Here is a 72089-nt window from a genome sequence, read left to right as displayed (position 1 = left end):
AGTGTCTCCCAATTATTACTTACTCTGAAAAGAGAACAGGCATAGAGAGAAATCATCCTGTCATCCCTTCCAACACTAGCCCCCCCAAATAGGAATCTAACCTAGAATCTACTGTTGTTTCCTGTTTAGTGATTACATTGGCTATTGATGGTAGAATTTTCAAGATGATCCACAGTTCAGTCCCTACACCCATATGGAGACCGTCAGTGGTATTAGGCTCCCAGTACATGTGAAGTACCAGCTTTTTGATACAACCTTGAGCTAGAGGTGTTAGTGTGAGCATTTGTCATTGACATCTGGCATTGATGAAAATCGTGAAAAAAAGTCACCCTAACCTGGAGTGCCTCTAGTGTTTACCTTGACACTTGACATTACAATAATATATGGAGTAGTGGGGAGGGAGAAGAAAAAGGAAGGGAAGTGAAGGCAGGGAAAGGAGATCAAATCTAGTATAATTCCATCTCAAGGGAATTTGACTGCAGCATTTCTGTTTATAATGTGATAACTTCAAAGACCAAATGGTTTATATTAATCATGAGATCTCTTCTGTAATTGAGTTGAATTACTCTATGGTGAACCCTGCCATCTGAGTTTGTTCTATAACAAAAGATATTGTCTGGCTGTTTCTGCGGGCAAAGAAAAGTAAAGAGATGATGAATGGATTTTGTAGAGCAATCACCTTGAATTTCAATTCATATTTGCATAAGTTAATTCTGGTGTTAAGATGACCCTGGTCCAAAGGACTAGGTTACTTTTTTTTTTAAGGGGCTTTGATTTTTCTCTTCACATGCGGTCCCACTCAGCAACTGGGAAACATTTCTGTTAGATAAGGCAAAGCTTCCCATTTAAAAGAACACAATACAGTACTGTGGGAAGAAATTTAACAGAGGCGATGAGCATTAACCATACAAATATGCTATGTAAATGGCTCGTGATGTCCCGGTTTCTTGGGTCTCTGAGTGACTGTAGGTAACAGGGAACATTCTTGTCCTACACTAGTTATGCCTCATTGCTACTTTCTGCATTGTAACCCTTTCTTCTACCCTCTAGCTCGGACTACTCATTGGTGCTCATGTGATCATGAGCTCATGTGATCATTTCTGCCTGCTGCCCTTCCCTTCTTAGAGAACTACAGTGTTCCTTTTCAAAACTTGTCATTTTAGCAGAGAAAAACAGCACATTTTTTTTTCTCCTATTTGTGGTTAATTTTACTAAATGAGTGAATAAAACAAACAGGTCATTTTTCTCTTCAGCCTTTCTTTTGTTACTGGTCACATGTACTCATCAGCATACACAATCCCAGATGAAACTGTAATTATCGACCTCATTTTGGTTGCAGTCCATGAAGCTTTCTTCTCTACTTCACCTAGTGAGGAAGGAGTATATCTGCTTTAAGGTATCTTACCCCTAATATATTACCCAAATAAGGATCTAAACATGAGAAACAAAATCTCCAGTGATTTCCATGAGTAATACTCATAATGTTTACTATCACTATCTCTTTAGATGCAAAGATAAAGCCTGAAATCCCCCCTCATAATGGCACATTTCTTTTAGTCTCAAGAGACAGAAGCCTAGTTGTGTTATGCTGATTAGTCCACAATTTTCTGTTGGTTCCTGGCAAAGAGCAACTGTGGACAGTTCTAGAATGGTCATTCAGGAATGGGGTATTTCATTACTGTGTAAAAACCAAAGCTAGCTAGCTACCCACACGGTATAGACAGTGGCCATCTCTTATAGCCTGTAGAAAATCATGTTTCAGTTGAACTGAGCTACCCACACACAGATGGGATTGAAATGGCTCTGGTCTACACTGCTGAGATTCATGAAAGAAAATTTCCATCTTGTCTATGGAAACACAAGTCTGTCCAAACTATAATTTGGGCTGCCATCAAGCTATTACACTTAGCAGGTAGGGTTTGCTTAATACCAAATCGATGTATCAGCAGTTTATATCGGTTAGCAAGGCACTCATCAGCCAAAACACACTTGTCATTTCATTTCTGGCAAATCGGTCTGGCAACTAAAACTTCCAAGAAAATTTTCCCTCACATTAAAAATATGGCAACCATAGAACTTTATTCTATATCCCACAACCACCCCCAAATTCTAAAATAAAGCAGCATGGCAGGTGTTGTTTTTATTATCAGTAATTTGTTGGAAAAATAAAATTTATTTTAGGGTAAAACAAGCTATAAAACAAACTCAGATAATTCAAATGATTGATTCATTTTTTAAATGTCTTACTCTTTTGTGGAGCTTACCTTTTAAAAGCCTCCCCTTCTCTTCATCATCATCGATCATTCTTAATAGTCTTAAGAACACCTCTGGCAATGTTTGGCTTACTCTTCTATTTCTTTTCAAAATGTTTGGTTCATACACAAAATAGAAAATTGTTAGTATCTTTTATAAATTTACATTTGTTTGATTCTTAAAGTTCTCTAACACTATCAACTTGGAGGTAGAAGTATCCTGTCTGGCATGTCTGGTTTGTTAGATGATCTAAATATGCTTTGGAAGCATTTTACAAAGTTTCAGTTACAGGTTTTTATAACAGATGTGTAAGGTACTAAAATTTAGGCCTAAAACATGCAAGAAATTCTTAACAGGGTCTGACACTAAAGCTGAATCAATTTTTTAAAAAGCTGATGTTTCATTCTGACAACATGTTTCTCTGTATATCCTGACAGGAGAAAACAAACAAAACAAAACTCTTTCATTGTGATAATGGCACATGATGTATGTTACTTCCTGTTTTGCAACCAGGGTGGGTGCGGGGGAGGGGGCCAAAGTCCCATGTTGACTTGTGTCAGCCATGAGGTTATTTGTGTGACACACATGTTCGAACCATGTAAAGCCTTTGCCTTCCTAACTCCAACATCTGTGCTTACAAGACCACAGCCATTAAGTCATTGTAAACAGCACCATTTGAATCTTGCAGCCCCCTACATGATCAAGGTGGAAGAATTTAGACTATGAGAAAAGCAAATGCTTGTTTAAACACATGTATGATATAATTAAGGGAAGGCTCTAGGGAAATCATCCCAAGCATATAAGAATCAAATAGATTCACTTTAACAAGGATAAAAATTCTATTCAGAGAGAAGCTTTTTGTGACTTTCTGAGAGATCCCACTTGAAAAAAAAATGGGGAGGGGTCAAGATTATAATTCATTTTAGAACTATATAGCATAAGTAAATGAACAATAAAAATGATAAATTGGGCCATAAAAAAGATTACAGAAATAATGCTTTCGCATATTGGGCATTCATTAAATTGACTTCTCAATGTAATTACTTTAACATTTCTATTTCTGATTCAGTACAGATTTTTGGATCATTAAATTAGATAGTAAATATTATACATTTTTTTCAGGAAGGTAATTTATGGTCTGAGGAATTCTTCAGTGGAAAGTGAGAATGTCTGAAGACCAGACCAGCATTTTCTGTAGTAAGGTGTTAGAACTTAAAATCATTCTTTAAAACCAGTGTAAGAGATACATATTGTGTACTTCCTGCACGCGGCATTTTCTAGTAGGCTAGCACATAATTGACACATGGCAATTATTTCATATACCTCCATATTCACATAGGATTTTGTAAACACTTCCTACTTTATACGTTATATATTATACAACCTGTATGTTATTCATCACAAAATAATTGCTTTAGGTATGAGTTTTTATTCCCATGCAAATTGCAATAATGGTACCATCACTGCGTACAAGGAACTCACGAGTTAGGAAGAAAAGCACATCCGCAACTAAACAAGTATCAAAGCAGTATGAAAAAACAGATAGTTCCAATTAATTCTTTCTGGTAGAGGTAGAAGGAAAGGCTTTAAGAAATGGTATTTGATCTAGGTCTTTGCAATAGTGGAATTCACCAGGCAGTGGGATAAAGAAAGCATAGTCTGGGCAGGAGGACAGAATAAGACACAGGTACGTGGAAGTGCATGATCTATGCAACCCATTATGGAGCCTTACTAGTCCAAGAGCAGTTTGACCACCTGGGAGCTGGCTAGAAATTCAGAATCTTAAGCTCCGTCCTTGAACTTCTGAATCAGGATGTATATTTTAACAGTATCCCAAGGTTCTTTGTATGCCCACAAGTGAAATATACCTACCAGTATGGAACTCTTGCATTGCTGGACTGTTGGAAAAAGGTAGACAGAAACTAGATGGGGACACAACTAGACCATAATTCATCCTGGAGGCATGCTGGACCACCTGAGGTTTTCTGCAGAGCGGAGTAACATTACAAAACCCAAGTTTCAGGATGCTCATACTTGTGGAAAATGAAGAAGGATGCTAGCTAGGACATTTTAATAAAATTTTAGGTGAAAGATCGTGATGACTCCCTGGTTTGAGACAATGGTAGTCAGAATGGAAAGAATAAGACATTTTCCAGAGAAATATTTCAGACAGGGTTGCCAGGATTTTATCGCAGCTTAAAGAAGCCATATTCAGAGATGGGAGATGGAGAAAAGGAGTTGTTTCAGGAAGTGACTAGTTTCAAGATGACCCCTGTAATATATTGTGAGTATACATTACAACTTAGGAAGGACTTCATTCATATAAAGTTTGTATGATAAATAAATAGACAGTTGTTAGAGCTCTAAAGATAAAGAGACTTCCAGACTAGGATTCCAGATTGCTCATTTACACCAGTCATTTACTTACTTCCTCATTCATTTATTCCACAATGTTTGTTAAGTGTCTGACATCTGTATATGCCAGTTACTTATGAGCACTGCAGAAATGAGTCTTCCCACAGGGGACTCATGTTCCAAAAGACACACAAAACCAAACAGGAAGATGAATGAGTATGTAATATAATATTAGGTGGAGATTAGTGTTCATGTTATTAAAAAAAAAAATACAACAGGGTCAGAGGTCAGAGAAGGACTCCCTCTGAGCCAGGTGCTCATGACTATAAGAAAAAAACTGAAGTATTTTGAATTGTCTTGAGGAATTCAACTACCTTTAAGCAGACATTTATTTTGTTTCATTGTTTTGCTGAAGAAATGGATTCATTATCATTTTAATGATAACCAAGATAATACCTTACCTCTGAATGATTTTTCACAGTTTTGCATTTTCACAGATTATCACACTGATATATATAGTCCTTCTGAAGGGGAGAAGGATCAGGTTTTCCAGATAAAAAGTCCAAGTTTCAAAAAGATGGAGTGACTTGGTCAAGATTACAAGTCTAAACATTATGATCTTTTACTTTTAGATGACTTAGCTATAAGTGAATTATGCAATGAAGTGTTCTAAGTCTTCTAAGTGTTCAAAGCACAAAGCTTCAGGTTACACATATAAAAACATTAACCCCACTGTGGTAGATTAGACAATTGCAAAGTCTTCCCTACTGCTCCCATTGAGGAGTGACATCTAATTCTCCTCCACGAGAATCTGGATAGGTAAAATGATTTAATTGCTAATAGCTTATCGAGAAAGTGGTAAGTGAGGCTCTGTGACTTTCAAAGCTAAACCTACGGAAGCCTAGAAGTTTCTGTCTTTGCTGATTACATGACTCACTGTGGGGGGAAACCAGCCACCAAGTAAAAAGTCAAAGTATCCAGAGACCACCCTGCTCATAGGAAGACCAAATGAGCCATGTGGAGAAACTACATGGAGGGAGATACCCAAACACTTTCAGCTGGGCCAGCCATGCCAACCCCAATGCAAGAAACATGAGTGAAGAAGCCTTCAGAGGACTCCAGATGGAGCTGCCATTAGACAACAACCACATGAGAAAACCCAAGGCAGAACTGCTCAGTGAAATCCAGCCAGCCCACAGAACTGTCAGAGATATTCACAAATTATTATTTGAAGCCCTCAAGTTTTGGAGAAGTTTTTTACATAGAAATAAACAACTGGAACACTCATTCTTTTAAAGAGACATGTGATGGAATACAAAATATTATAAATAAATGGATACTGACTGAACTAGTGACTTCAAAAGTAATTTATTCTTTTTTTTTTTTTTTAAGATTCTATCTATGTATTTGACAGACTGAGATCACAAGCAGGCAGAGAGGCAGGCAGAGAGAGAGGGAAGCAGGCTCCCCACCGAGCAGAGAGCCCGACGTGGGGCTCGATCCCAGGATCCTGAGATCATGACCTGAGCCAAAGGCAGAGGCTTAAACCACTGAGCCACCCAGGTGCCCCAGTAATTTATTCTTTTATAGGAGCATCAACATAGACTTGTACATAATCAAAGGACAGTTTCTTTTTTAAGTAATGACTTTATTTTGAATTTATAATGTGTTTTAAATGTAGTATTTTGGGGGTGCCTGGGTGTCTCAGCCAGTTAAGCGTCTACCTTCCACTCAGGTCATGATCCCAGGGTCCTGGGATTGAGTCCCACGTGTGGCTCCCTGCTTAGTGGGGAGTCTGCTTCTCCCTCACTACCCTCTGCCCCTCAGCTCACTTGTGTTCTGTCTTTCTCACTCTCTCTGTCTCTCAAATGAATAAAATCTTTTAAAAGAGTCTTTAAAAAAATAAATGCAATACTCTAAATGAATAATGCAGCATCAAAGAGAAATGGAAGATAAAAGAAAGTTCACAGTTTGCAGAGATTCAGAGAAACTTAGTGATAAAACTTGGAAACCTTAGGTCTCTAGATTCATTTTTTTAATCCTTGCTCAGAGATTGTTTTAAAAATCAGTATTTCAGCAGATGATGAAATCACCATGGTATTATTTGACTACTGGATTACACTTTATACTGTCAGATGAATCCAAGTATTATATAAATTGGACCTAACACTTCAGAAAACAGTACTATTTGTTTTTCTGATATGTTGTATTAAACTATATTCTTTGGTAATTTAAAAGCAAAAACATTCACAGGAAAACTAATCTATGACAATAGGAATCAGAAGAGCAGTTACCTATAGGGTGGGGAGGGTATTGACTAGAAAGAGGCAATGAGAGAACTTCCTGGGGGGATTGAAATTATCTAGAACTTGACTGAAGTGTAGGTTACATGAGTGTATATATTTATTAAAACTCATAGCACTGTATTCTCAAGATCTGAGCATTTCATTGGCTGTAAATTACTCCTTAGTTAATAAGTATAAGAACAAAAGGAAGGGAAAGAGATTTTGTTCTTTCACATAAGAAAATGACTTAACTGTTTTGACAATAGTAGTGAATGGTTTGGGCTTAAGTACCCTCTTTCTCTGTTTTTCAGTTATGAAATGGATGGGTGAGGTCAAGGGTGTGTACTTCTGTGTTCATAAAATAAAGCTAACAAAACCACTCAGAGACGGATATATGTGACCACAAAACATTAGTGTTAGAGAGGGTCTGGTAAGTCATTTAATCCAACTTTGTTTCATTTTACAGATAGTCTTGGCCTTACTACTATATCCAGTAAACAGCTGTGCTTTTAAAACTTGATGGAAAATGAATATGTTGAGCCATTGGCAGAGGTGAAGAAGCCCATTTAGTCTATGAATGAATTGGGCCAAGGATGAAAATAGGTTAAAGCTGAAATTCAAGAAGAGAGAAACCCAGGTAATGTGAGCTTCTTTGTTTAACTAAAACATGAATTGGGTTTAAACATTCACTCTTCACAGTCTTCTGGTGGTAGACCATAGCATTTTGTTGTTTCCTCCGCAAGCAGGTGTGCCAGTTAGGGAGTTATCACGGATAGCTTGTCATGGATAAAGCGAGTTAAAGGAGCTCAGTGGGAAGAGAATGGCCTCTGGACAAAGCACCTGGGTTCTGAACCTCAGTTCTGCTCCTTGCAGCTGTGTGACTAAGTGGGAAGTTGCATAGCCTCTCTGTGCCCTAGTTTCCTTATATGACAAATGGCATGATATTACCTACCACACAAAGTAGTTATGAGGATTAAGTGGATTAATATCTCTAGAACACTTAGAACAGTTCTTGGTGTATTACAAGTGCCCGTTGTGTTTATTTAATAAACAAAAACAAAACAACTTTTATAATGCATCAACATCGACTTCTAGTTTAGTTTCTTCAGATGACTAAATTTCAAGAGACCTTCTTTCCTTTTTTTTTTTTCTTCTTACAGTGGTCTAGTCTATTTAATTTGATATCAACTTTCTTGTTATTTTAACAAATCAACCTTATCAAGTCTTTCTTTAGCATAAAATTTCCCTTTGTGGAAACTCAATACTATTCCATGTTATTTGGCCAGTTGGTATGATACTTACTAAATGAGAGAGTAACAATAAGAACTAAACCTTGTGTGGTATAAACACAGTAAGTGCTTGCTGGGCCCCAGTTCAGCAAGTGGGGGCAAGTAAACAGACCCACCTGAGAATAGCCCAGAAGCCAGCTGCTTGCAGAATACAGTGGGCATTTGTCACTGTATTTTACAGAGAGAATGAGGACTTTGCCTAATCCAGAGGTTAAAGAGTTGCAACTATACTGTGAAATTGTCATCTTAAGATACTTGGAGGCTTTGCACTGTTTTAAACTTGAACTTGAGAGATCTGTGTTTTTAGTTTATAAATCAAATACTTCAGTCATTCATGGAATCTCTCTTTTTCAGGAAGCATCATTAATACTAAATAGTTAAGGGGAAAAATTACAGAACATTTCTCAACAAATCTTTCATAGACACAGATTACATTTTACAGTGTCAGATGAATCCAAGGATTACATAAATTATACATAAGACTTAACTCTCAGAGCAGCACGATTTATTTTTCTGATAGATTGTATTACATTCTATGGCTTGGCCATTCAAAAGCAAATGTGGAAATCTAATCTATGGGGATAGAAATCAGAAGAGTGGTGACCGGGAGGGGGGTTGACTCCAAAGGGGCACAAGAGAACTATGTTGGGTTGTAGAAATGCACTCATTCTAGACCGGGGTGTACATTGCATGGGGATCGGAGTGTGACCTAGATACTCCCCCCACCCGCCCCACTCCCCTGCCTTCTCCAGTGCTGGGGTTGCCCACTTCCTTCTCAGTTTATCCTCTTCTTGCTACTCGCCCCCGACCCCCTACTGGAACTGTTGTGCAGTAACACATCAGCAGTGGCTGCCCGGCTTCCCCACGTGCATACCTGGCCAGAACAGGACAGGAATGAAATCCCTGATAAAAACATGCTTTGGAAATTGACACCGACGCAAACTGGGCCTCTCTTTGTGTTTTAAAAGTGTTTCTATCGGACTGCTTCATGCTAACAGAAGTTTGATGGGCGCTCTTCCGTTCCTTCTATCCCGCTCCGAGAAGTGGTGGGCCACGTGAGGACATGGCGATGACACATCACTTGCCTGCATGGGCTAAGCATGTGTTTCAAAGATAAATACAAAAATCTCCAACTGAAAAGCATGCATTTTCATCTGAGACAGCTGATTACAGCCTCACCAGCAAGCCTGTGTGTTGATCCTCTTTCAGTAACACTTGGGATGCCTTTGTTCCAGCATTTTCCAGCACTGAAAACATAATGCAGAAGAAACTGCCAAATGACCGCTCTCTGCTGCTGCTGCTGCTTCATATATCCATATATATAAAGCATATAGATAGATATGTATACATCTTATATATACATAGATGAAAAATAATTGTGAAGGGGGAAAAGAAAGAGAGTAGGAATATAAAAGAAGACAAGAGACGTGTGGATCAACCAAATTTATATAATCTGAAATGGGGGAAGCCTTTGCACATAGTTTGTGGTTTACTTTTCTTTTTAAGGATGTGAGCAACAAAACAAAAGGAAAAAGGAAAAAAAAATGGCAATAGTGAACTGAATATTTCAGCCTAAGCTCTACCTCCCAGTGGTGGTCTGAGCCGTGCTTATGGGATATCAGTGAAAATGGGTGTCACCGAGGGGAATATATTCCTGGCTATCCTCAGGACTGTCTAACAAAAAAGTGCACTTTGAAGATAATAAAGACACATTTTGCCCCACTTTAAAACAATAATCCTGCAAGGAGAAAAACATAATGTGAGTCTTTATAAACCAGCAAGCAAGCAGTCCAAATGGGCTCAAGCATCGCTAGCTACTGCCATGTTTCATATTAGGGCCTGGATGCCGTTTTCATGCCCCACTTCTCTGCTTTCTGCCTCTACATTGTAACCCTTGTTGTCACGCATGTGAACGCGCATGTGAAACTCACATGAACACGAACTGCATTCACGACGGCCACCAGTGAATTCTAAATGAGAACAGTTTAAAAAATTTTTTTTTCAAGACGAGTCAACATGTTGCAAACAAGAAAGCCCTATTTTAATGTAGAAAGCAGACTGAAACACACAGGGAAGAGGGGATCTGACTCCCTCATACTCGGTGCTGTGAGGATGGGGGGGCTGTCACAGCTAGGAGGCTCTCAGAGAAAGAGGGGTGGAATTCAAAGCCAACAGCAGTTCCCCTGGGGTCTGTTGTAATCAAGAGACAAATGGTCTGTACTCAGTAGCATGTATTCATTCTGTTGCAAGAGGCTGCCAAAGCGAACTTTCCTACGCTTTTGTGGAAATACAGTATGAGTCTTTTTTCCCCTTTCGGGTTGCTTTAGGACAAGAATTTAAAAAAAAAAAAAAAAAAGCCTACTGCTGACAAACACTGCTTTGGGCATTTGACATTGGTCTTTGATCTAGTTACTCAGACAGTTCAAAATAAACAAATTAGGTGTTTACAACAAAAGACATTCCCTTTCAGCCTGTTCAAGTGCCAAGTGGGGTGGACCGTCTCCTCAAACAGAGCTGGGAAGTGTCTCCCTGCCAGGCCATAGGGCCGGTGTTGGGACTTGATTTCCCCGCAGACATTAATAAGTGAGGACACTGCCTCTGTGAATTAAAAAAGTAAAGCAAACATGGGGTTGAAGGTTAACCAAGTCAAATCTATACCATCTGGAGTTGGACTCGGGACACTTTGGATCACTCAAGGTGGAGGCGTGCAGGGACGCCTCTTAGTTCATGGGTGGTTTCGTGATGGGACCCGCACAGAAAAAGCATTCATTTTCATTGCTGCCTGAGGACCATGGCACCCATCCAGTCCACACACCACACAGAAAAGGACAAAATTTTTATCCTATTATGTAAATTCAGCTGTTAAAAGTATTCTAACATTCCTCTCGAAGAGAGGAGGAAAATTGTGTGTCTCCATGTCATTTCTATTCATAAAAGAGAATGGTTTTGTTCCCTTGACTTAAGTATCTGTTTTATTCCATTTGAAAACAGTACATCTTACAAAAGAACTCTTTGCCTCGATTTCTTCTTTGCGAAATGAAGTGTTTGTACTATGAGATGATTTGTTAAAAGCTTACACGGTCTATGATTAATGAAGGACACCCTATAAATAGAATGTGTAATTTGCAGCATATTTTTCTATTAGGGGATGCCTGGGCTCTTTTTAGTAATATTTTATGATGTTTAGAAAAGCAGGCACCATCTCGGCAACTGTGCCCAACAGAAGTGGGCTTTCTTTGAGGTATGCTTTGTCATATAAGGAATGCATAGAGAATGTGCTGGAGAGTGCTGCCCTAAAATCATTATTTCATTTTCAGCAAGCAATGGAGTGTGGGAAAGGGAAAGTGAGCAGAGAAAAGGAAAGAAATCTGTTAGTACAGGTCCAGATATCCCCTAGAATCGAAATGTCAGACTTGAAAATACCAAGTGAACCAGCTTGTCTAATATGTTACCATCCTGGCTTATAATTACCGGAAAGTGGTTATTTATCTGTTGTGTTCAGCTACCCTGTCAGTACTCCTGAGTTTAATTACCAGACTTCACTGAAAGTTCAATTTCCTCGGTTCCTTCCTCTTTTTGAAACAACATAAATTGAAATTTCTTCATGGTTTCTGTTCACTGTTTTGGCACACCTTCTCACACACACATACACACCCCATCCCCCTGCTGGAGAGGCTCTGCTCCCTGCTTCTCTCAAAGGAGGCAGCTGTTTGGCGAACTTTCAACCCCCACAAGGACTGTTTGGTCTATCAAAGTTCACAGCCTCTTGTCCATCAACTCAGTGAAAGAGAGAAGCCGCTCGAAGGGGCTGTTTGTTAGCTTCACCTCCATGGAGCATAAGAGCTTCGAACATCTGCTTGTGATGGTGCAGCCCAGCCGGGAAACTCTGAACCACTCCAAATAAGGGGCCCCTGCAAGGAAAACAAACAGTTCTTACCATGCACTGCCCCCTTCACCTCCCAGGCCAGGGATCCTTCCAGTGAAAAAGATCTTACTCTGGGTGTGACTCCATGCAGTCCATTTAGTAGGAACAGATCCTTGACTGTCAGAGACAAGAGCTAGGTAGAAGTAGAGAACTTTGGGGCCTGGGCTTACTGAATTAAAAAAAGAAAGAAAGAACAACTAGAACTTAGATGTTGTAGGGGTGCCTGGGTGGTGCCATCGGTTAAGCTTCCAGCTCTCGGTTTCTGCTCAGTTCACGATCTCAGAGTCCTGAGATCGAGTCCCACGTCGGGCTCTGCAGTCAGTGTGGAGTCTGCTTGAGATCCTCTTTCCCACTCCCTCTGCCCCTCATGCTGTCTCTTTCTCTCTCCAAAATAAATAAATTAATTTAAAAAAATAAGAAAGAACATAGATGTTGTATTCCCCACTCTTACCAGTGGTGAGACTGAATTCAACCCTGAGGAGAAACATGGATTCTCAGGGCAAGATATCATCATTACAAGGTCTGTTAAGAATCTGAACTCATCTTGTGGAAATCATCCTAAATTGAAGTAAATAATCAGAGGGTGGTGATGTTTGTTAAAGTTTATTTGTAGCTGAGCTCCACAGCAACTGAAATTTTCTTTCATCAGTTTGTCGGACCCTGAGGTATAATTCTCTCCATCACCAAAGGCTGTGGCAATCATCGAGCACAGACTTTGAATTCCAGCTCTGCCGCTCACCTCCTCTGGGACCTTGGGCAAATCACCTGATTCTCGTCATTGCTTCAGTATTCTCTATATGGTGGGATAAATAAAAGTTCCAACCATGTGGGGATGTTAGGTATCATAAATATAAATGTATTACGTGTTGGATACTTAGAACAGTGTCTGACACATGATGAGTCCCCAGAAGGATTAGGTATTACTATTATTATTATTAATTACTATTATATTATTATTTCATTTTCTGTACTGTTTCCCCTTCCCCCCTAGTTCCTGGAATATTGACTTAATTTATTCAGAGTTAGCTTTCAATAAATACAAATTAATAATGTATAGTGCAATGTTACAGGCATTCAGGGAGAACTAGTTCAATGACAAACACCTTGGGCAAATATTCTTATAAGTTCAACATCTAACAAAGTGACAGCAAACACTAATTTATGTGCAGTAAAGCTCCTCTACTCATAAGCAAGCATGGAAAATGGACAGAATTTTGTATATTTTACACAAATTTAGAATCTAAGGGTTTGTTGTCTATATTAGCTTCTTAGAGCTGCTGTGACAAATGACCACAGCCTTGGCTTCAAACAACAGAAATTTATTTTCTCATAGTTCTAAAAACCATAAGACTGAAATCAACATCCTAAGAGGACCACTCTCTCAAGATGTGCTTGGGCAAGAATCTACTCCTTGCTCTTCCAGCTTCTGCTGGCTCCAGGCATCCCTTGGCTTCTGGGTGCCTCACTCCAACTCTGTCTCCAAGGCCACACTGCCTCCTCCTCTATGAACGTCTGCATCCTGTGTGTCTGTCAGAGTCTCCCCCCCACCGACCCCCCACTCTCCTCAGGATATTTGCCATTGGATTTAGGGCCTACCTGGATAATCTAGGATAAGCTCCTCTCCAAACCCTTAGTTTAATCACATCTTTTGCCATGTAAGGTTTGACTCATAGGTTCTGGTGATTAAGAGGTGGGCATATCTCTTTGAAGGATACCATTCAGCCCATGCAATGTCGATTCCCAAAATATGCTGAGAATGATTATAAAAGTTGTCTATTTTATTTAACCAAGGGCAAGTAATGGATACATTTGTAAGAAACATTACATACATACATATGTGCCCAGCCACTAGCTTTTCTCCATTGGAGTGGGAGGGAGTTTTTATTTTTGTCATTGGGAGAAAATGTGTTTCACTGGATGAGAAGCCAAGGTAAAGGGGAAGAAGGACAAAAAAAAAAAAAAAGAAAAGAAGATGGCAGGATTTCTATATCACCTCCCATGAACTGGTTTTCATTCGACTTGTAAGAAAAGAGGATACAAAGCAAAAGGCCATGAAAGGTCATGTGATTCCTCACTCCAGTGAAAAGGACCTCATGAATGCCCCGTGCCCAAGGAAAGCTGCTCCAGAGCCCAGCAACCATGAATGGGACAGAGAGACAGAGTGAGCCATTCCCTCTGCTTCTGTGCAGAACCAGCAGAGCTCCTGCTTCCCGAGAGTCCAAGTGTTGGGAGTGTCCTGCAGAACCTCCTTCGTGTTAGGTAGGACTGATCTCGGGATATGCTGGGGCACTGACAAAGCAATGGAAATGAGTAAGCAAACAGGGCCAAAGAAGAAGGGCTAGAGGCACCTTTCGTGAGAACATAAGAGATCCATCCCACTAGACGCCTCCACGAAGATCTGAGGGCTTTTACTCAGATGGGCGAAAGCCTCCTGGTGTGTGAGTGGAAGTCACACTGCAAGTTGACATTTGCATAAACATCTCCCTGCTTAGAGAAGGAATTGAGGAATTGAACAAAAAAAAAGGGGGCGGGCGATTGAGGACACTTTATAAACTCTATAAAAGACTGTGAAACTGGAAGAAACATTTTGACAAACTGGATGTATTAGTTTTCTATTGCTGCTTTCCAAAAAACTTATGGCTTAAATTAACATTTATTTGTTATTTCAGTTCCGTGACTCGGCTAGGTTCTGAAATCATGGTGGTGTCAGAACTGTATTCCTTTCTGGAGGCTCTAGGGGGAAAATCCACTTCCAGGCTCTTTCAGGTCGTTGGCTAAATTTAGTTCTGTGTCGCTGAGGGATTGAAGTCCTATTTCCTTGCTGGCTGTTGGCGGCTGAGACTTCTAGTTACTGTCCACATTCTCTGACTCATGACCTCCCCCCAGGTCCAAGGAGTCTCCCCAATGGCACATCTAAGCCTTCTTGATTTCTCAATGTCTCCCCTTCTCTTCTCCTTTTAAAGGCTCCTTTTATGCTGGGCACAACCGGATAATCCAGGATAATGTCCCTATGTTAATTTCAGAGAATTAGTAACTTTAGTTCCATCTGGAAAGACTATGTGAGAGAACATACTTATATGTGTAATGCCAGGAGGAAAAGGTCATGCGGGCCAGAATTCTGGCTACCCCACTCATATCTTGCAGTAAAGGCCTTCCTCCCAAGCCGATCTTTGGGGTAATAATCAGAAGACCACGTTCCCGTTTCCCCTCTACTGCCAACTCATTTGTCGATGGGAAGCCACTGTCCTGTTTGGGGACTGGTTTCTTCTAACTGTAAAGTGAAGGAGTCTGAGTAGATGCCATGTTAAGTCTCTCATTGCTCCAAAATTATAGAACTCTGTTTCTCCAGTATTGAAAGACTACAACCTATTATCAAATCTATGGTGCAGAATGTATTTTTTTCCGCCGAGTGCTGAACTATTATTGCCAATGCCGCCATCAGGTGCTGCCGACCTGTCTACAAGCCGTGCTTTTAGATCCATAACCCTGGCAGTGTGTCATAGGATAAGCATACCAAAGAGGTTCCTTTAGAAAATCACTGAGTAGTCATTCAGTAAAATCATTCAAAATAAAGGTTGGAGCTTGGTGAGTGTAAGCTTTCTCAGCATTGGTTACTTTTGTGCAAAACAGTTCATATGGAGTTTAAGTGCAACCCAGTTTTTAAAGAAAACCTCTGCTTACAGCACAGCCCAGGATAATGGCACAACCTACAGATAATGCAATGAACTCCTCCTACCCATAGCATTGAACTTCTACCATACGTCTGCCTCAGATGCCCAGGCTCAGGCGAAAATTACTCAAAGGATTACATTTTGGCAAAGCTTGTCAGAGCTTGAAGTCTAAAGCATTACCTCAAATCTTTTGACTTCCCAATAAGGCTTAAAAAGATCTAAATATCTAATCCTATCATTCATGTCTATCACACTAACAAGATTTTTGGTGGCTCTTGACATGCCAAGTGTATCAGTACAGGATTCACAGGAAGGACCCCATCTTTCAGGTTCTGTGTCTCTCTTTCTCAATTGCTCTCTATTGCTGTGTCCCTACATACATATCTACATCATTTTCATTCTATGCTGCATCAATAATGTTCTTCAAAGACTAAAGAAATTAATATTTTCATGAATTTTCCTAAAAGGTTATGAGTAGTTACTGAAATTGAACTATTTATATTTCATGGTACTAAATCATACTTCCTAAAAACTCATATCTGAGGCCAAGAACTAAACTAAATTTCGTTCATTCCATAAATATGTATCGACTGCCTACTATGTACCATGTTTATTGTGAGAGAGAAAACGATGAGCAACAGTCCTTAATCTTAGAATTTACATTCCAGTAGAAGACATACAATAGACAAATAAATCAAAATACTACCAAGAAAAATGAAGCGAGTAAGGGAACAGAGTGTGACTGGGGAATAGTACTTTTGGGAAAAAGTGCTTTCTGTCACGGTGATGAATTAAACAGGAATGAACATCGTGAGTATGTGGGGCAGGAAGATTCCAAGCAGAGAGCCTGGGAGGCAAGTTCAGAGGCCCTGGAATAAGATGCGTCTGGCATATTCAAGGAACACCAAGAAAGCTAGTGTAATCCCAGGGCAGAGAGTAAGAGTCCGAGAGGTAAGAAGAGAGTGTGAAGGGATGGCCATGGTCAAATCATATAAGCCTATAATAATAAGTTTGGATTTTATTCGAAGGGTAAAGAAGCCAGTGAGGAAAGTCAATGAAAACCGAGGAATGATGTGATTTGATTTATAATTTTGAGTTAACACTTGGCTGCAGCTGGAGGATAGAGTTCAAAAGCGAAAGCCAAAAGGCAAGTTAGAGTAGTTACTATGTAGCAAATATAAGCTCAGGCAAGGGATGGACCAGGGAGACCGTTGTAAAAACGTGATCGGGTTTGGATATATTTTGAGGGTTTTGCTGACATGTCTGGCTAACGGAATGTATGTGGAAAATGAGGAAAAGAGAATATTGAAAGCCCCTCTTTGACTAGTATAGGGTAACCCTCAATTACATCTTCAAATGTAAACTTCAGTCTTCTCTGTAAGAAGGAGGATTTGCTAGTTTTCTTCATTGTCGATCCCCTTGGGAGGACTTGTTCACGTCTACATGTGAGGGTATAATGATGGATTGCCTGACAGTACAGGTCCATGCCCAAGGCCTATGACCATTATGGAGCAGAAAACATCATGATCCATTTTATGCACATAGGGGCTGCATTGAAGGAGAGAGTCCTGCATTACAGCATACACTCTTCATTTTTCTTCTTTTTTAAATATTTTATTTATTTATTTGAGAGAGAAGAGAGAGTAAGCGAGTGAGAGAGAGCACAAGCTTGGGCAAGAGGCAGAAGGAGAGAGAGAAGCAGTCTCCCCATTGATCAGGACTCCATCCCAGGATGCTGATATTATGATCTGAGCCAAAGGCAGATGCTTACCTGACTGAGCCACCCAGGTGCCCCTCTCTGCCTTTTTCAAGGCAGTTCCATAAGGCAGCCACAATGAGGGAGGGCAAATAACCATTTTACTTTGAACTTTAAACTATACGACCTAACTGTGTCAGCTTGCAACCAGACTGGCATTGGCAAAATAAAATGGAGTAAGTTTTAATAAAGTTTGAGGATGTTTTACAAGTATACCTTTAGGAGAAAGTAACACTTATTTGCCCCCACCACCCCCGCCAAGATTCCTTTTAGATCAAGATTTGAAGTTTTTGCCATCCTGACCCTTAATGTTTATACCTGTTCAAATGTTGGTACTAAATATATATTAAATAAGGCAAATGAATAGTTTATGCATTGCAATACAGGAATACTCAGCTGTATAAATTCCTTTATTTTTTTTTTAATTTTCAGATTTGTGTGAAGGTGCAGTATCAACTATTTTATTTGATCCAATTAATTTAATAAAAATACTGAGTTCTCACTGTAGGCTAGAATCTGTTTAGATTCTCGAAATACAAATATGAACCCAGCAAGGTCCATGCATAGTTAAGGAAGAAAGATACATGAACAAATACCTATATTAGTATATAGTTTCAAAATAAAAGCATGAATGAAGTGCTGCAGAAACACTGATATATAGACAATAATTATTATTTGGGTGAAGGTCTCAGGCAGAGTGAATTAAAAAAGCTGACATTTGAGTTGGACCACAAATGCTTAGAATAACAAGAAAAACAAAAAGAGACAGCATGTACTGTATGTTGTGGCCTTTGTCGGTAGTGCCAGTTCGATGACGGAGGGGACAGGATAGCACAATGCTCAAGAGTATGGTGTCTGCACATGCAGCCTCAGCTTCAACCCCAGTCCTATCACTCACCATCTGTCAATGGGCAGTCTCCATAATCACTGTGTGCCTCCGTTTCCTCATCCGTAATACTAGAATTATAGCTGTTTCATAGAGTTTTATAAGGATTAAAATTTATCTTAACACATACTACTTTATTAAAGATTTTATTTATTGATTTGAGAGAGAGAGAGATCAAGGAGGGTCAGAGAGAGAAGCAGACTACCTACTGAGCAGGGAGTCTGAGGTGGGACTCGATCCTGGGACTCTGGCATCATGACCTGAGCTGAAGGCAAACGCTTAACCAACTGAGCTACCAGGTGCCCACATTCTTTAAAAAGATGTGTTTATAATTTTTTTTTTTTAATTTTAGAGAGAGAGAAAGAGAGAACATGACCAGGGGAAGGGAAGAGGGAGAGGGAGAGAGAAAAATCTTCTAGCAGATTCGCGGCTAAGCACGGATCCCAAAGTGGGGCTTGTTATGGGGCTTGGCATGGAGCTCGATCCCACAACCCTGAGATCATGACCAGAGCCAAAAGCAAGAGTTGGACACTAAACCGACTGTGCTACCCAGGCGCCCCAACATTTACTCCTTTGAAGTAAACCTTTTAGTACATAGAGCTTTACAATGTCTATTATGATTATAACGATAAAAAAGCAGGCTAATATTTTCTCATGTAAGCCAAGCTAATGAAGAAGGACAGACAGTTTTTATGGGGTGATTTAGGCTTTAAAAAATGTTTTGTTTCTCTTAATCTCAAAAATTAAGATTGAATTTAACAGGATGGAAACTTTCTTTTCTAATGGCCGTGTCTGTGGTTAGTTACTTCTAATGAGGTTGAAGTGATAGGTTTAGTGCCTAAATGGATTGTGTGGATTCACCCTGCTCTTGGCCGCAGACAGAGCCTTCAGCCCTTGCTAACCAGGAGGCAAGTGGATCATGAAGGAGGCCGACCACACAGTGCAAACCTATCTGCATTACTCATCAATTAGCCCCTAGAAAAATAACTCAAAGTCATGCCCTAATGGCACCAAGGCAGTGATGTCATTTGAATGAGTGAATTGAATGCTTTAAAAATTATAAATTGAGCTACGCTGTTCTTATGCCTGGGAAAAAGCCCATATTTGAATTGTAAGAGAGAAATTCTAGGTGAGATTCTTCTGTGCTTATTGCATACTAACTCATATCAACGCTAACTTATACTTTACAAATAAACTCTTACGATGGCTTTATCATATTCTCAGGTTCCAAAATGATCAAATACCAAACTTGAGAATCTGGAGCAAGACAGAGTGTGTGGTCACGGTGCAAGGCTGCCATAGACAGAAACAGACAGGGAAGAGAGACATTACTAGGTTTTTTGCCCTGGTAAAGCCCAGCCTGATGATGGGCGGTGAGACTGAAAAACAAAGGAGAAGCAGCTCACATTAACCCATCATTCCATGCTTCTTCATCTACTCTCTTCTCCTCTCTTCGCTTGGCAACCACGGGACATTCTTCAGTTGCCAAAGCAGAGACACAGCCAACAGTGTCCTGGGCCAGAAACATATTTACATGACAATATGACACTGGTTGTTAAGGAAGAAGAGCCCGGTGAGCTGGAGATGCCTTGCCTGCCACCGCTTTGCTGAGTTTAAACTGTCCTTCGTGCACCATTTATTCTGAATACATTTGAGGGCAGCTGGAACCACACTGGTGAGTGAGCCTGAATACGGAGAGAGGCAAAGGAATGACATTTTCCGGGCAAACATGGAGACTTGGCGGCCAGAAACAGCAGCAGCTGCTACAGATGCCCATGGTGTGTCTGGCAGTGGGCACACGTGGGCTGGCGTGGCCGTACTGTGGGCAGGGCTACCCCAAGGAGGAAGCAGTCCGCTCCCACAGATGCTCTAGCACCCAGCTTCTTCTCTGGGTGAGCTGGCTTGCTGAGACATAATAGGAAAGGGGAAGGGGGTGCAGGGGGAGGGAGGGAGATTGATTTAGAATGCGGTGGAGGCCACATTGTACGCAGCATTCCAAATCTGAAGAGGGGAGCCGGCATGCTGCTTTTTCTCTTCAGAGCAAGCTGTGCACACCTCCTTTGGAAACTAAAAGATACTGCTTTATGTTCAGTGACCTTAAAGAAACTCTACTTTGGTACCTTTGATTCAAGAATTCTTTGCCAGCCACTATGGTTTGAAATCATTAATGATCGGGACAAGTGTCAAAACATTTGACTGGCTGTCCCAAACATTGAGAGTTGAAAAATACAGTCTTGTGGGTTGAAAAATGCCATTTAGGTGTCAGTTAACCTTGAGGACTTTCTGACCGCTGTCCTCTAAAAGAGTTCATGAAAATAGAAACAAAGAGAATCAAAACGCACCTAACTCTCCGCAGCAGCAAACCCCATGAAACAGCGTATCAAAGGACCAGCTCCAAGTCGGGTTGACATTTGAAGAACAGCAGGGCTGACATCAGGTGCGATATCAAAGAACACAAAAAAGGAAGTCAGGCAATCGCAGCCTTACCTGGCCTTTACTAGGAAAGAAAACCTGGAAAATCTGAGGCGTCCATTTCTCAGTACGTTCATAGCAAGTCAGATGCTTTCATATACCACCGAGAAGTTATGGAAGCCCAGTTTCCATGTGGACATTCATTCAAGAGCCATTTAGTGAGACACTACTATGCACCCAGCACAGAAGGCTGGGACAGAGGTGCAAAAGAGGTACCCGATTACTGACACACATACACGGATATATTACACGCACGTGCAGATGATAGAGGTCAGGTATCTCTATATCTATACAGATACAATTATGTGTATTTCCATGATTTCAAAAGAGTGCTATAGAGATTCCCAAAAAAGAGGATGCAGTGCTTTTAGAATGACATTGAGAATAGAATATATAGAATTTTAAAGAATCCCTCCCTTGAAGAGGAGGCCGATAAATAATAATGGCAACAGTACGGGAAGGTGCCCAGGTTTTTGTAGATCATGAAAAGAAGATTGTGCCATTAAAGGAGAGAGCATGTAAAAGAAGTCAAGGGGATGTGGTGAATTCAGCTCCAACTGTGTCTGTCCGATTAGCATAGGGGTCCTCCAAAATCATAAATGGCTTGAACTGAGTTGCATTTCCTTTTGTGCCCCTGTCATTGTAACACTTGAATAGCAAAATGAACTGAAAAGACACAAGAACAACAACAAAAAAAAGTGATTTGCTTATATCAAGATAAAGCATTTAGGACACCTAGGAGTTTTGGGCAATGGTGCCAGACCAGACACTTGGACTTCTTCTGTCTTGATACCCTCCTCCACTCATTCCTCTGATTTAATTGCTAAAAGCATGAGCCCAAAATCTGTATAAGTTGAAATTCTACTACTTGCTGGCTGGCAGGTCCTGATAACTTGCTCGGTCCTCCTATGGCTCTGCCCCCTCCTCTGAGAAATGAGATAGAGCTGATGAGACAGTGGGATGCTGCACATTTTTTTAAAGCTTGAAACAATGGCTGGGACACAGCCAGTGCAGCTACTTTCTTTCCCTCCTCTTACTCTTCTATTCTGTGTTGGTGGGGGGAGCAGCTTTGGATTGAGAAGATCTAGGTTTCTATCTTCGTGCTGTCATTTATTATCTGTGCGTTCTTGTGAAAATCCCCTGACCTTCTGAACTTAACTTTCCCTAACCATAAATTGCAGATGTTGGTAATGCATTGCTTATTAGGATATGGTGAGAGTGAGCGAGATGTTATGTGTGTTGGCTGTTCTCCATTTGCTCCTCCAGATCCACTTTCCCACCTTAGACACCTTTCTGTGCCCTTGTTGACATTTATCAACTAAATCTATGGACAGCCTTGCCCTCTGCCTTCTGGCTTAGCTTGCTGAATAGAAGACAGCAAAGGAAATTTAGGAAAACAAGGGAGTGAGGTCAGCGTACCTACTTCTCCTGCTGGTCTCCCTGCTCTGTCCCTGGGGCAAAGCGCATCAATCTATAGAAGGTTGCAGTTCCACTTAAGTAGCCCCTTTTCCCTCTGGGTTCTGTGAGGGGCTCCCTACCGTGATGCCCTAAGTGCAGAGGTGAGAAAGGCGTTCCATTGTTGCTAGTCCAGAAACACTGCATCATCCCTTGCTTGTTTCTCTGTAATCCCAAAGACCTCTTTGTAAATTACCCCTTTACTCAGTTTTCCTCGATTAGCCCTGTTTGAGCATGGTACCCCTTTCTTTCTATGATCCTGAGGGCTACAACAGGTAACATCCCTGGCACCGTGCATCCTAATAAATGAGAGTCTGTCCCTAAAAACAGTGCCTGCCAGTAAGCTCCTCATCCAGTCTCTGGCTGTAGGGTGGTGCTCATGTTAAAAGAGAAGAGCCCTGACGTGAAGCCAAACAATAATGTAGAATCTTTGAAAAAGGAAAATAATATTTCCCAAAGTAGAAGAGCCCATAGTCTTTCTTGGAAACTCAGACCGGAAACCAAATCTGTTATCGGTGAGGTTTCTATTTCTGTTCCTAGGTGTTGCCACCTGTCTGCTGCCGATGCAACAGTGCTCTGCTCATCCTTCTGTCCTTTGGGCAATCCCAGAGCCCACTAACTCATGAGAAAGAAGAGCAAGTTTGCTTTCAGTCACAGATCTGCAAATCCTCTCTCTCCAAAGGAGTTTTCCCCAAAACCACAGTTTGGATGATTGGGGAGAAACAGCACAAGAATAATCAGAAGTTGATGTTAAATCCTTTAAGAAACAGCACTGGGGCACCTGTGTGCCTCAGTCTGTTAAGTTTCTGCCTTCAGCTCAGGTCATGATCTAGGGGTCCTGAGGTCATTCCTCAAGTTGAGTTGGGATCCCTGCTTGGCAGGGAGTGTCCCTCTCCCTCTGCTCCTCCCCACTGCTCATGCACTCACTCACATGCTCTCTCACTCTCTCTCAAATAAATAAATCTTAAAAAAAAAAAAAAAACAGCATTAAAAACTTCAGCAAGGCTTTACATGGAAGAAAAAGTATCTAGATTTGTTTTCCTACTTGTAACAACTCCACTAGCATCTCCTTTAATTAAAAATCAAAATCTTCACATTTGGGTCCACCAAAAAAATAAGTAAAGGGAGGTCAGTTACAGAGCTGAAGAATAACCCGTGTGTTAGTATTTTTGTGAGGCACACTTCTCCTACTGTGTTTTATTTATTTTTCCTGAGCTCCTTGGCTTTTTGCACCTCCAGTGGCTTCAGTTGGTGTTCATTCTTTGTATTCAAACATGCTTTTCCTAAGCTTCGTGTTTCCTTAGCCTTATGCCAAATACCAAGTATTTTCAATTCAGATTCTTAAACGTATGCAAGATATTAAATTCCTAGTGCTGTTTCCATAACCCTTGACACTGCATATTTAACAAGGGTTTAAAAAAATTCTAGTAATTGTCCCTGGTTGTGAGAAAATATGTCTCGTAGGCCAGCCACTTAAAATGGAAGTAGTATTTTAAATCATTAGCGTTAACATGCTCCAGTGTAGTATTTCTTTTATATGTTAATATTAGCAATCTCTTTGGATGTTTTGTAGTCTTTGTCTGCTTCACAAATGTTTTTGCTTACATATTTTAAGAATTGTAAATCTCAGCAATGCACAGATAATAAATACTGATGTCTCTGTTTTATTTAAAATCTGTAAACTCTGATTCTCCCTTCACTTCAGCCATGTCCTTGGTGGCTGAGAGCCTTAACCTTCCAAGTGCCTTGTGTGAAGCAAGATGGTTTGCGTTCCTTCATAACAAAACTGACACACAGTAATAATTACAGGCAGCGTTCTTTTCCTTAAAGAGTTAAAGGCATATAATTTGTCCACAGGAACCTATAGCTTGCATCCACAAGGATATTCTGATGGGTTAGTTTACTAAGAAGAACTAAATGGGGAGCGCCTGAGTTACTCAGTCGGGTAAGCATCTGCCTTCAGCTCAGATCATGATCCCAGGGTCCTGGGATGGAGCCCTGAATTGGGTACCATGCTCGACGGGAAGTCTGCTTCTCCCTCTGCCCCCCTGCTCTTGCTCTCTATCTAAAATAAATAAATAAAATCTTAAAAAAATATATAGAAGAAGAAGAACTAAATGGTTACTGACAGATGAGGTAGTGCTATGGGGAAAGGTATGTTTTTCAATTTGGAACTCAATGTTTTCTTTTCCTCTTTCTTTTTTTTTTTTTGGTTTGTTTTAATTTCTTTTAATGCTGATAAAGCTGAATAGAGGTGAAAACAACCAGTAGTATTAAGACCCCTCAGCTCTCCCTCTCTTGCACTTCCAGCATTGATCAGTGCCTCGAATGTTAGGCTGTGGAGCGGCCATAATGGGTTTTCAACTCTGTGCAGTCAGGAAATTTCTCTAGGGGGTTGAATCAGTTCACAGACAACCCTGAGCCTTAAGCTTTGCTTTATTTGGAAGAATCACTAAAAAGCCATTGGATAAAACAATATCTTGGAATCAAAAGGTAAAGATACTCTAGATAGAGTATCTCCTCAGTGTAACACTACCAAAAAAAAAAAAAAAAGTCTCAATATAGCCAATTACTTGTTTGGGTGGAGTTTTTTGTGTACACTTTTAAAATATGCATTCTATCTTTTGCAAGAGAAATATTATTACATATTGGTTAGCATGGTGGCCAGTGTCCAAAGAAGAGAGATTCTGAGTGCTGCTGTGTATAGTAAACTGCTGACTTCTCAGTCACCATTCCTTATAGACAAGAGGAGGGAAATTGCAATCTTAAAATAATTTTTTAAAATATCTGCTGTTATTTTCCACTATAAAACTGTTATAGTGACTTCCTACATAGAAGATCTGATGGTGGCCCTCATTCCCGATCTAAACCCCATGTCCGCCAGCCAAGCCACCTGCTAATTTTGATGGGGAATCATCCTATCACTACAAAATTTAGCATCATAACACAAATAAATGGGTCCAGTAATTATAGCCATAAAGAAAGGAATCTAAGAATAACTTTGGAGCAAGCTGGTCTGCTCAATGCATTTCATATAAATAAGAGTTGGTGGAAAGGGTACAGTGGAAAGACTACAGATTCTGAAGCAAGAAGGAGTTGCAAATTCTAATTCAGCTCCTTATTCGCTGTATGGTATTAAACAAGTCGTGTAAATGAGTCGGCTTTCTCATCAATCAAACGGATGACAATACATATGAGGACTGACAAAATGCTCACAGAGTCAGTGCAGAGGTCAACATTGGAGATGCCAATAAACAGTTATTCTGGTAAACTATATATATATATATATTTTAGTTTTTATTGCAGTGTGCTATAGATGAGAAGAGTTCTCAAGAGGAAAATGTTAATCCCAAGTATACAAAATCTGCTTATCTACTATAGACTTTCTTTCCCTTTCAGGATTGTCCTATACTTTTTCTTGACTTCAGTCTACAGGCTTGTTCTTCTTTGCTTAGATGAGGGAAGAGTTCCGTTCTCTCCGCCAGTTGAACACCTTCATGATGAGCTTTCCTTGAACTGTTCCCCTAGCACAGGAAAGACTCCATTATCTTCCACAGCAAGAATCATACTAGTCTTCCTCTCGGCTCCTACACAGTGTTTGCCTCCTGGCCAAAAATCTGAATTGGTGTGTATAGTAAACTGCTGACTTCTCAGTCACCATTCCTTATAGACAAGAGGAGGGAAATTGCAATCTTAAAATAATTTTTTAAAATATCTGCTGTTATTTTCCACTATAAAACTGTTATAGTGACTTCCTACATAGAAGATCTGATGGTGGCCCTCATTCCCGATCTAAACCCCATGTCCGCCAGAATTGGTGACCTTATTTTTCCTCTGATTAACTTAACTCAGTCAATATTATTCACTCTTGATTAGCAGTTGATTTTACTTTACAACATAAATAAATCAATAGTGAAAGAGAAGATATACTCTTCCAGATAAATCATCTGGTTAGGCTCTCCAACTGTGGCCAACCCCTCTGGGTCACCTGGGTTCCCTGTTTGCTGGCTGTGTGATTGTGAGCAAATGATTAATTTCTCTCTTCTAACTTGCCTTACTTGAAAAAGGAGTATAAAAATAGTACCTACCCTCTAGAATTGTGGTGAAAATTAATGGGTTAATATATCAAAAGAGAGTAGAACATATAGTAAATGCCATGTAAGTGTTGGCTATAATTTTCCAGGAGAGTTCCACTGAGGTGTGTGTGTGTGTGTGTGTGTATGTATGTGTATATATATATATATATATATATATATATATATATATATATATATATATATATATATATTCAACTATTAGGGTGTGTAGTTAAGCTGGCTGACTTAGTGTAATTGAATCCTTCATCCGTTTCCATGGCCAGCCTGGTCTCACAAAGTGAATGTGCTTGGAGAGGGGTGATTCTTCAACTGTTTCTTTCTTCATTGGGCTGGTTGCCTTGGGGGCTTTCTCCTCTATCTCTTTTCACCACAAAAGCCCAGAATGATGTCTTTGCAATAAAAGTCAATCTGTATGTCTTTTCTTTTTCCAGTTTTATTGAGATATAATTGACCTGTAACATTATATAAGTTTAAGATTGCAGTATGATGATTTGATGTGTGTGTATATTGTGAAGTGAAAACTACAATAAGGTTAGTTAACAAACATACTGTCACCTCACTTAGTTACAGTTTGTATGAGTGTGTGTGTGTGTGTGTGTGTGTGTAATGAGAACTTTCAAGACATACTCTCTTAGCAGCTTTCAAATGTACAAGTCTGTATTGTTAACTGTGGTCACTACATGATCGGAGCATTACATCTCCAGAATTTCTCTTAAACTGGAAGTTTGTGCTCTTCGATTTTCTTCACCAGGTTCCTACACACCATCCCACACTGGCAGTGACCAGTCTGCTATTGCTATGAGTTCAGTTTTGGGTTTTTTCAAGTTTTGTTTTGTTTTGGTTTGGTTTTTTTTAAGATTCCACGTAAGTGAGAACATACAGTATTTGTCTGACTTATTTCACTTAGCATAAGGACTCCAAGGACTATAAGTGTCATTTAAAAATGACAAGATTTTCTTCTTTTTTATGGCTGAAAAATCTTCTATCCATCTGTGGACACTTAGGTTGTTTTCATGCTTGGACTATTTTAAATAATGCTTCAGAGGACATGGGGGTACAGATATCTCTTTCAGATGGTGATTTCATTTGCTTTAGCTATGTATCCAGAAGGGGGATTGCTGGATCATTTTGGTCATTTTATTTTTAATTTTTTGAGGAACCTCTATATTATTTTCCCTAATGGCTATACCATTTACAATCCCACCAACAGTTTATAAGCATTCCCTTTTCTCCATATACTTGCCAGCACTTGTTATTTCTTGTCTTTTTTGGTAATAGCTATCCTGGAAGGTGTGAGGTGAGATCCCATGGTAGTTTTGATTTGCATTTCCCTGAGGATGTGTTCTGTTGTGCACCTTTACATGTTCCTACTGGTCAGTTCAATATCTTTTTTGGAAAAATGTCTATTCAAGTCCTTTGCCCATTTTTAATTGGGTTATTTTGTTTTTTTGCTACTGAGTTGTGTAAGTTCCTTACGTGTTCTGGATATTAACCCCTTATCAGATGTATGGTTTGCAGATATTTCTCCCACTCCATGGGATGCCTTTTCATTTTGTTGATCGTATCTTTTGTTATGTAGAAGCTTTTTATTTGACTTTGCCCCATTAGTTTCTTTTTGCTTTTATTGCTTGTGCTTTTGGTGCCACATCCAAAAAATCATTACCAAGTACAAGGAGCTTTTTCCCTGTTCTGTTCTAGGAATTTTATGGTTTTCAGTCTTACATTTAAGTCTTTATCCATTTTGAATTAATTTTTGTTAATGAAGTAGAGATCCAGTTTCATTTGTTTGCAGTGAATATCCAGTTTTCCTTTTATCACTTATTGAAAAGACCATCACTTCCCAAGTGAGTATCTGTACTCCCTTGTCAAATGTTATTTGACTATATATGTGAAGGTTTATTCTGAACTCTTAGTTTTGTTCCTTTGGTCTATGTGTCTGCTTTTGTGCCAAAACCATACTGTTTTGATTATTATACCTTTATAGACAGTTCGAATTTTGGAAGTGTGTTGCCTCCAGCTTTTTCCTTCTTTTTCAGGATTGTTTTGGCTACTTGGGGCCTTTGTGGTTCCTTTTAGGATTGTTTTTTCTAGGTCTGTAAAAAAAAAAAATGCCAATGGATAGGGACTGCATTGAGTCTCTACACGACTTTGGGTAGTGCTGACATTGTAACAACATTAATTCTTCCAATCTATGAACATGGGATATCTTTTCATTTAGTTGTGATATCTTCAGTTTCTTTCATCAAAGTCTTAGTTTTCCGTGTAGAGATCTTCCACTTCCTTGGTTAAATCTAATCCTAAGTATTTGATGCTGATATAAATGAGGTTGTTTTCTTTCTTTCTTTTCCAGATAATTTGGTGGTAGCATATGGAAATATAACTGATTTTTGTAGGTTGGTTTTGTATCCTGCAACTTTCTTACATTGTTTGGTCCATAGACTACACTCATTAGTTGAGTAGGGCTTCAAACTTGTGTCCCTGCCTGGAGAGGAGGTGGAATCATCTCCACAGAGGATAAAATCTGCGGACCAGGGACTCAGTCAGATAGAGGGGCTAAGTGGGCTACCTGGCCACCAGTTGACTCTGGAGATAGGCAGGTCTGCTGGGATCTCTGTTTGGGTTCCACTGCAAGCAAGAATGCAGTACTCCCAAGATCTGACTGCTGGGTCATCTAAGACTTGTCCCCTTTCTCTGTCTCTTTCTGATCCTTAGAAGTTAAGCCCCACCAATTCTCTCATTAATACTCAGGAGGCAAAATCTCAGTGGTCCTCCTTAGACACATCCTGCAATACTAGGGGACTGGATGTCCACCTTGGACTCTCTTAAAGTCCACTGAAGTCCAGTGGAGAAACCATAGGCTCAGGGTGAGGGGTGCTCTCAGTATAGTGCTATAGTGCTGTGCTATGATGGCCTAAAGGGTGGGGGTGAGGTGATGCAGTCAAGATGTAGCTGTTCTGCTCACTCTTCTCATACAGCCCTTCTCAGTCTTTGTTGTGTGGAAGGATGCCTAACCCCCAGGTTCTGGGATTTTCTCAGTGGTGCCTTGTCCATAGACTGTTGCTAGTTGTTCTTTCTCTGAGGAGAGATCAAGGTGAGAATGACCTGTGTCACTATCTTGATGATATCATGCCAATCCATATCTTGAAGGTCACAGGCTCTTCTTTACTATCCAGGAAGAGATCAGCCCTAGCATTCCCTTCTCCCACTTCACTTTCAGGCAAAAGCAAAGAGATCCATCAGATTAGGGCCACAGTTCCTGGGATCAGAGTTTTGGAATAGATAAGAGAACTAACCAAGAGTGTTTGATTTCCAACACCCTTTGGACTCCATCTCTTGATAGCATTTCTTCTTTCTTCTCCCAAAGGTTTATCTGTCTCCTGCCTGATAGGGGCTTTCTTATTCTTGGAAGGCTCACATGTCCTTGGTTTATCAACTTATTCTCTTCTCCAGGTTTTGGAGCTGAGCTGACACACTGACTGTGGGGGAGCCACATATCTTCTGTGGTTTGCACAGAACTTTTAACATTTGAATTAATTGCCAACATTTAAACCTGGGGAGATTTCACATAGAGGTTTAATTTGAGGCATCTCTCAAAAAATGAGAGGATCTAGCAAAATTGGGCCCAGCTTCTTTTATGATAATAATGGCCTGGAGCTGAGTGTGGCTATCCCATGTTGACAGGCCTTGCATATGCCAGAGCCTCTACCACTCCTGATCATCTCAGCCCATAAGCTGCACTCATTTATATAACCTATCAAGTCCCTTAGACCCACTCAATTGTTGGACTCCCAAATCAAGAACTATTCTCTCCCTTGGTATGCTTTTCACCTTTTTCAACTTATCCTCTTCTTCCTCCATCATTTACTTCTTCCCTTCTTCTCCTTCCCCTTCTTTTCTAACCACTAGATAGCCTGAAGAGCCATGATAAGAAATGAGCCTGAGGAAAAGATGCAAATGAGATTTATTTTAATTCAAAGATTATGGTCCATTTCATCCAAACTAAAAGAATCCTCACCCTTACCAGCTGTCCAAGATAAGGTGGGTCACAGGAACGACCTTTTCTGTCCTTTATTGGTAAATGCACCATCCTGTCTAATTTCCTGTTTCCCCCTGGGATAAAAGATATAGCAACAGTGTTTCTGTAGACAGTGCTGTGCTCTTCAGAACTTGTTTATTTTGAAACAGTTTCTTGTCTCGGTAATTCCCTAATAGTATTTATTTGTTATTGAGTCCGCCATTTCACATGACACTGAATAGTCCATTCTGCTGCCTGTGATCAGTGGCTTCCAAATGACCATTTCAGAGGATTCTGAGCTTCATTGTTAGGACCACAATGCATGTGCTCCAAGAGTGCGCAGGGAACTATGAACGTTGTTTTCTGGTCATGTTAAATTTACCATATAAACTTTTAGTGTAAAAACATAGGGCAACACATCTCCCACAATGCATTTGTAGGCTGTAATCACAGCATTCCTGTAATGTGATTTGTTCAGTGTTCACTGCTCCCTTGACTTCCTGTACCACAACTAACAGGGACAATAGGCCAAAGACCTCTTGGGTGGAGTGAAAAGAATAGTCTCATCCTCACAAGGAGTGTCTGTCTTTTGTTTGGCACAGCTTAAGACAGACCACAGAGAATAAAATACAACCACATCAGTCAGAAGAAAGGAATATATCACTAGAAGGTCCTTTAGGCTTTGCATGGCACCTGTCTCCCCACAGAAGAAATTAGCCTGCTTCTCCTTGACTGCCTGATGATGGGATGGAGCGACCACCCTGGATGCTACCAGCAGGGGTGCACTTAGACTGAATCACACCCGTAGACCCCCTTACCACCCTTGGGTTCGGTAGACTGGAGGTGGCATGGTGTTGAAAACTCAAAGGGAATCAACCCATAGGCCCTCGCATGTAGTGCGAGCCCGAAAGTCAGTAGCAGATGGTCAGTAGCCCAGATCCCTGAAATCATCCAGTGTTTCATGTGAGCGGGGACATGTCAGCATGCCAGCACCCTTCTCAAAGCTCAGTTTTACGTGATCTTCACAAAGATATGCCAGGCTTACCATGGGAATAAACTGCTTTCCAGGCCACCATCTGAGAACTGGGTCCTAGCCACAGGGCCCTAGGAAGTCCTATATATTAGGATCATGAAGCTTTTTGGTGCATCTACTCAACCATTGTTAAAGGTGAGGTGAAGTAGACAGGTCAGAGAATCCTGAAAGAGAAAAACAAACAAAGAAAGCTCATGCTTTTGTGTTCTAGGCTCAGGGTGCCCCCAGCCTGACTGCATTATCAGCACTCAAGGGCGCCCTCTTGCTTGGTACTAAGGGTAGAATGGGCCATCAGACACTACTCTGGAGTCATTTCTAAGACTTCCTGGGAAAGGCTAATATGTCCCACAACTTTATTCTCTGGTAGTTGGTCCCTAGCAAGCTGGCACCTTGCCCTCTTAATCCAGGCCATCTATTACTATCATGCAAAATGAGTCTGTTCTCTCTCAATGTTGTCAGTTTTATACAGCCAAGTCACTTTGTTTTGAAGGTGAAAAACATTCCTTAAAATCTCTAATCACAATCTAAGATGTGGTTATGGGGCTTAATAAAACTTCAGTAATGGCTTGAGAATAGTGAAGAACTTACAACACACACACACACACACACACACACACACACACACACGGCGGGTGGGGGAGGGACAAATGAATGAATGAAAGAGAAAGTAAGGAAGGGAGGGAGGGGGGGAGGGAGGGAGAAAAGAAATTCATGTAAGAATTCCTGCTCTTATAGCTGCCAACCTCAAGACTTCTTTAATTTATCCCAATAGATAATGCCAGCGCAGGTTATGTGTCCAACAAATGAACATTAATTTAATGACCAAATGAAAATTTGCATGATTCAGCGCATCTCTCATGCAATGGGAGAGTCTCAGACTATGTTCTTCTTATCCTGGAGTTAATGCTCCCACCCCCAAAGACTTGACACTCACAGAGAGACTGATAGACTAGTCTCAGACCTGCCACCCAGGGTGTATTATTATCCCCACTGGCTCAAATCCACCCACAGTGAAGATAACCTCTCGTATTATTATTCACAGACATTTAACTCTCAGTTTCCATTCCAGAATTAGATCTAGGCTTTATCTTTGTACAAATAAAATCCTCTTGGTGCTTTTCTCCCCAAATATAAGCATTTTACTAAGCAGAATTCAAGTTTTCAACTTCAGCAACACAATTTTTTTTTTTTAAGATTTATTTATTTTACGAGAACAAAAGAGAATGTGGGAGGGAGAGGCAGAGGAAGAGGAAAAGTGAGTCTTAAGCAGAGTTCACGCTTAGTGCAGACCCCCACTTGGAAGCTCAATCACATGACCCTGAGATCATGACCCAAGCTAAAACCAAGAGTCAGACACTTAGCTGACTAGCTACCCAGGTGCCCGAGCAACACAAATTTTGGAGTTGCAGCTTCTTTTTCCCTTTCCCTTCACAGTGTTCCAATGTTTTCAGTCACCAGGCAGGGTCCGAGGGCCATGTTTCTGACCTTCTCTTGCCACCAAGTAGCCCCTATAAGTGGTGACATTTCCTAAACAAATGATCTATTTGGGGTGGGGTTGGGAAGTCCATCTGACCTCTCTTTATGTTGTCTCCTTTTTGAAAGAGAGAGCCCTTTGCCTGGCTTTGCCCTCTCTGTTCCGTCCTTGCTCATTAGACCCTGCAATGGTGACCAGTCAAGAATTCTGGTCATCTCTACATCTTTTCCTGCTTTGCAGATAAGGCTAATAATCACTAACATGCATCATCAGTTAGATGAAGAAAGCTTTAAGTTGTCACCTTAAATATCCAGTAACAAGGGAGTTTCCATTTTCTAAAGTTTGTAATTGTTTAGAATTTACGTCCTATATTTAGGCTTTGATAATTTCTTGGATGATAAATGCTGAGTTGGTATCAGGTTTAAATTTAATTTACTTTTAATCTATATCTAGTCTTGGTTAAGGAAACCAACTTAAATACTTCAAAACTTTGCTGAAATTAAATATTAGAGTTTAAACTTGTTCTGCTATTATTTAGCCTTTCTTTCCAAAAATACGTTTCATTTTTTTTTCCTCTGTGACCTTTGCATCCTGGTAGTTAATTGCTAAAATAATTACTAAAATGATCATTGTACCTAAGACCCTCTAAGAGAAATCTCATTGTATAAAGGAAGAATAAACGAATGAATTACTTTGCTTAATAGTGAACCCATAACTAATACCGGAAGTTGCTTAATTTGGGCTGAGCTCTTCAAAATAACTTTTGGATAATGTTAAGGAAGATCACAAAGTCTAAAGATATAATGGTTCTGGTTAGCATACTGTTCTACATCCTTAAAGAAATCCTGCCATTTGCTTCATATTTATTTAAATAAAGGTAAAATATTGACCTTCCTATCTATTCTATAGACTACTATTAACCTTGCCTGAAAGAAGGTGATGAGTTTTAGAGTTATGATTGTTAATGGCCTTTGGATGCAGCCTGCACAGGCCTTTAACTCCCCAGTGTAAGTAAGGTTCAGCCCTTTCCAGATGGGAAAATGATAAGGACACTAGGAAGATAGCCGGTCATTCTTGGACAGCTGCCAGAAACCTGCCCCAGAATGAATCATGTAGGGCTGCGGTGCTTTAGCCAGCATTTTTCTGTTTTAATTTATCAAGCCCAAGCTTGTTGACATGAAAGTGAATGAAATTGTTATACAGTGGGCTCTAAAAAGCCAGCTCAAGGGTTTAGTGCAAAAGAACTCTGACAATAAATAACAAAGAAACTACAGGGAACGTTCTTTCTCCCAGCACCTGCTCTGTTGTTGGAGACGCACCGGCAATTAACTCAAATCCCAATATCAGTATCAACTGGAAAAAGGCCAATTCTTTGAAATAGTATAGAGGCTGTGTAATCTGTTGTAGATGGTTATCAAAAGGCTAATCCTCAAAATAGTCATTTTAGGTTTTGATATGTGGGGCTGTATTTATTTGTTTACCAAATGTAATAAAATGACAGAAATGACAAAAGAATATTGATACTGCTAGGAGAGTGGCTTTGAAGTCAGAGAAGGTTAATACCATCTTGCTTGAAAAAAATTATTTTGTAGTGACTTGTCCAAAAAGGAAAACAATGATATAAATCACTGAGTAGCATTCATAAATGAAATCCCTGAGTTTAGCAGAAGGATATAAATCAGGTTTTACAGTAAAAGCAAGCTCGCTGCAATTTCCACTAGGGGGGAAAGAAAAAAAAATTAGCTGATTAGAGTAAGATGTAGCACATGTGCATTAAGGGGGAAAAAATTGTCCTTGATGAAAGAGCATTTAACAGTTCTTACTTCTAGTCAATGTTTTGTACATACTGGCTTCTGATTAAATATATTTCCCCTATTAAAGAATGTTGCATACATTAGGGACATATAAAGTATGATACTGTCTCTTGTCAGCTGAGGATGGGATAGCACAATGTTTCCATTACATATGCTTGGACCCCATGGAACCTAGAAAAATACATGGTTTGTGAGGTCTATTCATCTGTGCCTTTACCCAAAGGATTTTATTGAATGTGCCACAAAAGTGTTTGTCAGTTGCCCAGATTGGCCATGCAGATGATTCCACAGAGCATGGCACCTACCTTCTCTATCAAGAAAGAGAAAACACAAAGAAATACAGATGATACAAATGCAAAGTGACAAATACTTCTACTAAAGTTAAGAATCTAGCATAATGCAAGACTTCCCTTACCCTTTCTCTAATCTGTGAATTCACTCATACCTCAGCAAAAACATAAATTAAGTTCCATTTAGTTTCACAAGAATTTAGTCTTTATTTAAAATAGTAAAATCGCATGATACTGTAACCCCGTTAAGTCTAGCCTGTTATGTTTATTATGCTATAATACATATGCTACAAATAAACCGTTAGGTCATTCCACACATCATTATTGAAAGTCATTTAAAATGGCTATTAATATTATTTGATGATGGTAAAATATGAGACTGTTCAATTAACTTTGAAGAAAAATAAAACAATGATTAACATTTTTCAGAATGTATTATGTTCTAGGTATTTTGCTAATTGCTTTATATGCATTGCCAATTTGATCTTTAAATTGTCCTTACAGGGTAATTACTGCTATTCTCTGCATTTTACAGATGAGAAAACTGAGGATTAGAACATTTAACTAATTTGATAGTGTTTACATTTGATTTACTACCAGCAGTTATACTAATCTGAAAGAGTATCAACGTTCGAAAAGAAAAGGTAAAATATTATTATTTGCACATAATATGATTACATATGTGAAAAAAGAGAATGAACTAGGAGGTTATTACAAATGAGGACATGTAATATTTACATAGTCAATAAACATAAATTCTTATATGTAAATAAAAACATAATGGAAGAAAATATTTCAATCATAGTCCCAAGCAGTAACTTTATAAGGAATCTGGTGAAAATTTTTCATTATTAATTGAAAAAAATAACAAAAGCCTTCATTAAAATGCAGCCTATCCTGTTCCTAGAAATAAGGACTCAATATCGTTAAGATAGCAATCCTTTGAAAAACCACAAAAACAATAACAAACACAAAAAAATGCTATAGAATTTACGAAATGAAACCATGTGACTAGAGTAGCCTGGAAAATAAACACACAAAAATAGCTAGAAATAGTCCAAAGAAGAAAAATAAAGAGTTCTACCAGATAATAAAACATATGCTATAGCTCTGATTCCTATATATTTAATAATGGCCCAGGAGTACACAGAAATATCAATGGAAGAGAATGAGTTCAGAAATCGGCCGGAGTACATATGAGAATTAGTATAAAGACAGCATCCCGAACCAGTGGGGGTAAAGATGAATTTTTTAATAAATCTGTTGTAATTATATCGTTATTAAAAAACAAAAAGCCACATCTTCAAGTCACTCCTTGAATAAAAATACTCTTCAGATGGATCAGTGATTTAAAATAAACAACAAAGTCATAAAAGTACTGGATGAAAACATGACTGAACTTATTAATAAATAAATAATATATTCCTCCCTTGGTATGGGGATGAACTTTCTAGATAGACACAAAACTCAGAAACCAAAAATTTGGTAATTTAAACAACACTTAAAACTTTTCAGCAAGGTCTAAGACATTATAAACAGAAGGCATTTAACAAACTAGAAATATATGATAGCAACTAACTTCATCAATTTTGAAAAAAAAAAAAACCTTAGAAATTGATTTTTAAAATAGAGAATAATCTAATACAAAAATAGGACCCCCCCAAATAATAAGTGATCAAAAAGTGATGCTTCCTAAGAAAAAAAAGTAGTTTATGAAACATTCTCAACTTTTCTGATGTTGAAATAAATACAAATTAAAGCAATGAAGGAAAAAAATGTATAGGTCTATGTACATTGTATATAATACTAATTTAAAATAAAATTATATATAACTATAAAAAATATAATAATTTAAAATATAATAATTTAAAAATATCATTCAGTAGGAGATATGTTAAACAAGTTGTGGTATATCTAAATAAAAACAATTGGGGTAGATTCAAATAATATAAAAGATTTTATCACCTAATCAAATACTTAAATCATTTTAAGATTGATAGCTGCCATAAAGTAAAATTTGAAAAGATGCTTATGTGTAGGAAAGTAGAATTACTTCCAGCTACAAATATTCAGAAAATGTGAGCCATCAAGAGTAAAGAGAATTCAAAGATAATGAGAATGAAAAGAAGGGGATTGCATTTCAAGCTAAGAAATAATATGCCCAACTTGAGACTGCAGGCAATGAGGAAATGACAGTTTAGTGTGTACTAACCAGTTAGGTACAAGTAGGTTCTTTTCTGAGATCTATCGCATTTAAACCTCTCAACATGCCTTAGAGTTAAATATCATTATTACTATTTTATTTTTTTCATTATTCCCATTTTACATTTTTTTATTATGTTATATTAGTCATCATACAGTACATCATTAGTTTTTGATGTAGTGTTCCAAGATTCATTGTTTATGTATAACACCCAGTGCTCCATGTAATACGTGCCCTCCTTAATACCTATCACTGGGCCAATCCATCTCCCCACTTCCCTCCCCTCTAAAATTCTCAGTTTGTTTCTCAGAGTCCACAGTCTCTCATGGTTTATCTCCCCCTCTGATTTCCCCCTCCCCTTCACTTTTCCCTTCCTTCTCCTAATATCCTCCATTGCTATTCCTTATGTTCCACAAGTAAGTGAAACCATATAATTGACTTTCTCTGCTTGACTTATTTCACTCAGCATAATCTCCTCCAGTCCCATCCATAATATCCCATTGTGTATATGAACCACATCTTCTTTATCCATTTATCTGTTTAAGGGCATCTTGCCTCTTTCCACAGTTTTTCTATTGTGGACATTGCTGCTATGAACATTGAGGTGCATGTGGCCTTTTTCACTACATTTGTATATTTGGGGTAGATCCCCGGTAGTGCAATTGCTGGGCCATAGGGTAGCTCTGTTTTTAACTTTTTGAGGAACCTCCACACTGTTTTCCAAAGTGGCTGTACTAACTTGCATGCGCACCAATAGTGTAAGAGGGTTCTCCTTTCTCCACCTCCTCTCCAACATTTGTTGTTTCTTGCCTTGTCAATTTTTGCCATTCTAACTGGTGTAAGGTGGTATCTCAATGTGGTTTTGATTTGAATTTCCCTGATGGCTGATGATGCTGAGCATTTTTTCATGTGTCTGCTAGCCATTTGTATGTCTTCATTAGAGAAATGTCTGTTCATGTTTTCTGCCCATTTTTTTGACTTGGTTATCTGTTTTTTGGGTATTGAGTTTGAGAAGTTTTTTATAGGTCTTGGATAGCAGTCCCTTGTCTGTAGTGTCATAGTGCGAATACCTTCTTCCATTCTGTGGGTTGCCTCTTTGTTTTGTTGACTGTTTCCTTTGCTGTGCAGAAGTTTTTTATCTTGATGAAGTACCAAAAGTTCATTTTCCTTTTTGTTTCCCTTGCCTTTGGAGACATGTTTTGAAAGAAGTTGTTGAGGCCGATGTCAAAGAGGTTACTGCCTATGTTCTCCTCTAGGATTTTGATGGATTCCTGTCTCACATTGAAGTCATTATTCTCATTTTAAAAGTAAGAAACTGAGACTTGGAAACTCGCCCAAGTTCTCATAGTGAATAAAGATGACATTTAAATTGGGTCACCATGTAATATATTCTGTAACTTGGGACACTATTGAGAATGAAAGGGACAGCAGGCTTAAACTTATTCTGTCATGGTAAACAAGGGAGAAAGCCCACCCTACATTTGCACCAAAGTCTGTCTTCCAAGCCTACACTCAAGGCTCACTTATCTTCCCCAAGTAACCCATACCAAGTATTTTCATTTAAAACCTTTTCATGGGGACACCTGGGTGTCTCAGTGGGTTAAGCCTCTGCCTTCAGCTCAGGTCATGGTTTCAGGGTCCTGGGATCAAGCCCCACACCAGGCTCTCTGCTCAGCAGGGAGCCTGCTTTCCCCCTCTCTCTGCCTGCCTCTCTGCCTACTTGTGACCTCTCTCTCTTCAAATAGATAAATAAGTAAAATATTTAAAAAAAAAAAATCCTTTTCATGGGCACATGGGGGGCTCAGTCAGTTGAGCATCGGACTCTTGGTTTTGGCTCAGGTCATCATCTCAGGGTCCTGGGATCCAGCCCCATGTGTAAGGCTCCCGTGACTCAGTGGGAGTCCACTTCAGGTTCCTCTCCTTCTGCCCCTCCACTGTGCTTGCACATGCGTGCTCTCTCTCTCTAAATAAATACATCTTTTTTTTTTTTTAAATTACAACTTTCTCATGACAGTGCTCTATCAAACATTGTTCTGTATCAAAATTGGGGATGAATAAGCCCTGTTCACTCACCTGGCTGACGTCTCTCTCCACAAAATTGATATGCATAGTCTATATTATAGCCTTTCGCTCAGGCACATCTTAAATAACCCAAACCTCAATGTTTCTAGTCTTGTCCTACAGTATTGTTCTATAGAACAATGGAGCTGACAACTTCAGAATTTGAATTCCACAGCATTTCTTCCTAGAAAATAAATTTTACTGCTGTTCAGCCTAAGCCTGATGTTTTGTAGATGAGGATTCTTAGTTGATTTATCATCATATTGTGAACAATATAAATGACACTATCATATGATCTCCCTGATATGAGGGAGAGGAGATGCAACATGGGGGGTTAAGTGGGTAGGAGAAGAGTAAATGAAACAAGATGGGATTGGGAAGGAGACAAACCATAAGTGACTCTTAATCTCACAAAACAAACTAAGGGTTGATGGGGGGAGGGGGCTTGGAAGAGGGGGGGTGGGGTTATGGACATGGAGGAGGTATGTGCTATGGTGAGTGCTGTGAAGTATGTAAACCTGGTGATTCACAGACCTGTACCCCTGGGGATAAAAATATATGTTTATAAAAAATAAAATTAAAAATAAATAAATAAATAAATAAATGACATTATTAAGAATTATTTCCCTTTTGTTGGCTAAGAAATCATTGTTACCTTAAAGTGGTTATTTAGAATTGTGCACGTTTTCAAAATATTTCCCATCAAATATATCTTTGTCAGTGGACTCTATTGGTACCTATTATTTTTTTCCCATCTTATGTTAACCCTATCATCTTTATCTTTGCCCCCTTCTACCAATATTTTCCTCCTAGGCCCTATGCATGTTTTCTTTTCATTAGGTATAGGACCATTATATGCACAGTCTGAAAAAGTGCCAGAATTTTAAGGATGATTGTGTATATATGAGTAGTATTTATTAATTTATTTTATATGAGTAGTATTTATTTAAAATAACTATTATGTACTTCCTTTATACTTATAAGGTTTCCATGAATATATTCCATATGGAATATGAAATAGGGAATATATCCTATAATCTATCTATAGATAAAGAGATCCACACACAAACACACATATATAAAACAGCAAAGTCATGATAAATTATTATTTCATACCTTAAAATGTATTATAAATTTTTGGAGGCCTAAATATATTTGGAATTTTCCTTTACCTCCTTCCTGCCAAATATGTTTTATTGTTATTGTGAACAAACTAATTTGGGCCACTCAAATACCTGATTAATGCAATGGATATTTTAAGAAATCTCAAACCCAGACATTTGTATAGAGACTATAAGTAGTAGTGTTAGCTGGACCTTGCCATTCAAGTCCTTCCAGCTGGACTAAGAATCAAACTGACATATGGCAGATTAACAGGAGAAAATCAAATTAAATAGCTTGTGTATGGGAAGGCCACAAAGACATGGACCAGACATATTTGGCCAACATGAAGTTTCTATGAGCTAAGGACAGGGGTATGGTCTGAGGATACAAAAGGGAGAAAGACCATGAGCAAGAAGGTAAAAGGAGATGTTTAGGGAAAAAAGGTTGCCCTGTTATGTAGAAGAGTTTCTTAGGTAAAGACAGAGCTCTGTTAATAGATCCCTTGCCAGTATAGATAGGAGGTTTTGGTGGGGAGGTAAGGAGCCTTTCCTGAATTTGCTGGGTTTTGTTTGCTTTTTACTCAAAATAATGTTCATGCCAGAGCAGCCCATCTTGGGGTGGCCTGCCTTTTTCCCTTTCTTCCTTCCTTTCTTCTTTCTCTTTCATTTCTACTTTCTTTCTGCCAACAAATTGGCCAGTGCTTTGTGACAGGCACATTGCAGGTGAAGTGAATACAGAGAAGTAAACTAGTAAACAGAGAAGTTTGATCTCATCAAACTCACCTTCTAGTAGGAAGAAATATGAGTAAATTAAGTAAGTGTTGACAGTGTGAAGTCCTCTGAAGAAATCTTCTTTTTTCAGAGGATGTAAAATAGACATTTTTGGATCAACCAAAGCTGAAAGAATCTTTTTGCCAGTAAATCTTCCTTTAAGAAATACTACAGTTTGTTCTTCAAGATGAAGGGAAATAATACCCAGATGTAACAAAAGGATGAAGAACTCTGGAAATGGTTAACTATGTGGCCAAATATAAGAGAATATCTTTTCTTAAATTTCTTTAAAAGGCAACAACGTTGTGAACATTCATTTATAATGAGAATCTTGGTAGACTATAGATAGATGATAATTTCCTCAATCTGATAAAAGACATTTGTGAAAAATGGCAACTAACATCATACTTGTTTTCAATGAAAAACTGAACAATTCCTTCAGAATCAGAATAAGGGAAGGATATGTGCTATCACCATTTTTAATTGATTCTGTTCTCCAAGCCCTATCCATTACAGTAGGGGAAAAGATAAATGGAAGACAGAAAGACCAGGAAGGAAAAAATAAAACTGTCTTTATTTGCATATGACTTGATGTTTACATTAAAAAATTCTAACATACCTATTAAACAAACTACTAGCCAAATTAATGAATTTAGCAAGGACACAGGATAAATAGTCAATGAATTAAAAAATCAATTTTGGGGGGAGGAGTCAAGATGGCAGAGAAGTAGCAGGCTGAGACTACTTCAGGTAGCGGGAGATCAGCTAGATAGCTTATCTAAAGATTGCAAACACCTACAAATCCAACGAGAGATCGAAGAGAAGAAGAACAGCAATTCTGGAAACAGAAAATCAACCACTTTCTGAAAGGTAGGACTGGCGGAAAAGTGAATCCAAAGCGACGGGAAGATAGACCGCAGGGGGAGGGGCCGGCTCCCGGCAAGCAGCGGAGCAACGGAGCACAAAATCAGGACTTTTAAAAGTCTGTTCCGCTGAGGGACATCACTCCACAGGCTTAACTGGGGTGAAGCCCACGCGGGGTCAGCGTGGCCTCAGGTCCCGCAGGGTCACAGAAGGATCGGGGGTGTCTGAGTGTCGCAGAGCTTGCAGGTATTAGAACGGGGAAGCTGGCTAGAGAGACAGAGCCGAGGAGTGAGCGCACAGCTCGGGGTTACCTTGAACTGGTCGCAGGCTCGGTGAGCTCGGAGCGCGGCCGGAGGCCAGGGTGATGGGAGTAATTGGGCGCTGTTCTCTGAGGGCGCACTGAGGAGTGGGGCCCCAAGCTCTTGGCTCCTCCGGGCCGGAGACTGGGAGGCCGCCATCTTCATTCCCGTCCTCTGGAACTCTACGGAAAGCGCTCAGGGAACAAAAGCTCCCGAAAGCAAACCCGAGCGGATTACTCAGCCCGGCCCCTGGTAAGGGCAGTGCAACTCCGCCTGGGGCAAAGACACTTGAGAATCACTACAACAGGCCCCTCCCCCAGAAGATCAACAAGAAACCCAGCCAGGACCAAGTTCACTTACAAGGAGTGCAGTTTCAATACCAAGGAGAGCAGCGGAATTCCAGAGGAGGAGAAAGCAAAGCACGGAACTCATGGCTTTCTCCACATGATTCTTTAGCCTTGCAGTTAATTAAATTTTCTTTCTTTTTCAATTTTTTTTCTCTTCTTCTGCTAAATTTTTTTAAACTTTTACCCTTTTCTTTTTTAACGTTCTTTAACTAGTTTAATATATATATTTTTGTCCTTTTTATATTTTTTCTTTATTCGTTTTCTTCTTTTAATTGTTTAATTTTTTTTTTCTTTCTGAACCTCTTTTTATCCCTTTCTCCCCCCTCACTATTTGGGAACTCTTCTGATTTGGTTAATGCATATGTTCCTGAGGTTGTTGCCACCCTTTTAGTATTTTACTTGCTCCTTCATATATGCTTATCTGGACAAAATGACATGGCGAAAAAATTCACCACAAAAAAAAGAACAAGAGGCAGTACCAAAGGCTAGGGACCTAATCAATACAGACATTGGTAATCTGTCAGATCTAGAGTTCAGAATGACGATTCTCAAGGTTCTAGCTGGGCTCAAAAAAGGCATGGAAGATATTAGAGAAGCCCTCTCAGGAGATATAAAAGCCCTTTCTGGAGAAATAAAAGAACTAAAATCTAACCAAGTAGAAATCAAAAAAGCTATTAATGAGGTGCAATCAAAAATGGAGGCTCTCACTGGTAGGATAAATGAGGCAGAAGAGAGAATTAGCGATATAGAAGACCAAATGACAGAGAATAAAGAAGCTGAGCAAAAGAGGGACAAACAGCTACTGGACCACAAGGGGAGAATTCGAGAGATAAGTGACACCGTAAGACGAAACAACATTAGAATAATTGGGATTCCAGAAGAAGAAGAAAGAGAGAGGGGAGCAGAAGGCATATTGGAGAGAATTATTGGAGAGAATTTCCCCAATATGGCAAAGGGAACAAGCATCAAAATCCAGGAGGTTCAGAGAACCCCCCTCAAAATCAATAAGAATAGGTCCACACCCCGCCACCTAATAGTAAAATTTACAAGTCTTAGTGACAAAGAGGAAATCCTGAAAGCAGCCCGGGAGAAGAAGTCTGTAACATACAATGGTAAAAATATTAGATTGGCAGCAGACTTATCCACAGAGACCTGGCAGGCCAGAAAGAGCTGGCATGATATATTCAGAGCACTAAACGAGAAAGACATGCAGCCAAGAATACTATATCCAGCTAGGCTATCACTGAAAATAGGAGAGATAAAAAGGTTCCAGGACAAACAAAAACTGAAAGAATTTGCAAACACCAAACCAGCTCTACAGGAAATATTGAAAGGGGTCCTCTAAGCAAAGAGAGACCCTAAAAGTAGTAGATCAGAAAGGAACAGAGACAATATACAATAACAGTCACCTTACAGGAAATACAATGGCACTAAATTCATATCTCTCAATAGTTACCCTAAATGTTAAGGGGCTAAATGCCCCAATCAAAAGACACAGGGTATCAGAATGGATAAAAAAATAAAACCCATCTATATGTTGCCTACAAGAAACTCATTTTAAACCCGAAGACACCTCCAGATTTAAAGTGAGGGGGTGGAAAACAATTTACCATGCTAATGGACATCAGAAGAAAGCAGGAGTGGCAATCCTTATATCAGATCAATTAGATTTTAAGCCAAAGACTATAATAAGAGATGAGGAAGGACACTCTATCATACTCAAAGGATCTGTCCAACAAGAAGATCTAACAATTTTAAATACCTATGCCCCTAACGTGGGAGCAGCCAACTATATAAACCAATTAATAACAAAATCAAAGAAACACATCAACAATAATACAATAATAGTAGGGGACTTTAACACTCCCCTCACTGAAATGGACAGATCATCCAAACAAAAGATCAACAAGGAAATAAAGGCCTTAAATGACACATTGGACCAGATGGACATCACAGATATATTCAGAACATTTCATCCCAAAGCAACAGAATACACATTCTTCTCTAGTGCCCATGGAACATTCTCCAGAATAGATAGACACATCCTCGGTCCTAAATCAGGTCTCAACTGGTATCAAAAGATTGGGATCATTCCCTGCATATTTTCAGACCACAATGCTCTGAAGCTAGAACTCAATCACAAGAGGAAATTTGGAAAGAACCCAAATACATGGAGACTAAACAGCATCCTTCTAAAGAATGAATGGGTTAACCGGGAAATTAAAGAAGAATTGAAAAAATTCATGGAAACAAATGATAATGAAAACACAACAGTTCAAAATCTGTGGGACACAACAAAAGCAGTCCTGAGAGGAAAATATATAGCGGTACAAGCCTTCCTCAAGAAACAAGAAAGGTCTCAGGTACACAACCTAACCCTACACCTAAAGGAGCTGGAGAAAGAACAAGAAAGAAACCCTAAACCCAGCAGGAGAAGAGAAATCATAAAGATCAGAGCAGAAATCAATGAAATAGAAACCAAAAAAACAATAGAACAAATCAACAAAACTAGGAGCTGGTTCTTTGAAAGAATTAATAAGATTGATAAACCCCTGGCCAGACTTATCAAAAAGAAAAGAGAAAGGACCCAAATAAATAAAATCATGAATGAAAGAGGAGAGATCACAACAAACACCAAAGAAATACAGACAATTATAAGAACATACTATGAGCAACTCTACGGCAACAAATTTGACAATCTGGAAGAAATGGATGCATTCCTAGAGACATATAAACTACCACAACTGAACCAGGAAGAAATAGAAAGCCTGAACAGACCCATAACCAGTAAGGAGATTGAAACAGTCATCAAAAATCTCCAAACAAACAAAAGCCCAGGGCCAGATGGCTTCCCGGGGGAATTCTACCAAACATTTAAAGAATTAATTCCTATTCTCCTGAAACTGTTCCAAAAAATAGAAATGGAAGGAAAACTTCCAAACTCATTTTATGAGGCCAGCATCACCTTGATTCCAAAACCGGACAAGGATCCCATCAAAAAAGAGAACTACAAACCAATATCCTTGATGAACACAGATGCAAAAATCCTCACCAAAATACTAGCCAATAGGATTCAACAGTACATTAAAAGGATTATTCACCACGACCAAGTGGGATTTATTCCAGGGCTGCAAGGTTGGTTCAACATCCGCAAATCAATCAATGTGATACAACACATTAATAAAAGAAAGAACAAGAACCATATGATACTCTCAATAGATGCTGAAAAAGCATTTGACAAAGTACAGCATCCCTTCCTGATCAAAACTCTTCAAAGTGTAGGGATAGAGGGCACATACCTCAATATTATCAAAGCCATCTATGAAAAACCCACCGCAAATATCATTCTCAATGGAGAAAAACTGAAAGCTTTTCCGCTAAGGTCAGGAAAATGGCAGGGATGTCCCTTATCACCACTGCTATTCAACATAGTACTAGAAGTCCTAGCCTCAGCAATCAGACAACAAAAGGAAATTAAAGGCATCCAAATTGGCAAAGAAGAAGTCAAACTATCACTCTTTGCAGATGATATGATACTATATGTGGAAAACCCAAAAGACTCCACTCCAAAACTGCTTGAACTTGTACAGGAATTCAGTAAAGTGTCAGGATATAAAATCAATGCAAAGAAATCAGTTGCATTTCTCTACACCAACAACAAGACAGAAGAAAGAGAAATTAAGGAGTCAATCCCATTTACAATTGCCCCCAAATCTATAAGATACCTAGGAATAAACCTAACCAAAGAGGCTAAGAATCTATACTCAGAAAACTATAAAGTACTCATGAAAGAAATTGAGGAAGACACAAAGAAATGGAAAAATGTTCCATGATCCTGGATTGGAAGAATAAATATTGTGAAAATGTCTATGCTACCTAAAGCAATCTACACATTTAATGCAATTCCTATCAAAGTACCATCCATTTTTTTTCAAAGTAATGGAACAAACAATCCTAAAATTTATATGGAACCAGAAAAGACCTCGAATAGCCAAAGGAATATTGAAAAAGAAAGCCAAAGTTGGTGGCATCACAATCCCGGACTTCAAGCTCTATTACAAAGCTGTCATCATCAAGACAGCATGGTACTGGCACAAAAACAGACACATAGATCAATGGAACAGAATAGAGAGCCCAGAAATAGACCCTCAACTCTATGGTCAACTAATCTTCGACAAAGCAGGAAAGAATGTCCAATGGAAAAAAGACAGCCTCTTCAATAAATGGTGTTGGGAAAATTGGATAGCCACATGAAGAAAAATGAAATTGGATCATTTCCTTACACCACACATGAAAATAGACTCAAAATGGATGAAGGACCTCAATGTGAGAAAGGAATCCATCAAAATCCTTGAGGAGAACACAGGCAGCAGCCTCTTCGACCTCAGCTGCAGCAATATCTTCCTAGGAACATCGCCAAAGGCAAGGGAAGCAAGGGCAAAAATGAACTATTGGGATTTTATCAAGATCAAAAGCTTTTGCACAGCAAAGGAAACAGTTAACAAAACCAAAAGACAACTGACAGAATGGGAGAAGATATTTGCAAACGACATATCAGATAAAGGGCTAGTGTCCAAAATCTATAAAGAACTTAGCAAACTCAACACCCAAAGAACAAATAATCCAATCAAGAAATGGGCAGAGGACATGAATAGACATTTCTGCAAAGAAGACATCCAGATGGCCAACAGACACATGAAGAAGTGCTCCATGTCACTCAGCATCAGTGATACAAATCAAAACCACAATTCGATATCACTTTACACCAGTCAGAATGGCTAAAATTAACAAGTCAGGAAATGACAGATTCTGGCGAGGATGCGGAGAAAGGGGAACCCTCCTACACTGTTGGTGGGAATGTAAGCTGGTGCAACCACTCTGGAAAACAGCATGGAGGTTCCTCAAAATGTTGAAAATAGAACTACCCTATGACCCAGCAATTGCACTACTGGGTATTTACCCTAAAGATACAAACGTAGTGATCCGAAGGGGCTCGTGCACCCAAATGTTTATAGCAGCAATATCTACAATAGCCAAACTATGGAAAGAACCTAGATGTCCATGAAGAGATAAATGGATAAAGAAGATGTGGTATGTATACACAATGGAATACTATGCAGCCATCAAAAGAAATGAAATCTTGCCATTTGCGACGACGTGGATGGAACTAGAGGGTATCATACTTAGCGAAGTAAGTCAATAAGAGAAAGACAATTATCATATGCTCTCCCTCATATGAGGGAGAGGAGATGCAACATGGGGGGTTAATGGGGTAGGAGAAGAGTAAATGAAACAAGTTGGGATTGGGAGGGAGACAAACCATAAGTGACTCTTAATCTCACAAAACAAACTGAGGGTTGATGGGGGGAGGGGGTTTGGGGGGGTGGGGTTATGGACATTGGGGATGGTATGTGCTATGGTGAGTGCTGTGAAATGTGTAAACCTGGCGATTCACAGACCTGTACCCCTGGGGATAAAAATATATTATATGTTTAAAAAAAAATAACATTTATTAAAAAAAATCAATTTTATTTCAATATACTAGCAAGGAACAATTAGAAAATAAAACTTAAAAATACTATACTGTTGCAGCGTAACAAATTACTGTTAATATAATGGCTAAAAACACTAGTAAAAATATATTATCTCATGTGGTTTCTGTGCATCAAGACTTTGGGAACAACTGATTTGGGTGATGCTGGGACAAGGTCTCTCAAGAGGTTTCAATCAGGATGTCAGCCAAAGTGGCAGGATTCTGAAGGCTGGAGTGGATGGGAAGATCTTCCAAGAAGGGTCACTCACATGGCTGGCAAGTTGATGCCTTCTGTTGGCAAGAATTCTTGGTTTCCTACTCCATGTGCTTCCCTATAGGACCTCTTAGGTGTCCTCATCATGTACGGTAGCTTCCACCACAGCAAAAAAGATTAAGGCAGAAATCACAGTTTCATTTCTAATTAAGCCTGGGAAGTCCTGCTCAGTCATCCCTGACATGTCCTCTTGGTCACACAGGTTAGCTCTATCTAGTAGAGAATGCCTACACACTGGCAAACATACCAAGAAGTGAAAATCTACTGGAACTTTCTTGGAGGTGGACTAAATCAGATACCATTTCTTGTAGCCCTCCCACCCACCAATTTTTTTTTAAGTATAGAAATAAACAAAACGTGTGCAAGACTCCTCACCAAAAACCAAACACAACATTGCTTGGGGAAATCGAAGAATTTCTAAACAAATAGAAAGATATGCTATGGGAATGAATTGGAAGCCTTGATGTTGTGGAAGTGTCACTTCTCCCCCAAGTTAATGTGTGATACAAGTCCAATCAAAACCTAATCAGAAATTTTTATGTAGAAGTTAAGAAGCTGTTTCTAGAATTTATATGGAAGTGCAAAAAGAAAAAAAAAACTAAAATACACTTGAAAGATAATTGGAGGAAATACACTATCTGTTTGTAAGAATTATTACAAAGCTGTAGTACACATCAAGAAAGTGGTGGACAAATAAGGACAAAGAAATAGTTCAGTGAAATAGAGAATCCAAAAAAATATGTATTTGCGAACTAGTCTATTTGTATTTAACAATACACCAAGGCAATTTCATGTGGAAAAAACCTCTTTACACAAATAGTGTTGGAACTACTGGATAAATGTATGAAGGGAAAATAAGTCTTGACTCTGTCCCCTATTTCATATGATACAAAAAATCAAGATGCATTATAGACCTAAATGTAAAAGCTAAAACAATAAGGTTTCTAGAGGAAAACATAATAGAATATCTTTGGGGCTTTGGGGTAGGCAGTGACAAAGTAGAAGATAATAAATACTAACCATAAAAGAAAAAAAGGAATAGAAAATTTGACTTCACAATTGAAACCTGAAAGCATGGACTTAATAAAAATACAAGCCTCAGACTAAAAGAAATAGACTTGAGTTTAGAATGTATCAAGAACTATTAAAACTCAGTTTAATAACAATAGATAAGAAATGGACAAGGGGCACCTGGGTGGCTCAGTGGGTTATAGCCTCTGCCTTTGGCTCAGGTCATGATCCCAGGGTCCTGGGATCGAGCCCCACATCAGTGCTTCCTCCTCTCTCTCTGCCTGCCTCTCCACCTACTTATATCTCTGTCTGTCAAATAAATTAAAAAAAAAAAAAAAGAAATTGACAAAAGCTTGAACAGGCTTTTGTCACGTATCTTCACAGAAGACATGTGAAAGGCCAAAAAGCACATGAAAACCTCAAAATCATTCATCATCAGACAAACACAAATCAAAACTATAATGAGATCCTACAGCATACCCTCTAACCTTAATTTAATGGCTAAACTAAAAATACTGGCAATATCAATGTTTTCAAGTTTGTGGAACATCTTGAATTCTTGGTGGAGGGAGTGTAAAATGGTGCAACCAATTCAAAATACAGTTTAATATTTTGCTTATAGTTACCATACATTTATCATACAACCAGTCAATTCCACTTCTAGGAATTTACCCAGGAGAACAACATATGTCCCCAAAAAGACTGTGCTTAAAAGTTTGTAACAGTTTTACTCATAACAATAAAAAAACTGGAAATAGTCCAGATGTCTATCAACAGGAGAATGAGTAAACATATTGTAGTATAGCCACAAAATGGAATACTAATCAGAAATTAATAAAAGACACAGAACAACATGGATGAATCTTAAAAACATTAGAATGAGAGAACAAAGATATGAAAGAATACGTGCTGTATGATTAGTTTTATACGAAGTTTACTAACAGGGAAAACAAATGCGTGGTGGTAAAAAGTGGAATGGTGACTGCCTATGAGAGGTGGAGTTTGGTGAACTGGATGGACATGAGGGGATCTTCTGGTAAAAAGTGATGAAAAGGTGGTGGAAATGTTGTCTATCTTGATTGGAGTATTGTGTATATTGGCAGATACATTCTTCAGAATTCAAGATATCTGCATTTCATTGTATGTAAAGTATACCTCAATTTTTTTTTTTTTACATAAGAAAAAAATGAGAAAGGTAAACCCAATTAGGAAATCATTGTGAAAATTCAAATGAGAGATAATGGTACCAGTGGAGGTGGTGGAAGTAGTTGGATGGAAGACATGAATTGGAGGATACAGAAAAGAATTGTTTGTAAACTGGGTGTGAGGATGAAGAAAAAGAAAGGAATCAAGGATTACAAAGGTGAGAAAAGGCATCCTCTTTGGGAAGTTTTGCCAAAGCTTTTCTTTGGTAGTTCAACATGCCCTCTATCAATCTTTCTACATTTTCCTCTGTTCATCTTTGTTTGAAGGGAGCTCACCATTTCCTTATTTAGCAAGTTAGGGCAAGTCTTTGACCCAGTTGCCCTTAAGTCCCTTCCTCTACCTTCCCCTGCTTTGTTCTTTATCATACCTTGGAGGGTTGTTGCTCTTCCATTCAAGCTGTGTCTCAGGCTGCTTGTCAGATGACTTCTGGTTGTGTTGGCCAATGCAAGAACTGTAGGGTGATTACAACTTATGAGGAAGAGAAAGACCAGAAGTTTTCTCCCCCTCTCTCTCCACAGGAGCATGTGTCCAACAACGACCGCACTAACAAATGGCTGTGTCTCATTCATGGCTCCAGCTTCCAGGAGGTGACTCCTGCCCCTGGGTTCTCCTAACCTTCCATTTACCTCTTTAGTCCAGCAGCCTTGTAATGGCTCCTGTGTTGCGAATTTGTGAGTTGCCGGGCATTCTCGTTGGTTTTTAGGCATTACCATCAGTCCTGTGCCAAATTTCTTGTATTAACCTTCTTCTGTTTAAAAATTGTAGTCTGATTTCTGTTTCCCTGGTTCAGCCTTGACCAGGAAAGGAACAGAGCAATAGTGGGACCTAGGAACTTTCAAGATGGGTTCCAATTTGCTTATGGTCTTGTTTATTGTGGGTTGAAACTTGAAAGCTTGAAAAACTCAACTGTTACATTTTTGTAGGAAAAGTCAACTTAATAATAACAACATCCCCTTTGCCTTCAGGGATGTTGTAAGCAGCATTTTGGGGATCTAATTTTTCTCCTTAACATGTATAATAATTGGTTTAGTGCTTTGCTCAAAATAAATGTTCCATAAACACTAGCCATCATCACCTTCAAAGCTTCTTATACTACTATTCTTCAGCAAGCTATTCTCTGGAATTCTGTAGTCCCGAGGAAAATACACTCATAATTAACCTCAGACTTCAGGGTTCATGTACAAACGATTATGATAAGAATATGATTTAATGAGCCTTACATAAGGAAGAGAGAGAAGTTTCCTAATGGACTAAAAATGTACTTGCTTCAAAATATGTCTAAAGGTTTGAGTTGATGAAAAAGTTCTGGCAATGGACAGTGGTGACAGTGAGATAATATTGTGAAACTACTGAGTGCGACTGAAGTGTACGTTGAAACGTGTAAAATGGGAAATTATATGTTGTACACACTTTACCATAATTTTTAAAAGTGACAAAAAATAAGCCTACAGAAAGCAGAAAATATGGGATTTGGGGATGTCTGACAAATGTATTTTTAAAGATTATGATTTAAAAATATGTCTGTACAAATGTGTGTTAGTCTGATGTTCTTAATTTCAGAACATAACAACAGAGAAAATATAAAGGAAAATGAGGCATAGTTTATTTCTTTTCCACTTCTACCATCTGTTCACATTAGCCACAAAGAAACACCCTTATAAAATTCATTAAACTACCAAGATATAATTCAATGTGGTAATAAGTCTTCAACACAATGTACACAATTGCCAAATGGCTATGGCAATGACATCATTGTAATGGTCATAATTACATGACAATTCAGATATTTGATCATTCAAAACATCAGTAAAGTAACTATTCTTCCTTTTTGTCAGCCTCTAAATACCTCTATTCATTCTTTATTCAAGAATCTGTGGCTTTCAGGGAAGAGGTAGAAACCCAATCCACCAATGATGGAGACAAAGCTAGGAGAGGGGGAGGAGGATAAGGTTTTGAGGGAGGGCAGGAAAAAAAAAAAACCTGCACCACGCACTTGGAGAGGAGTGGGGGAGATGAATGTGCATGAAGCCAGCCTAATTATTGGAGAGTGAAAGGTCATCAAAATCAATTTGCAGCATGATGTACAAAGGTCATTATCAGACTCAAATTTTCTCTGCCCATTTAAAACACAATAAAAATAAAGTGAGTGCTTTAATAACTATGATTAGTAAAGAAAAAAGCGTATCATCGAGCCATCTGTTTAAATATTTGTGCTACCTTAGTTTTACTCAAAACAGCATGAAAGATGAGCAGTGCAGCGATTTTTTTTTCTTCTATTTGTTTGCTTTTAAAATCCTGACATTTTCTCCACTGGTTGCTGAGATTTATAACACAGATGAAAGAGCTCCTCTAAAATTACTGCCCTTTGAAATCAATAGCACAGTATTTGTAACGACTTTCTTTTTATTAGAGAGCACTTCATTATTATTTTTATTATAATTTTATGGGACAGTCTGGAACAGAATTCATCATTCACTTATTTGAAGTATCTCACTTACTCAGTGGCACAGATGGCCTGATCTGAGGAGATTTAATCACCCTGTGTTAGGGCCGCCTTGATGCTAAGGAAATGCAAACCATGAGAGAGACAGTAAGAAATGAGTACAACAATAACGTTATCTTAGGTGCCATTTAAAACTCTCTGGAAGCCAATTGATTTGAGAACTTTGGAAGTTTTAGTTATAAAGCTGGATCTTTTTCACTTTCCCTCTAAAAATTAAGATCATGATACTACTGTTTGGGGCAGGGCTTTTGAAGTTTGTAACTATCGTCAAAAAATACCTTTTACATTAAGATTCAGTATACACACACATAAATATTCATGTGTGTCCTGAAATTTAAGACGCAGTCTTTGTCATATAATATGGGAGTCACTGTGCTTTTTTTCTAATCGAATTTATTTATTTTTTTTAAATGCCAGTCATCATCCAGTTAACTTTCTAATAAATAGCCTGGGTCCTTATATGAAAAACAGATTCAAGACGTTCCTTTGTGTTTTAAATGAAATAATGTGAGTGAGTGCTTAGTACAGTATCTGGCACGTGGTAGACGCTTGATATTTATAGTGGTTACCGTGAGAAATGTCCCGAATGTGTTTTGCGACCTACTCTAGTTTAAAGCAACCAGGAAATGCTCTGTCTGTAGAACTGGCTTCTTCTGAAATTTATTCTTTTCTATTTGTTTTGTCCTGTCTTCAATCCAACTACCTGGTTCTGAAAAATTAACCAATTGACTTGATATTATAGAAGACCTAGAGTGGCAAACAGGAAAACCATAAACATGAAGGAGAGATATCAGTGGAAGACTTACATTTCCTTTCTATTCTCAGCTTCCTGGCTCTTTGACTTATTAGATCTTATCTGTATAGTCTGATATAGGCAAAATGTTAGAAGTGTAAATTCCATAAAATTGCACCTTTATAAAAAGAGTTTAAAAAGTCGTTAAATTGTGACCACAAAAAAAAGACAAAAAAGGCAAGAAAAAAAGGGGGGAGGTACAGAAAAGTAGAAACACATAGGGAAGAAAATGAGGATTTCTTTAACTTTTGACTACATGTTATATTATTCACTTAATTTTCAGAAACCTGGAAGGAAACTTTTAAAATCTTTCAGTTAACTAAAGTATCATATTTATTCAATAAATACATATTTATTGAGAGCCTATGTTTCTACTATAAGAGTCTAAGTTTTATACATGTTTCATTATTTTGGTTAAGAGAGGAATTATCCTTTCTAAAAAATTGTTTAAAGATTTTATTTATTTATTTGACAGATCACAAGTAAGCAGAGAGGCAGGCAGAGAGGGGGGCAGAAGCAGGCTCCCCACTGAGCAGAGAGCCCAATGCGGGGCTTAATCCTAGGACCCCGAGACCATGACCCAAGCCGAAGGCAGAGGCTCAACCCACTGAGACACCCAGGTGCCCCTCCTTTCTAAAATGTTAAATTTCATGTCTTACCTATAGTAAACTAACCAAAAATCAAGAAATGTGGAAACATACTGCTTCTGAAATTTCCTGAAACTTATTCTTTTAGGTGAGGGTAAGAATCTGAAAACCATGATACCATGAACATTGAGCCAGGCTAAGAAAACTTTAATCTGGATCACCACCACTGAGAACCAGGCAAAGAGCATTTTTAGGGAGATCAGTAAACAAAGATCAGAAAGAGGCAGTAAAAGTCAGTGGGAAAGACAACAAAGTGTGCTTCCTTTTCTATGCAGATTCATGTCATTTCCGTTCAGTGGATGAAAACATGAACATTTTCTCATTGCCCTTTGTGATGGATGAAACACCTGTGTCTCCCCAAAATTCCTCTGTTGAAGCCCTAACCACCAATGTGATGAAATTTGGAAATGGGGCCTTTGGGAGGTGATGAAGTTTACTTCATGTAAACTTCATGACACCTGGGGCCCCCATGACACATGGGATTTGCATCCTTATAAGAAGACGAAGAGAAAAGAAACCAGAGCTCTCTCTTTCTCTATTCTGTGAGGACCCAGCAAGAAGCTGGCTGTCAGCAAACCAGGAAGAACTCTCTCAAGGAACTGAATCTGCCAGCACCTCTATCTTGGACTTCCTACCTCCCCAACTGTGAGAAATAAATGTTTGTTGCAAGCCATCCTGTCTATGGTATCTTGTTGTAAGAACCTTGATTGATTTACACGTTTTTAGTATCTGGTATTTGATAATTGTTGAAATGTTATTTATTTAGCTAGAGCCATAAACCTGTGAGGTGTGTTGTCTACACTGACCTCCATAATGACAGGAAAGTAGTGACAGAAATTTACAAAAAGATGCTGGACCCAGCCAGAAGTGTGCTGTTGCTGGTGAAGCAGTGTGACTTCATTAGGCAGAAATGCCATATTTGCAGAAGCACGGAAGTATAGGTAGGAAGGGGAAACGTCAAGCATTTTTCTAATTATTAGTTTTTGTTTTTAGTTTTATAGTCCTATTTTTGCCCGAAGTTGCCATTCTGAATCCTCAAGTCCTCATTTTAAAAATGCACATTAATAGAAATTCCAGCATAAGCTTCAGTTTATAGTACACTGCTTGATGAATGTGGGGTTGATTAAATTAAATACTATTGACATAGAGATTTTCAACACTGAAGCCCAATTACAGGGATGAAATGATCACGAGACGAGACTCATGGGACGGTTCCTCAGATGCTTCCACCCCTCAGCTGAACTGAAGACTGAATTTCTTATGGTGACGATCTGATGAATAAGAATTCTGAGAGAGAAATAGTGTACAGATGAAAGTGAGCTCCTCTCCATGGCTGTGCTAGCACCACCCCCCATGGCTAGTGACTTGATCACAAAATGCAGGGGTCATATTCAGCAGAAAAGTCTGGGCCAAGCACCAACGTTCATCCACTGTGGTATTTGTGATGTTAGGCACCCAGGCTCTGAAAGTCAAACTGCCTGGGTTTGAATCATGACTCTGTTCCATTTCATTGAATGTGGCAGCCGTGTCTGCACTTTCTCAATCTGGAAAATAGATACACAACGTCTTGCAAGGTTGTCTGGAAGATCGAATGAGATCATCCAGGGAAGCCCTAGATCAGGCCGATCTCTTCCACTTCTTGGACCTAGAATTTCCTACTTCAGAAACATGCTTGAGAAGAAGGCATTGCAGACCCAAGAATTAAAAGGAGAGCAGGAAACTGTCTAGTCCAAGGGAAAGACAGTGAAGCTCAGGATTAAAATCCCTGCCTGGGTCCCACAGTTGTCATTAAAAGTCAAAAGCCAAACACCAACTCTTCTGATTTTCCAGGGTGGTCCCCCAAGCACTTTTGCACGTGGCCTCCACCAAGGAGGAACGCTTCTCCACATGCTGATGAGACGAGTCAGTCACACTGCATAGACCCTCTTCCCTTCCTGCTTGTCCATGTCTATCCTACACCACTGTTCAGCCCACATTTTTTACTGTCAGCACTTTCAAGTTTTGCTAAGGCATTGTTGTCATCTTAGATTCTGCCCAAAGCCCATCAAATCTGAAGTCAGCAATTCTCTGGCCATAATGAGGCATTTAATTAATATTGTTGTAAAATGGGCTTTCCCGTTGGCGTAGAGATGAAGCAAGTCTGCATCCTCACTGAGGAAGGATGTGTGTGCAGAGCTGCTCTCTGCATCTGACCTTTCAAACCAGGCCACCACAGGGTTTCCTAAATGTGTTTTCTAGTCCTTCTCAGTTCTGACTTGTTGGTGAGCCTGCCCTGTGAGACTAAAATCTAGTTTATGGGAACACATGTAAAGGTTTAGGAACTCTGTCACATTTCTTGATTTTTTTTTTCTCTGTTGGCAGATGGATTTTAATTGTCACAAGTTTCTTCACGAAAATTTAAAAGAATTAATAATACCTGTGTACCTTTGCTTTCCTCCCAGCCCAGTTTTCTTACTTTGGTGAGTAGCTTTAAAAAGGGGTAAAGAACACGTTTCACTAGAAAACAATTGTTTCAGTACAATAATTTGTGCTTTATGTCATATTATAGTGCTGAGTATAAATTTATCTTTGAACCATGTTTTATTAACTTCTCCCCCATAGAGTTACATCAAAAGACTCTCTAAATAAATGATGTGCTCAGTCTGCTAGTTCTTATGTGCATACCAATTACTTCTAGTGGTTTCAAAACACGTAGTCAGTACTTTAAACAACCATGATAATATCACAAACTAAAATATTCAACATCTCCATCTCGGTATGCTGTCACCAGGCAGACAAGGATTAGAATTGGTAATCAGTTTCACTGCTGGTAAGCTGAGTGGCACAATGCATTTTATATCCATGCTTATGTCAAACTCAATTAACATTCTAACACAGTATATTTCAAAGACACTGACCTAATCTCAGTGAACAATGCATTTATTTATTTCATGTTAAAAGCTCTTACATCTTATGAAGTGTTCTTAAAGCAAAGATACTCATTGTCATGATAATATTTAAGTTGGAGCTTCTGAAGAAATGCAGAAACAAATATACTTACTTTAAAATTCCTAGTGTAAGTGATGCATGCCATTACTGTGGAAGGTAAAAGGAACTCACAAACTATAAATCTTCAGAATTTTAAAATTGTGTAAAGATTCTATCTCCTTACAAATAACATTTTAAATAGCCTATGATTTTCTTTTTTTGTATACCCTAGCAACAGAACAGTTGAAATGAATTTATATAAGAGGGAAATTTCAGGTCATGTTTATATGTATTTATCTACTTATTTATTTATATACTAGTGTCATCTCCAGTTATTAATGCAGAAGCCAATTAACAGAATTGGGTTCATACATAAAATAAAAAACTATACTAAGATCTATACAGATATGTGTAGACATATATGTTTGTGTGTATGGTACATCTGGTACCTTCCTCTCTCCGTTAACAACGTATTAATAGTACATAATAAGCTTCACATGTCAGGTTAGTTATTCAGAATAATAATGAGTAAATAATCAGAAATTTTAAAAATCAGGAGTTTTTCAGGGAAAACCGTCAGTGCAATGGTACTGATATGAAGTTTCTATTGAGTATCAACTGTTAAAACTGGGGAAAGACTTTGCCAACATGATGGCAGAACATCTGGATAAAAAAATGAATGGTGCTCTTAGATTACCCATCTGTTTTGTCTACACAGTATGAACAGTCATATACTAAGAAACACTGGGCCAGTTAGCACAGTATAGATAAACCATCTCAATATTTAAAGTTATTTCGGAGTTAACATCTGGATAGTGGAACATTTTTTTTTCTTCACATCTGTATGTTTGTACATTGCAGAGACACAGCCCTGAGATACAAGATTACCGCTGCGTTTCTTTTTAAAAGTTTGCCATTTATAGTTCATTAGATATTATCTTCTTTTAATCATACTTGATGAAACCACATGGTGTGATAACCCATATCAATGAAAAGCCAGAGAGATGAAAATTAAAACCTTGTATTTCAGAATAAATTTTATTGAACATTTATGGAAAGGAAATGGAAAGACCAATATTGAACATAAGGATAGCATTTCTCTCCAAACATGTTTCCCTAGCTGAGTCAGTATTTTGAACCTGGCCGTGACAGCTGGAATTCAGAGACGTTTCCCACTTTGGGGGGGGGGGGGTATAAATGTTTAATGCCATATAGAAAGTGTGTTTTTAGAAGAGGATGAAGACAGAGTTCCTTGAACTTCTATTTTTCTCATGTTCTTGAGGCCTTATCATTCTTAGACTCCAGCCTGAAGAATCCAATCTTACAAAGTAGGAGAATATAGTGTACTTAGTGACAGTAGGTTGACAATCTAGAGGGAAGAAGAAATGCTCTGTCATGATTTCCCCTGCAATTTTTTTTCATTTTTTTCTTACAAATATGGCTACATTAAAATAAACTCTTTTTCTAAAAAGTCATTGCTAGATGAGAGAAATTTTGATCTCATTTCTTTATGTGCCTTAAAAAATGCTAATTCTCTGTAGGAAAAAAAAAAAATTTTAAATTTAATACCAGGAAAAATATTCTTTGTCAGCCACCACTCCCGCACAGGAGGGGGAAGAAAAATCTCTCTTTTATTTCTTGTTCAGTGGTGACATTTCTGATGAAAGCATTTGTTTCAGCCAATTTATTTTTGTAGCAAGCCTGATTTTATGTAGCATCACATGGATCCATTCAATTGACATCTTTTTTTGGTGTGAGCGGGCACATTTCCAGAATAAAACTAAGGCCCAACTTGGGAACTGAATGCAGGTGTCTTCTACTGTACATTTCAAATGAAGAAGATCCGGGACACCTGGGTGTCTCAGTTGGTTAAGCGGCTGCCTTCGGCTCAGGTCATGATCCCAGCGTCCTGGGATTGAGTCCCACATCAGGCTCCTTGCTCGGCAGGGAGCCTGCTTCTCCCTCTGCCTCTGCCTGCCTCTCTGTCTGCCTGTGCTCGCTCACTCTCTCTCCCTCTGTCTCTGACAAATAAAAAAATAAATAAATAAAATAAAATAAAATAAAATAAAATGAAGAAGATCCAGGACACACTGCTCAAAACATTAGCGTGAATCTCATGTAAATCCAAAGCTGTTCACCTGGCAGAAAGGTAACACAACCTTATGCTGAACCCACTCCAGCAGCAGATCTTATTGATGCAATGGCCTGGGGTACATTGGGCTGCTCTACCCATAAAAAATAATAATTAAGCTGTGGAATGCATTGCACTCCACAGCTTAACACCTGAACTAAGCTCAGAGCACTGATTAATACTTCTATTTATGTGTCTTGTTTTCTGTTGTTGAGGAAGGTACCTACAGGCCACCCATTCATTTCCATTTTACTTTTATTACTACCTCTATAAAAAGGGAATCAAGAAAGCAATGAAGTTTCTTTTGTCGTAAAACAATAGGAAGGCTTATCTCCTGACTATGTCCTTTAGATTGAAATCATCTACGGTTACTTGTATTTTTATTTGAAGCTGCTAAGCTGGAGTCATGCTGATTCCCTGTGGAACAGGAGGTGGGGTGTGAATAACACAGCATCTGCAGCTCCCCTTTTAAGCAGTGCTTACAACTCAACCTCCCATGGACCCAGGGAATGCCTCACCTTAGTAGGACTCAACGTCCCCACGGGCCTGGAGATCCCTGGGTCTGGAAGCTGTCTTCCCCAAATAGCTTCTGTCAAGAGCTGAGATTTAAAATTCCGACTGCCTGGCACCCTCACACTCTTTTTGTATCCACACTAGCAGTACTGTCATGCCTACCTTGTAAGCGACTGGAATTAAAGCCCACCTTGGACCTAGCAGACTGCCCAGAGTCCTTAATAGAGACCTCAATACAGCATGGGAAGGAAGGGGTCTGCAAGGCTTTTCTCTTCTTCATGATCCTTGCTTAAAAAATTTCCCCTATAATCTGTATCATACAGCCTGGTGGAATTTTTTTTCCAAGTTCTGCTCCATGGCAGATAGCAGTTATATAGAAAGCTGTCTTACCTGGTAAGTCTTGCTTTGGAAAGCAAACGTGTTCTCTCCTAGTTCAGTTCTAGACCAAGTGCAGGTCCAAGGCGGGGTGGGGGTGGGGCGCAACAGATAAGCTTCCATGTCACTTTTTTTTTTTTTTAAGACTTTATTTATTTGACAGATAGAGATCACAGTAGGCAGAGAGGCAGGCAAAGAGAGAGAGAGGAGGAAGCAGGCTCCCTGCCGAGCAGAGAGCGCGATGGGGGGCTCGATCCCAGAACCCTGAGATCATGACCTAGAGCCGAAGGCAGAGGTTTAACCCACTGAACCACCCAGGTGCCCCACTTTTTTTTTTTTTTAAGATTTTATTTATTTATTCAACAGAGAGAGATCACAAGTAGGCAGAGAGGCAGGCAGAGAGAGAGAGGAGGAAGCAGGCTCCCCACCAAGGAGAGAGCTCAATGCGGGGCTCAATCCCAGGACCCTGGGATCATGACTTGAGCCAAAGGCAGAGGCTTTAACCCTCTGAGCCACCCAGGCACCCCTTCCATGTCACTTCTGAAGGGTAAGGATTTCAGCCAAAATTCCAGGCTGGCTCATCTGCATCGTTGAAGTCTGGTGCTTGTCAAGAATGGGATGGAGTTGCCAGCAGGAGCTCCAAAGGAAGCTGAGCAGAATGGCAGAAGCCAAACATTTTAGTCCGACAGGAGCGTGGAACAGGAAGTCTGCAGTAACTAAACAGGAGGGTAGAGAATGAGAGACAGGGAGCAAGACTTGTCAGCATCAAGAAATGGTGACTCTCCCAGAAAGCCAGGCCTAAGAACAACAGATCCTTAAAAAAAAAAAAAAAAAAAAAAAAAAAAAAAAAAACACAACAAAAACAAACACAACAATGCATAAACAGCCAGGCAGAGAACTGATTGTGGTCTTAGGACAGGGGCATTACTGGCAACTTATTGGCTGGTGGATTTGAAAGCAATAATGAAATGTGCTGGATTCTGACATCTGCTATCTAAAATCAGTTCGCCCATTTCTTCCAATTATTAAGAAAGTCCCAGGGGGAAAAAATGGAAGCAGTCTCTCAAGATAGTGTGACCATATGTCCCAGTTTGGTGAGACAATGGCACATTTTGTCTTTGTCTTAGTATAATTAGCAAGAGAATCTCCTTTCATTCTAAAAAAGAGTCCTGGTTTCAATGACAGACTTTATGGTCACCTCACTTAGAGGGCTCCGATTGGGGAAAAAAGGGAGGAAATAAGGATGAAGCCAGGCTTCATCCATTTATTCAACAAATATATATTGATCAGTTGCTCTGTGCCAGGCTGTGGTGATACGTCTATAAATTTGATAGCTGCATCTGCTCTCCTCACAGAGTCAGCCAGGTAACGGGGAAGATAAATAGCTAAAAGGAAAAGTAAATACCAGACATAGTCTGATTAAAATTAATTTCACAAAGGACAGCTAGGTGGTGATTAGAGAGTGATACCTGAAAATAACATAAATATTCCAGAAACATGAAATCTGAGAAATAAAAGCTGTAGAAAATAGGACGTATTACAGACCTTCTAGCTCTGGTAGTGAAACGGATATCACATCCCCTGTTTTCACTCCACCCTCAACTTGATAAGTATGAGTACATGAAAATTCCTTTTAATAAATCTAGGACCCATTTAATCTGTCAGGCTGTCCACCTACCAATATTTATTCCTGTAATGCTCGGAACACTGCACCTGGTGGGCATGTAACTAGCTAAGGGACCTTATCTTGATAGAGTTGAGCTGGTTGAGCTCCAGGTAGTTGAGATTATCCCAAATCCTTTACAGACTAGCATTACTCAATACCTAGAGATCAAACTAAAGCTATGCATTTTTTTTTTAAGATTTTATTTATTTATTTGACAGAGAGAGAGAGATCACAAGCAGGCAGAGAGAGAGGAGGAGGCAGGCTCCCCGCCAAGCACAGAGCCCAATGCGGGGCTCAATCCCAAGACCACGAGATCATGACCCAAGCCGAAGGCAGAGGCTTAACCCACTGAGCCCCCCGGGAGCCCCAAAAGCTATGCATTTTTTGAAAGTAGTTTCTATATGAATTTTTTTTTTAAAGAATTGATGTCGCCATCATGAAAAAATAAAACCATAAATTTTTTAAACATCCTTTTCTTGGTCTACATCTCACTCTCATTTTTGTGTTTAAGAACACAGGGTATGTCACGATGTGCATGTGCTACTATGTATTTTTGTGCTTAACAACTTGGAGTCTATTGTTCCAGCTCAAGGAACGGACATCCAGGCTCAGACTTCCTTCACTGAAATTTCCTGGCACTCTCTTGATCCATTCCCTTTGGTCTCCTGCTGCCTAGGAGAGCAGACAGTACACCCATATCTCCTACCCAATTGGTGGCCCCATGAAATCAGAGAAGGACCAGCTATTCTTCCATCACCATCCCCCCACTGTGTTCTCATTAAGAGCATGCAACCTATCTCCTCATCAACCTCTACCTACAGGCCACACGCTTTCCCTCCTGTAACAATATCCCACAGAGCCAGAGTCCTGAGGATCTCTTGAAGTAGAAGTAGAACTTATGGTTAGCCCACACTACCAATAGTAAATGCTACCATTAAAAGAAAAAAAAAAATCCACGGGTAACTATAGCTCCTTCAAAAAGGGAAGGAATTATTGTTTAGACTGAACTGAGTACATAACTATATGATAAACCCCTTGGTATGAAAGAAAAAAATTACGTGTGTAAAGAGAGAGATTTTCCAGTCAAACACCCGACTGACTTCTAAAAGACCTCTTAGAAGCAAATGCTTAAAACCATTCAGTTCCTTTTGTTTTGATTCATGAATCACCAAGCAGGGTTCTGATCTCAATTTACTTTCCCCAGTGGGAGGAATGTACCTAATGGGTTGACTCGAATATTCCAAACTAGTTAATAGCGAGGATTCCCAGTGCACCTTAATAACTTACACTATGGTCTGCTGAGAGTGACCTAGGGTTGTAACTGCTGTGACTCCTACCTCTGGGGACTGATGACCGAGCCAGCTAGTTATTGGAGGTGGTGTGCAGAAGTTACCTTTCTTCTCTTCCAGGGTACCCACAACACTTAGAGTTTTGAAAAGCTGCCATGTTATTCAGACCCAAAGAATGCTGGTAGTTGATTAAGATGATTCCCCTTAAAACCATAGGTGACCCTGATATGAGAGTGAAAATTGGTTGAAATCAAAGGAGAAAGAGAAAAGAATTCAAGTTCCTCCAGCCTGTATTTATCTCTGCATTCCTATTGTCTAGCATAATTTGTTCCAATTTATTGAGTAATTTATTTTCTAGCTATAATACTTTGCCATGTTTACCACCTCTGCTATGAACTTTGGTATTTTCCTGTAAATTATCATGAGATTAAATAACTTTTTTTACTTAACCAAATTCGTGAATTTCTTTGGGATTTTATGCACTTAGTTCTGTTTTTCTGTAAATGCGCATCAGTGTATATATAAATATATACACATGCATATATATGTGTGTGTATAGATACACATATATCTGTGAAATCCTTAGGATAAAATCATCATGCCTATAATCTGTGAAGTACAGAATTCCATTAAGGCACATCGATCTCCGTTCCTGGAAAACAGAGGCTTGGGGCTGCCAGATGCAGGGATGATACGAATGACCAAGCTCACTCCCCCCAACACCACCCAGCCGATCCCACCCTCTTTTCCTCTGAACCTGACATTCAGCTGACGGTGCCTGAGATCATTGCTTCGTCCAGCTGTTTTGAATAATCAGAAAACCCCAGAGAGAATGCTGGCTTGCCTGTCCTGACTTCAATAATTCTCTAATAGAAAAGAGTACTGTAGTTTTTCCAAGTGTCTGCCAAGTGCTTTCTGTGATGGTGACACTCTTGGCCTGTCAACAATAGTCTGAGGCTGTTCAGAAGATTTTCAGGAGCAGTGATGTATTTCCCAGGACAGTATGGTCTGGGCCTGAAGGATGCATTTCCAAGACAGTTGGCTCAGGTTAGAGATGTTAGAAATGACTCTGCCCCGAGATTTTTCTCCCCTATATCTGGAAGCCTAGTTACGACACACAGAACACTGATCTGAGGCTGGGTGACTTTTGTTTTATGTGTTTATTTCAATATAAAATGAAAGGGTGTTTTGTTTCTTGCAAAAGCCTGCTGTTAATTTCATCAGCCTCTACTGAAAATACACACATGACACTGCTATTGGCCACACTGGGTAGGATAAGGTAGAGATTACAGCCCCCCACTCATCAGATTAACATTGCTGTTACCCCCTGCCTCTCAGGCCCAGCAGTGCCATGTTCCTGTGCAAAGGGCAGAATATTTGAAGACTCTTTCCCATGTCATCAAGCACCTATTAGTTTATCAGTGGCATGATGTTGTTGTTGGTTGACTGATCCTGCCACAAAAGGACATGAAGAAACTTTTTTTTTTTTTTTGGTACTTGAATGCTTTATCAAAGTTTTTTCATAACCAAATATTTTCAACAAGGCCAATCAGTCTCTTCGAGAATACAAACATTTGTTCTAAAAGGGAAATGTCAAGCTGCAAAGTGAACAGTAAAAGGTAGAATTAAGGGGCACTTGGGTGGCTCAGTGGGTTAAAGCCTCTGCCTTCAGCTCAGGTCATGATCCCAGGGTCCTGGGATGGAGCCCCACATCAGGCTCTCTGCTCAGCGGGGAGCCTGCTTCCCCCCCTCCCTCCCCGCCTACTTGTGATCTCTATCTGTCAAATAAATAAATAAAACTTAAAAAAAAAAAAGAAAGGTAGAAATGAGCATGACAAGGTGCGATATTCAGTGTGTATATCGGATTTAATTTTGCTTAAGAAATGAAATTCTTCAGCTTATTTTTTAATTAGCTTAAGGAAGTGCATTTGGGAACCAATAACACGGACTTACGGGAACTGAATTACTGAAAGGGTTCGGAGCCCAGGCTCTAAATCACAGGCCTTGAGCTGATCTCATAATTAACACTGAGCCGAAACACTGCATCAAATGCTCCAGAAACACCTTTGCCAAAGAGTGGATGGGGAACACAGCCATCCTTATACCCAGGCAGTAGTATCTCAGGGACTACAAAGCCTCGCCAAACATTGGGAAGTCAGTCACATCAACGTGCTAAGCAGTTGATGTCCTGTCAGGCACATCTGTGTTTACTACTGTCAGATAGTCCCAGCTGTTCACATCGCCTCTGTTTGATGGTCATTCTGGGACCTGCTTGATGTTGAGAAGCATGTTATTAGAGAAGTAAATTCCTTACCGAGGATTGATCAAGGAGGGATGTAAACTCCAGGATGCTGGAGTTGGTTCATAAAGTTGAGGACAGAGACGTGTCCTGGCAATTACAGAAGCTGAATTTATTTAGGACACTTGATCAGGGCTTTTAGGGGTCTGTTAGTGCTGTGGTTTAAATTATGCTTTCAAATCCTTCCTGTAGTCAGGTTCTTTTAGGGTGCCTCAAATAGATATAAACCCTTCCTTTCCTCGGCCTGGAAGCCATCAGGTGCATTGCTACTATACAGATAAGGAAAAAGAGTCATTGAGATGCCCAGAGCAACATCTCAATCAAACAGCTTTTTCTGAAGCCAGGTGCTGTGGATTTAAGAGAGGGAAGTGAACGTGTCTGTGCCAGGCGTCTTCTGTTTGCCTCTCCCAGATCCCCTCTCTGCCCTTATCCACCCCGCTCACTGCTCCGAGAGCCTCTGGGGATTCAGAGCCCTCTGGCTTCCCTTTGGGGCTCAGTCCCTAGGGCACGGTGGCAGGAGGGACAGGAAGGTAAAAGAACTCTCTCCCCCTCTCTGGCCTGCTTCCGTTCACCTGACCACTCGGAAAGGTCGCAGAGCAGAGACGCCATGGGGCTTTTCTTCCAGCTTTCTTTGAGCTTAGGGTGGTAACAGTCTCTCTCTGATTATCCTGGGTGCTGTACCAACTCCCTGTGATCTCCTTACACCTTGCCCACGTCTTTCTTCTTTTAAAACTTCTTTGAACTGTCATAGTTTGGGTGTGCTGTCTTGTTAAGAACCTGGCTGCCGGGGCGCCTGGGTGGCTCAGTGGGTTAGGCCACTGCCTTCGGCTCAGGTCATGATCTCAGGGTCCTGGGATCAAGCCCCGCATCAGGCTCTCTGCTCAGCAGGGAGCCTGCTTCCCCCTCTCTTTCTACCTGCCCCTCTGCCTACTTGTGATCTCTGCCTGTCAAATAAATAAATAAAATCTTTAAAAAAAAAAAAAAAAAAAGAACCTGGCTGCCATAATATCCCCACCCCAAGAGAGCCCGCAGGCTGCGCAAATGCCTGGAGAACAGATGGAGACCTGGGCTGTTCCAGATCTGAGTGACACACCCCAACCCAAACCTCATACTTCACCAGGGGACAAGTTCACAAAGTCTGTGTCTTTTTCTCCGAGTTCCTTCTGCTTTCCTAGCGTACACTTGGAAGATCGAGGGAGAGGGAAAAACAGAACAACAGCAACAACAAAAACCTGGAAGTCAGCCTCACTTGGAAGAGTTGGACTTGGCCTTCTATAAACTTTTACCACCAATCCTGCGGACTTTACATCCATTTCCATTTTGTTCTCTGTGCTCTCAGCCTTTTCTCAAGAATATTTGGCCTAGTAAGTCCTCAAGACAAGAAAGAAAATCTGCTATGGCCCAAAATTCTGGTCCATGCAAAAAGCTGCATCCATTTTGCTGTTAAACTCAGAAATGTTCAAGTTTAGACTCTTATACTGTGGCTTAAATGGTAGCTGGCTATTCTGGTGCACTACAGAATTGGTTAAAAGAGTTGATTAAAGCTACTTAGGGTAAATTCAGGAGTTTCACATGAAATGAGAACCAACAATGAGGTTTTTGTTCATGGCGGTTGCATCTGGCAGCTCATGGTCAGGGGATAGGATTTGGTCTCAATCCTTAAGCAAAGTGAAGTTTCAAGAATAGCAGGAGGAGGGAAATGGTTAGTGCTGGTGGCTGTTGTCTTCTAAATAAAACTTTTCATTGCTCAGGATGAAGGACTTGCATCTCTCCTGGAGTGACTCAGCAAAGCCAGATGGCTCAGAATCTTCAGGAAGCTCCCACTGGGTTAAAAGAAGAACCCGTAGCTGCTCTGTGCTGCCTTTATTACTGGTTATGGACCACCTTCGTGGAATGACTCAAGGTCTCCACAGGTACAGCAATTTCTTTTTTGGCAACTTTATTGTCAGACAATCTGCCTTCTGGGTATGTTGTTATCGCTGTAGTCAATTGATGTTCTGACATTGTTCTTGGCAGGCTTGGTTTTCCAGGGCACTGCTTGGGGAAAAACCATGAAAAACCTGGCACTGTTTTATACACTTTTCTTTCTTGTGTGTTATACTGTACAAGAATGGAAGTGGGACAATTGTTCCTTTAAAAAGCATGGCACCGCTGAATGGAGAAAAGGAGTGACCTCAGTCCATAAAAACCTGTCGGGCACAGGCTTTCCCATGAGAAAGAGCTGTGAGGTGTATGAGTTTTAGCACAGAGTATGAAATTATTTAGTTGACTTTTAATCTTAGGTAGAAGATTGACCAAATTTAACTCCTATCAAGACTCAGATGGGCAAAGAAAACATGAATACTTTATTTTGTCTTAAGCTGATCTGAGCTTCCAACCCTGTCACTATCCACACACCCCCCACACCTCCATCCCCTGCCAACTCCCTGTCTCCTACTTTGTGAGTAACAGGAAAAAACTTGGTAAATGTCCCATCCTGTTTAAAGTACAATCCATTCAGATGATTTAAACAACACAGTTACAGTGTTTAGTCTTTTGACTAAGCATGTTTTTCTCTGAGGTAGCTCCTAAGTCCTGTTTCTTTCCTTGTGGCGCTATCTGGTCATATTGGTTGAACCAGGTGACTTAACGAAACTTGCCTCCGTAGAGAATAGTTAGGGCCCATCTACTCAAGCTTCCCTCTTATTGTCCATGTGCTGCTTGCTCTGAAGGTGTTCCCCATGAAACTCTGCGGTTGAGTCCCTTGTGATCTTGGTCCACTTCATTCAGGGCCCATTAGCACTCTCTGGAGGATGTGACCTCCTTTGGATTGTGCTTTGTCTGTTGACTTCTGTGAGACATGGCTCTGATTTCCATTTGGCCCTGTCTTGATTATCTCCTTAGCTGCCCATGGCAGACAGCTATGTCTCCTCACAATCAATCAATAATAATATAATAATAATCAATAATAATAATATTATAATATTATAATCAATAATCAATCCCTCTAGCCTCTTCTCTGGTGAGACTGTACCACATATTCTGTCTACACCACTTAGTAACCAGAAGATACTTGGGAAAGCTGGATATCAGGGGTTCCCTCTGCTTAGACCCAGTGCATCACTGGGTTGATGTGATTTATCCTTTATTGGGGTAAGAAAGTCTCCTCTAAAAGTCACAAATAAAGATAAGGACAAAAAAGGACACCCCCACCAGTCCTGTCAATGTACTCAACATGCCTTCTTTTCTCCAAGATGATGCCCAAAAAGGAAAACTCAAGAGACATATATATGGTCCTATAACTCTCCCCTTTGCACCATCTTCTGTGCATCACCTCACACAAATTTTCTGGGATCAGAAGAATGAGAACCTTATTTGAAATGCCCACTTATGTCCTCTGAACTCTTGCTAAGCCACAATAATGTTAGAACTATCTTCTCTGTACTGTATGTCAGTAAAGTAATGCTAGCCATTAAAACAACCACCCCAAATCTCAGTCACATAATACGGTACAGATTTCTTCTCAGACACCCCACGGTCCAATGTGGACCAGTATTGGGGACCAAGATACTCTGTTGTACGGACTTACATGGGGACCCTGGGATCCTCCCATGTTCTTGCTCTTTCATCTTCTAACATATCTGTATTCCCCTCTGGGTTCTCTGTGTTTGGCTGCAGCTGAGGAAAGAGCGTGTGCTTGGAGGAGTGTGCAGGTTTGGGGCCAGGCTTGGAAGTGGTAAACATCATTCCTTCACTCTACTGCCACTTAACTGCAGGAGAGCCTTGGAAACACCATCTTCCTGGGTGTCCAGGACCAATATGAAACAGGTGTGATGACCATATGGCAGTGTCTCTGTCACAGCCTAGTGATACAGTCTATTTACTGAGCCCACCAAAGTTGATAGTTGGTATTATAATGGTGGGTTAAGGATTAGGAAGAGGTGATGAAAGGAATTTTCAGTATCTACTCCCAAGCTGTGAACTTCCATGACATAAACTGAATATCTTTTACTTCAGGCTTCTTTAAAAAAAAAATAAAATAACTAATCTCCTTGGGAATATGGGTATCTATTTTGAGTTACAGTGAGCTGTGGTATGCAGGCATGGGGAGAAATATTTTTTTGAAAACTTAAAAATTACCCCATTACAATATAGTTGTAATGGCCCTTTCCCAACAGAAACAAAAATATGAGAATGATCTAGAGCATAGACAAGGGTCATTGAGAAAAGACAAACATGCCTGTCTAGAGACCATTTAGTAAAAGGGTTAGATAACTTCTGGTCCACACACTGGGCTGGCTTCATAGACATGCAGTCTGTATAATCACACAGAACCCTCACTCATGGGGGCCTCAGGCTTGGTTCTGCCATTGCCATCCTGAAATTTTTAATTTTTTTTTAACATGAAGCCCGTATTTCCATTTTTGCACCGTATTCCACTGTGTGGCAAGTCCTACCCACTTGTGATTATGCCCAGAGGGGATGAGACATCTCTAGATGCTTAGTATCTTCAAACTGTACTCTGAGAAGCTCTTTGGAGTTGGTGGAAGTTCCTCAGAGACCCCTCCAAGGTAGAGGTGGTGTGGCATCGGGGGGAGGGGTGCATAGCTCAAGCAGATGGTCTGCTACCCACTTTTATTCATCACATGCATCCAGTTTATGCATGATATTTCATTTGAGGAATGAAGCCAGTGCTACAAAAGTTGAAAGCCAGTGGGATACAAAATTCCTCTCTTTTTTGATGACATAACAGAAAGTCAACTGCAATGAGGGTGAAAAGAGATCTAAAACTCAGTTTTAGGGCATCTGCGTTTATTTCCTACTTCTGTCCCTTTTTAGCTTTGAGGCCTTACACAAGATACAGCTTCTCTGTGTATTTATCTGTTAAATTGAGATAATAGCAAACTGGGTGTGCTTATTCTCTTAATTCCATAATATAGGTGTGGATACTTTAAAAATAATAAGCCCCTGTACAAATAAATTATAAGAGCATAAAATATATTTTAAATAGACTTCTTTATTTTTAAATATATTAATTTGTAAAACTTAAAATGAATAAAAAGTTGATACTATAAGGACATGAAAAAAAAGGAAGAGTAGTGCCTATTTGATTCTATATTCCTTGGTTATTTACTGATCAGAGGCCCTACATGACAGGGCTTATTGGTAGTATTATGCTGTCAACTCAGTAGAATTATTAAAATTAAATGAGCAAGATATTAGTCAAATGTGGTTTCCCAAGGAGTGCTTACTTAAATGGCATTTGGTACTTAAAATGCTGAGAAACATCACTCCTGTTCCTCAGTACTCTGGAGTATACTAATGCAATTCAAATCTTGGAATTCTGCAGTAGATACTTCTGAAGAATAGGTACTTCAGAAGAGACCCTCTTTGTCAGTATATTCCTTATTCTGGAACTTCTGGACCCTTTGTGGCTATCAAATTGGTGACTGAGGAAGACAGATCCCATTGGTCTCTCTCTTCCTTGGTTTTGATCCTTGAGCTACAACAACACAGTGACATGAAAGCCCTAACCAAGGGAAAAAGACTTTCTTCCTAGAGCAGAGTTTCCTTTATTGCTTTCCAATGGATCTCATCCCAGTTTTTCAACACCTTCCTGTTTCAGAAGGCGCTTCCCAAACAGGAGACTCAGCAGTGACTTGGGAGTGAAGGGGACTGGCAAAGTAATAGGGAGGAGGTTGAAGGGGAAAAAAAAAAAAAAAAAAAAGGAAGATATTCCAAAGAGAAAATAAGTCCTAAAGGAAACCAATTTAAAGAGTATTCTGCTGGCAGAGTACTCTTTTCCCACTGTCCTTTGTGTAGTGACCCTGTTGTCTTTGCCCTTGATGTACACACATCAGAGGTCCCCTGGTTGGGGGTCAAATGAGTTGTAAATAGGAGAGCCAAAGGCTGCGTTCTCCAGAGAAGGCAGAGTTTACAGTCAACATACATAAATGTCTGACACATGAATGTCTAAATAATTTTGAAACTGTATTCTTTTCCTGCCTTCCTCTTGCCTAACAGCTCTCGGACATGCAAGTGGTGGACTTGGGGTTACATATGACTTAAAAGAAATTGCTCTGTTGGCTTAATATGAAAGAACTGTCGGAGGAGTTTATTGGTATGGTAGCAAAACTAAAATCATGACAATGATAATAATATAAATCTAACATTTTTGAGCATGT

Source organism: Lontra canadensis, unplaced genomic scaffold, assembly GCF_010015895.1.
Source record: "Lontra canadensis isolate GAN:19392208 unplaced genomic scaffold, GSC_riverotter_1.0 scaffold4, whole genome shotgun sequence".
Lineage (NCBI taxonomy): Eukaryota > Metazoa > Chordata > Mammalia > Carnivora > Mustelidae > Lontra > Lontra canadensis.
Note: the sequence above shows the minus strand (reverse complement) of the source record.